Below are 72,089 nucleotides of genomic sequence, written 5' to 3'. Positions count from 1 at the left end.
ACTCTATGAGGAGCTCCTGCGATCTTTCTCCATCATAATCCCATGGTATGTGGATGCCTCTATCTGAGACGCTGCTAGATCACACTCTGTCTATTGTAATCTCTCTCGCAAAGATCTCTTTATCTCTCACCAGACCTCCATCTCCATCTGATTGGGGGTGAATAGGTCCTCATGTTGTCCTACTCTTCCCTATGATCTATGTGTTATCTGCAAGGAATTGGGGATGTGTACAGACATGATGAGGTCTCTCACTGCATGCTGGATAAGGGAGCGCCATTCCTAGATGCTAGTTGCAGAGAGAGAGAGAGAGATGTTTTCATTAGTAATATTCTATTTCATCAAATCTAAACAAATAAGCATAAAACACCTTACTTGGATCTCCCTCTCACCAGTAGGGGTCGTGGAAAGGAACCGCCTAAGAATAGGACCCACTAGGCTTTTCGTGCTCATACTTTCTCTGCATAGTAGGCATGGGCTAATAGGAACTGGAATCAGGACCCCTTATAGGGTCCTTCTCCGCCTACGATAGAAGGCTCAGTGGATCTAGTGCTATAGTGTCATCCCTAGAATGATGAGGAACTGCATCTGACTCATCCTCCTCAACCTCCTTCTCAATCTCCTCATCCTCCTTATCGTCCTCCTCTTCCTCATCCTCGTCCTCCTCCTCTCCCTTGTCCTCGTCCTCGTCCTCTCCCTCCTCATCCTCCTCTCCATCCTCATGATCATCATCTCCATCCTGATCTCCCTCTCATGTATCAGGATCATCTCCATCACTACCCTCCTCTTGTTGTCCGACATCGTTAGCCTGATCATCTGTGCCCTCCTCGGATGTATCGAGTCCCTCCTCGTCGCCCATTTGTCTCCATGGTTTCGGGTTCCCTCTAGGATAGTCTGCTAGAAAGATGGCTCCATGGTATCTCCACCCCCACCATGTGATGTACCATCGGTGTGCTCCCACATCATCTCTATAATTTGTTGCCATATCTCGATTCGATCCATCTGAATCTGTAATGTCAATCTCATCTCTTGTGGTTTAAGGAATAGCTCTCGACCTAGGAGTCACACGTGAATGTTGGATGTAGATAGGCACATCAATAGGAACACACTGCTCGAACCCCAAACTGTCGCTGGACTTGGTCAAAGTAGAAGGAAACGATTATGTGACTATATCGTCCCTCTAGTAGATGGTTCCAATGCATGCAAAATAACTGCCTGTGTATCCCTACTTACATATACATCCTGAGGTAGGGTCTCCATATGATCATACCTGATGTCAATCTATCCAGACTCAATCTCCAATGCAGTAGATCTCTAAACTGCCACTCATGGGTAAGTGGTAAGTAAATACCCTAGGCCACTCTGGAACTAAGTCTGTAGGGACTCCAACAGGCCTAGTGCACGTAATATGTTCAAACATCCACACCTTTAGTAGTGTGCAGGTCATCAGACTGCACCCCTATCCAAACACATACTCTCCAATGTCATGATAGAGATGTGTAAGCATGCTCTGACCCCAAGAGTATACTCTATGATGTCTCTCCATGGCTCTAATCACATAAGCGAGACCTCCATGCAAGTGGGTGTCATGCCCATTAGGGCACATGACTAATGCAATGGTAGCGATCATGAGCCGCCTCACTAGTGCAACCTCTCCGATAGGGTATAGGAGCCAACTGACCATGATGCAGCCCCTCATCTCGTCAAGCATTAGTCTCCCTATGTAGTAGACCTGCTCCCTCTTGTACTCGATAGCGGAGTGATCAACTTGATATCTAATGGTCTCTCCCCTGATGGGAAGGCACAAAATATGGTATAAATCCTCAAGGGTAACCGTCATCTCCCCCATAGGTAGGAGGAATGTTGAGGTATCTGTATCCCACCTCTCCATCAATGTCATCAGCATTGCAGGATGAAACTTGATGGTGGGCATAGTCATCACGTACCACAAACCTACAACATGAAGCAACTCTCTATCCTCTAGTGCAAGCCTCAGAATCTGATTTTGAAGGCTCCGGAAGGTGTGACCGACAGTTTGCTCATGAATGTATGGAAGAATCTGCAAATCAAAACATCAAATTATCAGTAATCCATCATCAATCATAATCATCTGAAAGAAAACATCATCAATCTATTCTATTTGTCTAATGTTTGATCCCATGCACCCTTTGGCTAGCCCGATTTGGGACCAGGGTGCCCTAGGAGGACCAGGGCACCCTCATGAGACTAGGGAACCCATGGAGGACCATAGCACCCTAGGAGACTATGGTGCTCAAACAGGGGGCACGAACATGATCTTGGCGATGACATCATTCAACATCGAATTCAGTAAAAACATGAAAAGTCAAAGATGAGTCCATGACAAGTCAACTCACCTCGTCTAATGGTCGGTCGGCGAGTACGGACCAGCGCAGGATCTCCATCCGCGTAGGTCGCTTGGGTCGGCGTCAAGGCATGATGACTAATAAGTGGGCTCCTCTATAGTGAATAGTGCTAAAAAAGTCAAAAAGTGACAAATGAAGATGTCACTTTCATATTTATGAGTTATGCACTTTTTCATTTTATGCTTTTAAGTTAAAAACCCTAATTTCTACACTTTTCCTTCAATCTATTATATCTTGAGCTAGAGAGCTTCGATTTTCGCACCGTTGGTGGCGTTAGAATCATGAATTTTCTGTAAAGACGTAAATTGTGCTAACTTCAATAATAGCTGAAATACTCTTTATTCTTAAAAAAATCATAAATCAATTAATAAGTCTATTTCATTCCAATTTTCCATTCATAGCTTCAATTGATCATTCCATTTAGATCGTAATAAACACAAATTTCTAACAAAGTAAAGGGTGAGATGCGTTCGTTGATTTGCAAACCAAGCTATTGTCAATGCAATCTTTATCAAGAATACAAGAACAATATTTAGGCACTTTTTCCGCCCAACCTTGAAGTTTACACTTCCACAGAATTCTTAGTCAATCAAGAATACCCGACCCTGCACGAATTGCTTAGAGAAAGAATTTGAAAGACAAGATGGAATCTGGTGCGTGCCTAGATTATACATGCAATTCATTTTTCTAATTCCATTAAGAAACATGCAAGATCAATCAAGGATGTGGTAGAGAGCATAAAATAAAAGAATTCCATCTATTTCAATGGATAATTCGATTCATTACTCGACCGAGTATAATGCCATGGATAGCAAAAATAGATAGTTGGAAAAAGCAACTATTCTCTCTATAATCCACATTTGGCACCCGTCCTGGAAGGTAACTTTCCACAAACACAAGCCTATCTAGCTTTGTTCACATAAATCTAGAATATATATTGAAGACAATATTTCGCCTTTTCAATTCTAGCTTCCTATATCTCATAAGATATCAATATAATGTTTAAGGAAGACAATATTTTGTTGAATAGAAATAGAGAGAACCAATCTTTTGTTAAAACCAATCGTATCTGACAGGAAGAAATCTTTCATAGATAAACAAATATATATCTGAAAGAAAACAATCTTTCACTTGTATCTTTCAAGCAATTTAAAGACAACATTAAAATATTAAGAAGGTGTAACACATGTATGTATCTTACATATAAATTGAATAAAATGAGTACACATTCTTTTATTCAATTATCAAAACATTTAAATAGCATAATCATTAACATGCATTCCATTTCTTATGGTTTAGAAATCTAAGTTTTATATCGTCTAAGCTCTCTATCTTTCCATGTGTCTTGGTTCATTTACCTCTTTTCTCAAAACATCATATTTATTTTAATACTAATATGTGACTTTTCATGATTTAAATACTCAACTCACTAATTTTACTAATTTACCATAACAACAATTTAACATGATGAGAATTCATAAAGCGCCTATCTATATGGCATTTTTTAATGAGACACCTGATAACCATCTTTTCTTTTCATGCAAGGATAAAATTCAAAAGTGTAAGTCTTTTCTACACAAATTCAAAATAAACTTCAATTCTTAATAATTCGTTATCCTAGTATTTCATCTTCTTTTTTGTTCAAATATACAAGTTTTATACACACATTCACTCTATCCTCTTACTCTGTTTCTAGAAGATTTGGTGGTCTAATTTATATGAATTTCACTTATGTTTTGCAACAATCATTTCGAATATCTTCCTTAAAACATTTATATATAGAATATAATTTTCTAATAAACGTATTTTGATGTTATTCGACAAAATTCTCATAATCAGAAATCTAAAAACTATTCACAATACAAACAAACTTTAGAATAATGCATCAACAAAGTCACAATTGCACAAACAACTTTTCTATTGTGGTGTGTGAGAGATTCCATCTATTCTAATGAAATACAAGAGTTAAGACAACTCTACCTGAACCATGTTCTCGCCTTCATCATTTTTCACATGTTCTTGCATTCACTTGCACTCAATCGCTCATTAGCAATGATGATCCCAATCTACAATAAAAATTATTACTGATCATTCAATTGTATATAAATCATTTCAGTACATTCAATCTCCTATCTTATTTCATTAACAACTCTATTTTCATTTCATTTCAATTTCATTCGAAAAATAAACATTATTTTCCTAATTAAATAATTATGGAAAAATAGGGTTCGTGACATTTGGCCTCTTGCCCCACATTGGTTCTATAAAGTGCTTGGATGTATAATCAAGCCTTGTTGTGAACTTGTTACATCAAGATTTTTTCACAATCCACTATGTTAAACATGATACCCTGTTTCATCTCACTAATAAGCAAGTCAAAACAAGGGGGCATATAGCTACCCACAAATTTCATCACCTTTCTTAGTAAGCATTAGGTGATTTTGTGATCTAACATGTGGTTTTGTAGGGTATCAGTCCTAACTGTGTACTGCAAATACCGCTGGGGGCTTCATCCAACAACTTAAGGATATATCCTTTTTCAAATGATGTTTACTTTTTTCGTACTTTAGCTTGCATATGCATGTAGTGTCATATGATGGCTAAAGCGGGGGCTAAATGTAGTGTCATAAATTGTACACCCTTGCTAGAGTGGTACAATTTCACACTTAGTTTAGGACTTGCCTTAGTGTGTTTTGCATCTTGCATTTCTAATCTCTTTTAAGCGTTTAATTAATTAATTTAATTAACTCTAAATTCATAATTCATCACTTCGCATTTTATAAATATGGGCCCTTTATCCTAAGTGTGCCCATTTTTATTCCTTCAATAAATCGTTTAATCATAAACCCTAACTATGTCCTATTTTGACCTTTAAGGCCCGATTTCGCATATCAAAACACCTCAAAATCATCTATAACTTTGGAATTTTCTCTAATATCATCATAACTAATGGCCCCAAAAATTTGGTGAAAAGTTGGTTGGACCATGTTGAAAATGCACATGGTCCTCGACTTTTTTCCTAAAATTTTGAGAGCATAATCTTATGATATAATAATGCTTAACCCCAAAATATTGGTGGGAAATTCAAATCCTAGGTCGGCCTAAACATGACATTAAGATCTAGGATTTCATATTTAAGAGCTCTCTTTCTTCATTTGAAGGGGTCTTCTTCTAAGAATCTAAGAACAGGTTTTTGTAGCATAAAGAGCCTTCTTTGTAGTGAAAGAGTAGATCTTTGAATTCTTCAACAATATTCAACATTCATCCATCAAACATTCATCAAGCATCATTTCATCAATTGGGGGCTTTTGAAGATATAGGAAAGCAATAGGAGATCACTGACTGAAGATTGGCTTGTACCTCTCCCTTGAGGTTGGGTATGGTTTCATGTTGTTTTCATGTCTTTGTATGAGATTCATTTTGATTCATATTCATGCTTTATATCACTTTGCATCATGGATTTAGAGCATTTACTTTGTCAATTATAAGCAATTAGGGTTTACTCTTTAGGGTTGCTCTAGATTGTTTGCTTTCATTTTAGGACCTTGCACACACACAAGGTTCTAGCACACACATTTTCAGTACATTATTGGCTATTTGTTGAGATGGAAATCACCAAAACATGGGTTTGACTAAGGCAAAATCCTCTATAGCCACTCAAACCCCTCTTTTTTAGCTACAGGTACAAGTTTGGATCCCAGCGTCACTGGAAGTTTCAGGAATGATAGAGCACACAGAGGTTGTCTTAGGGTTCAGATCTCAGCAAAAGCCCCTAGGATAAGGGCGTGGCGCCCTGGTCCTTCCCAGGACATGGGCGTGGTGCCCTAGTCCTACATGTTTTCAGCAGGATTTAACAATGCAACAATTTGCAAATCTCAAATCCCATCCTATCAGATGCAGCTTCAGACTTGCAGAATCAGGACAATGGTGTGGCACCTTGGTCGCATACATTTTGGCTCAAATTTTAGACACAAGTGCACCTCTGATTTTTCTTCCTAATGTTTACTTTTTAGTAGTTTATCAATTGTTTTTTGTTCTTCATTTCCAGATTAGGGTTTGCTTGCTTACTTGAACTTTAGGTTAAATTACATTTTGAATCATTCCTCTCTTCATTTGTAGCAAGGGAATAGAAACCCTAAGAGGTGATCCATGACTCTCTCTTTCTCATAAGAAGTAACTAAAGTGTGTTACCTCCCTAAGCACTTTCGTATTCCATGAGTGTGTATGAGAGTGAGATTAGGGTTTCCATACTTAGTCTCACTTTTTCCCCTACACAGCTACATCTTCCTGGTTTAAAATTAAATTGATTATTTGTGATCATACTAGTAGATGTGGGTGTCCAAGGAGTCTCTTTTGATGTAGGATGTAAGATGATTAATGATGTTATGATGATTTCTAGAAGTGTCAAGTTTGAAACTTTATATAAGCTAGAGGCATATACTATTGAGTGTAATAGCACTTATGTAAAAAGTAAATCTGTGAATACTTTCTTGAAAGATTTGAGGGTTTCACCTAAGGGTACCTAAGGGTTCTAAAGCAAAGTTACCTGCAGAGAAGACTATGTTATTGCACCAGAGGCTTGGCCACATTGGAGAAAAGGGTCTAAGGACTTTGAAAAATAAAAACTGTGTTGAAGGTTTGAATGATTGTAATCTTGACTTTGATTTCTGTGATCATTGCAGTTATGGGAAACAAAACCGTGTTCAGTTTTACTCGAGTTCTCATAAATCTTGTGGTGTTTTGGATTTTATTCATTCTGATGTGTTTGGTCCTCTAGATGTTCCTTCCATTGTAAAATCCACATATTATGTTTCATTTATTGATGATTTTAGTAGAAGAACATGGGTATACTTTTTAAAGAGTAAATTTTGTTGCAGGTATGATGGTGATGATGTTGAGTGGTTGTCATTGATGTCAACATAATGGTTTTTATTGATGTCTCTGATGTTTTTTGTATGGGTGTTTCAGAATATGTGTTCATGGAATCTTTGGTGCTCTGGAAGATGTGTTGGTAGATCAAATGTGTTGTTGGTGATCCGAATATTTTTGGTTATTTGATATGGTGTTGATCAATGGTATTAATGTGTATCTTGCTTCCATTATTATTTATGGTGTTTTGGGTGATGACGTTTGGGTCCGGATTAAGTTCGGAATTCAAGGATGTGTAGCGGCTTTTTGTGTAGCATATGAGTCATGATTTAGGTAAAAAAATTATAATGATTGTAATGTGTTGATTTGACCATTGATGTGTGGTATGGTCTACTTCTCATTCCTTACCACATTTCAAATTTTGGCATAACTGATAGAGATGATGATGTACCGACAAAGGATGTTGATGATATATTGATGGACTGTTGGTGATGATATATTGAAGGATTGTTGGTGATGATATAACTGTGATATGATGCTTTATGATTAGTAATTTGTTTTGTCATTGATGGCAACCATGTTTGTTTATGTTTGGTATATCATCTGTGTTATCTAAGTTATCTAAGCCTAACTGGTAATGGAATGTTTTCTAAGTTGACAATGAATCAGTAAGCATGAATAGTGAAGCAGATGATTACGGTAGAGATCCATGTTGAGTTAAGTGTTGTGGTTTGGAATGTATGCTTATGACATTGTAATGAGTCTATGACTATAAAAGCATCATGTTTGGTGAACAGGAAGTCATGTTTTTAATTGAATGTTGTATATTCAGTGCAAGGTTTGAGAACCGGTAACAAGATCTTTAACTAGTGATGTTTTATGGTTTGGCGATGGATCTTTTCATGATCTTATCTTAGTGGTGACGTGTCAGAAATCGTGTGTGATGATAAGATTGCATTTGAGTGCATACAAGGATCGCATTTCTTTGGAAACAACGATGTGCTTAGTTGAATGTGATAAGGGTTTGGCAACTTATCAGATCAATGCACAGTGATGTGTTATGATCATTCAACAACTGTAATTGTCTTAAAATTTGTTGTAATGATTTGTATGATGATCTGTAATGATTTGTAATGATCTAATATGATCTATGATGTAAATTCATTGTATTTTGAATGTTTCTAGGGCTATGTAACCGAACTAGTTGAAAAGTATATTTAGGTCAATTTTGAGAAGGTTTAGTGTGTCGGTGATCAGAGAAGGAGATTATGCCGAACTTGATTGAGATTTCTGCATGTGTGAAGTAGATTGGAGCTGAAATGGATCTGTACTAGCAAGCAGAGAGTGCATTGATCAGAAGATTTACCTGTTGTTTCCTAATAGTTGCAGTAGTATTAAATTTTGTTAACCGGGTAGGTCCTAACAGGCCTGATCATGTAAATCCCTTCACCGAGTAGCTCATTAATTTGGGTTTAAATCCTTTAGCAAGGTTATTCCTAACAGGGTAGAGCTCCTATTAGAGCTGAGGTTAAAATCCCTTCACCGAGTGACTCCTAACAAGGTCTTCTCTTAACCAGGCATTATTGTAAAGCTCCTAACTGGGCTAGGCCTTTAACAGGGCACATTTCGAAAGAGCAAATATTTTGTGGGTGCCAATTCCCACCGTGGATTTTCCCATTTAGGTTTCCACGTGAAAATATTTGTGTTCATATTGGGGGTGGATTGTTGAGTTATTCATTTGATTCCTCTGCTATGTTTTCTTAATGATGAACACTTAAGTAGCTACCAGTATTAGTTTGGTAAATCCGGTTTGGAGACTACTTGATCAGTTACCGGTACTGGTTATGAACTATTTTTGAGAAGTGTTTTCAAATTGGTGAAAGATTGTAGTTTATTGTTACTAATGATTCACCCCCCCCTCTCAGTTATAACCGGATCCTCACAATAACAATTGGTATCAGAGCCCAGGTTCTCTTTGTGCAGAAGCTTAACCGCTTGAGGTAAAGATCCGAGAAGATGATGAAGAAAGAGGGTCCCAAATTCACTAAGGACAAATACTGAATATGGAGTGACATAATGAAGATTTACATCAAAGGTTTGGGTGCTTAGTTCTGGTAGAATGTTATTACTAATTATGTACCTCCTACCGGTCCTCTGACTGCAGACACACTTAGAGAGCAACAAGAAAGCATTCAAGCATTGGAAGCCATTGTAAGTACTTTTTTTGATACTGAATATATTGATGTCCATGGTTTAGAAACTGCTTTTGAATTCTGGGAGAAGTTAGAATTAATATATGGTGGTGATAAGCATGTGCAAAAGGCTAAAGAAGAAAGCCTTAGAGGAAAGTTTGATGATATGAGAATGATGGAAGGAGAAAATATCACTCAATATGGACAAAGGATAAAAGAAGTTATCGGTGGAATCAAAAGTGTTGGTGGTACTATATATGAAGACATTGTGGTGAGTAAAATGCTTAGAACCCTATTGCTTGCCTATGCCATTAGAGTGTCTTCTATTCAAGAGTTGAGATCAATCAATAATGATAAGGTTATTGTTGATTCTTTGATTGGTAAGCTCACTGCTTTTGAGTTGAATAGTTTTGATAACAGTGTACCTAAGACATAATTTTCTTTCAAAGCATCTGTATCTCGAGTACCAATAAGAAAAGGGAAAGATCTTTGTCATAGGCATGAATGCAGGTCAAGTCATCATGGTGGTAGTAAAGTTGATATGAATGCTAAAGATAATCTGATGGAATTTGAAGCTCTATTAGCAAAAAGACTTCCTAGAGGCATTGGTAAGTACAAAGGAAAGCTTCCTCTTAAGTGTTTCTCTTGTAGCAAGATAGGACATATAGCTGCAAATTGTCCTAATAGTGATCAAAAGGAAAAGATTAGAAAATATAAGGGAAAAGGAAAAAAACAGTGTTATGTTGCAGTGGATGAAGGTGCTACTGATGATGAATCTAAGGATGAAGACAATGAGGAGATTGTTTTTGTTGCTATTAAGAAATATTTGTCTGATAAGAAGGATTTAGTATCTCACATTGACAAAAGTGATGAATGGATTATTGACAGTGGGTGTTCACACCACATGACTAGTGATAAGAACAAGTTTATATCTCTTGAAGAATTTGATGGTAGCGTAGTAAGATTTGGGAACAATTCACCTTGTATGGTAAAAGGTAAAGGTTCTATCTCTTTGAAAGGTAAAATTAATGTTGATGATGTATATTTGGTTGACGGTTTGAAACATAACTTGTTGAGTGTTATTCAGTTGAAAGAAAAAGGTTATCATCTTGAGTTTAAGAATGGAGCGTGCAGGAACTTAGGATGCAGAGGAGAACTAATTGCTACCAGTAAACAAACCAAAGGTAACTTATTCCATCTGAATGCTAGTATAAACAGATGATTGGTTGCTAAGGTTGAAGATAGTTGGTTATGGCATAGAAGGTTTTGTCATGTGAACTTTGATAATGTGGTTAAGGTCAGCAAGTCAAATCTGGTTAGAGGTATGCCACAACTTGTTAAACTAGATAATGCGATGTGTAAACAATGTCAGTTGGGTAAGATGAGTACATATTCTTTTAAGAGTAAGTCTTTTTCTTTTGAGCATGTTCTAGATCTGGTACACACTGACTTATGTGGTCCTATGAGGACTAGAAGTTTTTATGTTGACAAGTATTTCATGTTATTTACTGATGATTTTTCTAGAATGATGTGGGTTACTTTTCTGAAGGAAAAGTTAGAAGCTTTCAGCAAGTTCAAGGCATTCAAGGCCTTAGTAGAAAAGGAAACCGGTAAGAATCTTAAGTGCCTGAGATCTGACCGGGGTGGAGAGTTTACATGAGATGATTTTTTGAGATATTGTGATGAAAATGGAATAAAGAGGCAGTTACCTACTCCATGAACACCACAACATAATGGAATTGTAGAAAGGAGAAACATAACCATTGTTGAAGCAGCAAGGACTCTGTTGATACAGGGAGATGTACCTAAGATGTTTTGGAGATAATCAGTCAACACTGTCGTATACACATTGAACCAGGTACTGGTGAAGAAAGGTAATGACAAGATACCCTATGAGTTATGGTATGGTAGAAATCCCAATGTTAGTTATTTCAAAGTCTTTGGCAACAGATGCTACATAAAAAGAGATGAATATACTGGTAAATTTGAACCTAAAAGTGATGAAGGAAAATTCCTTTGCTACTCTATTAAGAGCAAAGCTTTCAAGTGTTTCAATAAAAGAACAAAGAAGATTGTGGAAAGCATCAATGTAAAAGTTGATGAATACTCTGATGAATCTAATGATACCAGCAAATATGATCCAACAGATGATGAATAAAAACTTGTGATTATTGAACTGGGAGTGCAGAAAGATGTTGAGCAGAATAGTGCAAATGAAGATGCTCAACTGGTAGAAGATGAAGAACAAGAAGAAGTTATTGCACCAGAATAGGTTATACCTAGGTATGTAAGGTTAAATCATTCCAAAGACCAGATAATAGGTGACAAGAATGTTGGAGTGTAGACTAAAAGAAAAATCAGAGAAAGTGCATGTCTGATTTCCATAGTTGAACCGAAGATAGTGAGAGAAGCTCTTAAGGATGATGATTGGATAAAGGAAATGAATGAAGAGCTTGATCAAATTGAGAAAAACAACACTTGGTCACTTGTTCCTAGACCTGATGATAAAAATGTGATTGGTACAAAGTGGGTATTTAGAAACAAACTGAATGAATATGGTGAAGTTATTAGAAACAAGGCAAGACTGGTTTGCAAAGGGTATGCACAAGAAAAAGGTGAAGATTATGAAGAGAACTTTACACCGATTGCTAGGCTTGAAGGAGTTAGGATGGTACTTGCATTTGCAGCATTTAAAGTCTTCAAACTCTACCAAATGGATATAAAGTCAACATTTTTTAATGATATTCTTGAAGAAGGGGTATATATTGAACAACCAGATGGGTTTGCATTGTCAGAAGATAAGGATATGGTATGCAAACTGCATAAAGAATTATATGGATTAAAGCAAGCACCAAAGGCATGGTTTGAGAGACTTCATGAACATATGATAAAGATAGGATTTTAGAGAACTAGTGAGGACAACAATATTTATTTGAAGACTAAAGGAGACAAGATGTTGATTGCAGAAGTATTTTTTGATGACATCATATTTGGAGGAAATGATGATATGAGTATGCCTTTTTCACATGAGATGAAGGAAGAGTTTGAGATGTCTCTAATAGGTGAGATTAAATTTTTCATTGGTTTGCAGGTACAATAGATGAAAGGTGGTATCTTTATCAGTCACTCTAAGTATGTGAAGGAAGTGTTAAAGACTTTTAGAATGGAACACTATAAACCTGTTAGAACACCTATGGTTATAGGTTACAGATTGTCAAAAGAAGATGATTCACCCTCAATGGATGAGAAGGAATGCATATCTATGATTGGAAAACCTTATAATGTTGTTCATAGTAGACCGGATATTGCCCATACAGTTGGTTTAGTAGCAAGATTTCAGAAGAGCCCTAAGGAGACACATATGACAGTAGTGAAGAGAATATTCAAATAGCTTAGAGGTATAGTTGACTATGGATTATGGTATCCATACAGAGGAAATTTTTCTTTGCAGGTATTCACTGATGCAGATTAGGCAGGAAATTTGGATGACCGAAAGAGCACAACCGGTGGTGCATTCTTTCTAGGTGGTAGACTGGTATCTTGGACCAGTAAGAAACAAACTTGTATTTCTTAGTCTACAGCAAAAGCAAATTATGTAGCTGCATCCATGAATTGTACATAAGCTATATGGATGAGACATGTCTTGGAAGGATTCAAGCAGGATATGTAAGAATTGGTGATCATACATTGTGATAACACTAGTGCTATAAACATTTCAAATAACCCGGTATTGAATGCTAGGACTAAACATATTGAATTGAAGTATCACTTTTTGAGAGAAAGAGTGAAAGAAAAGAAAGTGAGACTAGAGCATGTGTCAAGTAAGGAGCAGTTGGCAGAATTATTCACTAAGCCATTGCCTAAGGCAACCTTTGAATATCTCAAAGGAAAGCTAGGGGTTATACCCCTACACAAGATCAACTAGAATGCCAGTGATGCATCAATCCAGTGGACTTCTTAAATATCTTTCACTATGGATTGACGAGAAGTGGGCTACTCCTCAGGGGGAGCAGTAGAGATGAAGTGGCAAAGATGAAGACAGAAGATGCATTTGCACCTTTGGCATTGTTGTCAAAGGGGGAGAAGAACAATGGTAGGGATAAGTAATGAAAATGAGGAGGAAATCAAGTAAAGCACATACCTGTACAACATGGCATTATGAGTTCCTGGTATTTGTCATCAATTGATTATCTTGGTGTTGTATTCTTTTAGTGTTGCCATCAATGCTAAAGGGGGAGAATGTTGGCATATTGACATAACTGATAGAGATGATGATGTACCAGTAAATGATGTTGATGATATATTGATGGACTGTTGGTGATGATATATTGATGGACTGTTGGTGATGATATATTGAAGGACTGTTGGTGATGATATAACTGTGATATGATGCTTTATGATCAGTTATTTGTGTTGTCATTGATGGCAAGCATGTTTGTTTATGTTTGGTATATCATCTGAGTTATCTAAGTTATCTAAGCCTAACCGGTAATGGAATGCTTGCTAAGTTGATAGTGAATCGGTAAGCATGAACAGTGAAGTAGATGATTGCGGTAGAGATCCATGTTGAGTTAGGTGTTGTGGTTTGGGATGTATGCTTATGACATTGTTATGAGTCTATGACTAGAACTGCATCATGTTTGGTGAACCAGAAGTCATGTTTGTAATTGACTATTGTATATTCAGTGCAGGGTTTAAGAACCGGTAACAAGATCTTTAACCGGTGATGTTTTATGGTTTGGCGGTGGATCTTTTCATGATCTTATCTTAGTGGTGACATGTCAGAAACCATGTGTGATGATAAGATTGCATTTAAGCATGTACAAGGATCAGATTTCTTGGGAAACAGTGAAGTGCTTAGCAGAATGTGATAAGGGTTTGACATCTTATCAGATCGATGTGTGAAGATGTGTTATGATCATTCAACGACTGTAATTGTCTTGAAATTTATTGTAATGATCTGTAATGATGATCTATAATGATTTGTAATGATCTGATATGATCTATCATATAAATTTAATGTATTTTGAATGTTTCTAGGGTTTTGTAACCGACCTAATTGTAAAGTGTATTTAGGTCAATTTTGAGAAGAGATTTTGTGTCGGTGATCAAAGAAGAAGAGTGTGTCGAACCAGATTGAGATGTCTGCATGTGTGAAGCAGATTAGAGTTGAAATGGATCTGTACTAGCAAGCAGAGAGTGCATTGATCAGATCATTTACCTGTTGTTTCCTAAAAGTTGTAGCAGTATTAAAATCCATTAACTGGGTAGGTCCTAACATGCCTAATCTTGTAAATCCCTTAACCGGGTAGCTCATTAATTTGGGTTTAAATCATTTAGCAAGGTTACTCCTAATAGGGTAGAGCTCCTAATAGAGCTAAAGTTAAAATCCCTTCACTGAGTGAATCCTAATAGGGTCTGCTCTTAACCAAACATTATTATAAAGCTCCTAATCGGGTTAGGCCTTTAACAGGGCGCATTCTGAAAGTGCAAATATTTTGTGGGTGCCAATTCCTGTCGTGGTTTTTCCCATTTGGGTTTCCACGTGAGAAATCTTTGTGTTCATGTTGTGGTTGGATTTTTGAGTTATTCATTTGATGTCTTTACTATGCTTTCTTAGTGATGAGCACTTAAGTAGCTATTGGTATTAGTTTGGTAAATCTAGTTTGGAGACTGTTTGATTAGTTACTAGTACTGGTTATGAACCATTTTTGAGAAGTGTTTTCAGATTGGTGAAAGATTGTAGTTTATTATTATTACTGATTCACCCCCCCTCTCAGTTATAACATGATCCTCACAATAATAGTCATTGATGTCAACATAATGGTTTTCATTGATGTCTCTAATGTTTTTTGTATGGGTGTTCTGGAATATGTGTTCACAGAATCTTTGGTGCTCTGGATGATGTGTTGGTAGATCAAATGTGTTGTTGGTGATCCGAATATTTATGGTTATCGAATATGGTGTTGATTGATGGTATTAATGTGTATCTTGGTTCCATTCTTATTTTTGGTGTTTTGGGTGATGATGTTTGGTTCCGCATTAAGTTAAGAATTCAAGGATGTGTAGCGGCTTTTGCTGTAGCATGTGAGTCACGATTTAGGTCAAAAATCTATAATGATTGTAATGTGTTGATTTGACCATTGATGTGTGGTATGGTCTACTTCTCATTCCTTCCCACCACCCAAATGTTTAGTGTTGACCTATTTTAGATCTCTGTCTTGACCGACATAGAAGATTATGCTTCTCGGAGACAGCATATATATGAGAATGATTTGGATGAGTTAGATATAGAAAAAGTGTTGCATTATTTTGAAGATATGTGAGATTGGAAAGAAAAGATCTGACTAAACATTGGTGATATGTGAGAGTGTGCTGGTATTGAGGCACTGGAAGCAGTCTGGTTTTGCAGATTGTGTTTCAGTGGTGGATTATTTCTATCTTTCTTTCTCTCTTTGGTGGTGAGCCTTTTTGTGGGCAATGAGCCCACCTGCAATGAGCCACCCTTCATAAAAATTGCCTTAACCAATGTTTTATATTGAGAACTAACATTATTTGTGGTTTTTCCCTTCTTGAGTTTTCCATGTCATATCTGGTGTTCATTGTGTGGTATGTTGTATGTTTATGCTTTTCATATTATATTTGTCTCAATTAATTCTATTGGTTAGGATCCGAATGTGCATAGAATAAAAGAAATTGTTCTAAGTTATCGACTGATTCACCCCCCCACTCAGTTTCCCAAATATTCAACCATTGGTATGAGAGCTTTGGTCCTTTGGAGAAGAGATTAACCGCTTGAGGTAGATATTGACCAGATGGCACATAAATTGACTAATCCTATCTTTGAAGGATCCGACTACAATTTACAAAAAGTGAATATGAGAGGCTACCTGATATCTTTGAGGTACAACACATGGAAAGCAGTAGAAACTAAGTATGTTCAACCGATAAATGGTCTTACCACTCTTGATGAGATTCAAGCTTATGAATAGAATGAAAAGGCAAGGTATGTTATATTTAGTGCTTTATCTAAGACTGAATTGACAAAGGTTATTTCATTGAATATTGCTTATGAGGTTTGGGAAAAGTTGAGAGATATTTATAAAGCAAATGGCAGAGTCAAATTATCAAAGAAGCTAACAACTCAGCACAAATATGATAACTATTTTTAGAAGGTTGACAGTGTGGTAAATGAAATCAAAGAACTTGGTGGCACCTTGACAAATGAAGACATAATTAAGAAAATCTTGATGTCCCTACTAGAAAGTTACAGTGACAAGATCTCAGTTATTGAAGAAACCTATGATCTGAAGAATTTCACTAGAGAGCAGCTTTCTAGTAATCTATTAGCATTTGTGATAAGGAAGTTTGGAAAAGACAAAGCTAAGGATGAGTCTGCATTTAAAGCCTCTGAGGAAGATCCGGAAAATGAAAGTTCACATGAGATGGAAGCAAAATTTGTAAGGAGATTGAAGAAAGGCACCGACAAATACAAAGGTATGTTACCTCTTAAATGTCTTAGATGTGGAAAGATTGGTCATATTGCTACTAAGTGTCCAAAAAAAGGTTTAAGACAAAAATCTAGAGAAGGTAAAGAAAAATTTAATAAGAGCTAGCTTATTATGTTAAAGACAATGCTGGAATTTTAGATGATGAATCAAATTATGAAGATGGTGATTGTTTGTTTTTGGTAGAAAGAGATATACCTAAGACTGTTGCTACTATTGGCAATATGTTGCATCTGGTTAAGTGTTGTCATTTATGTCAACACTACATCCCGGTTGGAGACTATCTTGGTTGGAGACTATCCCGGTTGGACCTATCCCGGTTAGTCTTGGTGATCATCTTGGTTTTGGCTATGACTATGATCCAGTATGATCAGATCTCTAAAATCGGTTTTGTATCCTTATTTTGGATGGTTATATTCTTGCTATATTCTATTGGTTCATGATTTGGTGCTTTGGTTGTTATCACTTTTGGTATATACCGGTACGGTGTTTTGGTCAGACAATTTTGGTCCGACTTATGGAATTGGTTTTTATCATGTTGTAGGTGCTTCTTGATCATATTCCATGTGTTTGGTGACTTTGCATTGGCTGGCATGCTGATATAGTGGTCCTTTGGATCCAGTTAGACTTTGTGTGTTACTTCACTAAGGGTTTCTACCGATTGGTGAAGCGTGTTGGATTTTAGTCTTAGCGGAATTTTCGGCAGATGAAATTGTTTGTTACTTTTTTAGGTCCATACTATGTAATGTAAATCATAATATTGGTCTGGTGATACCGTGTAATGTAATTTTTATTATTATGGGTTTATGGGTTTAGGATTTAGTCGACCTTGTCAATAAGGTTGATGATCAGTATTTATAGGTGACTTATTCATGTAATTTGGATATTGATGGGATGGATGGTTATGTCTGCATTATCAGGGGAAGGTTTATGTGTGAACAGGTGATATTTCATTAGGTTAAGGTTTTTGTATTGTAGGGCAAACATTTGTCCTTAACAGAAACTATATCAAGCATTAGGAGATGCTACTTTTCATAGTTCATTATTTCTGGATTGTAGTTCAATGTTTTTGTAAGTCAGTGAGACTTTCTTTTGTGATGAGCAGTGCACTCTAGGTTGTTGGCCTTTCTGCAAGTGCAAACCCCATTGTAATTGTTTACAATACTATTGCAAAGTATTCATATGATTGTGGGTAGGGTTTCCCATTGTGGTTTTTCCCTTTACCAAGTTTTCCATGTCAAAATATTGGTGTTGTGTGTATTGAGCTTTCATCTTCTATTCTTCATTGTGTTGGTTCCTTTGTGCTCCAGTTTAATGGTTTTGATATGCATTAAGTTCTGAAAACTGATGGTAAACTTATTCACCCCCCCCTCTCGGTTTACTCTTGGTATCATATTTGTCTAACAATTGGTATCAGAGTGAGGTCCTCTCTGTAGAAGCTTAACCGATTGAGGAGTTCCGATGGAAAATGCATCTAGTTCTACATTCAATCCCTATCGAAAGGAGAGTCCTAGATTTGATGGTACAAATTACTAAATATGGAAGGAGTGAATGAAGATTCATCACAGATGTCTTGGAGCTGAAGTTTGGGAGATAGTGGAGAAAGGGTATATACCTCACAATCCTAATTCTGGAACATCGACACCTGTTGATGGACAGAAGAAGGCTGAAAATGATGTCAGATCTAAAGAAGCATTGTTAAGCACCCTGTTTGATGAAAAGTTATTAAATGTCATAGAGTTGGAGAATGCAAAGTTGATCCAAACAAAAATTGAAACTCTTTATGAAGGTGACCAAGCTATGAAAATTGTAGAACTTGAAGGTTTCCGGGTAAGGTATGAAACTTTGAAGATGGAAGAAGATGAGAAGATAAGTTCTTTCATGGATAGAGTAAATGAGATTGTTATGGGAATCAAATGTTGCAACGGATCGGTTAGTGAAGATGAGATAGTGTTAAAGGTTCTGAAAGTTCTACCTACGACTTATAATATGAAGGCTACTGCAATCAATGAACTCCAGACAATGTTAAGTACACCTATTACTAGAGATACACTTCTTGGGAAATTGACTACTTTTGAGCTTGAGGAACTTGGTGTTAGGTCCCAGAGACAACTGAGAGGGGGGGGGTGAATCAGTTGTCTAATAAATTCAAATAAAAAACAACTTAACCAACTTAATGCTTAATACTGGTAAACTAGTCAAGTATGCTAGTAGACAGTGTTAACAGTTATTTTCTATACCGGTAAAGATTAATCAATGAAATATAAACACAAAGTCATCCAGAACACATAGCACCAATATTTGTACGTGGAAACCCTATAAGGGGAAAAACCACACTGGAAAACCTTACCCACAACCAGATGATACTACTGTAGATAGTAAGTCTACATAAATGGGGTTTGCACATGCAGAAAGGCCAATAGCCCAGAGCTCACTGCTCAATCACAAAAAGGGAGTCACGCTGACTACAGTTGGATGGTTAAATCCAATAAGAATGTACTGCACAAGATAGCATCTTCATATGCTGGATTCAGTACCGGTGTAATGTTGATATGCTTTCACAAAAACCTAGCTTCACCTTCAAATAATATCTTCATGTATATCTCTGCTTAATATCACATATACCTTCTCACAATTCTTTTTTGCATTCCACATTCATTCTTACAAATAAGATCTTACATTTATACCATAACCTAAGACCAATTTTAGTAGGTCGGCTCTACAAGATATTACAATAAAAATATTTTACAAACAATATAATAGCTGATGCAATAACAATTAAACACATTGGCTTAATGCATTTACAACAATAATTAATCATCTCCATAGCGTGCCATGCTGATCTGGAAAAGATAAACCTGTTGGTGTAACCCTAGGTAACCCTGGACCTATTTGCCGATAAAAGCAAATATGCAAATATGAATATACCAATGATTAATTCTTCAAAACAAAGTGTCCACACGATGTCTTTGACATTACCAAGTGTCTTCCATATCATTCCAAGTGTCAGTGATCATTATATCCTGTTGGTGAACCATTTACCAGTAACTGTGCAATAGTTACTTGCTTGCCGGTGAATGTTGTTGGATCTCCAAAGTGCTACTGTTTTAGTAGATGTTGACATCAATGACAAAACCATACCAAAATACCAACAATCTCCCCCTTTGGCATTGATAGCAACACAAGATGGAAAAACCATCAAAGTGCCAAAACAGAAATGCCAAATACCAACAACCAACAATCTCTCCCCCTGGGAGCAACATGTGTTATCCAAAGTTCTTTAAAAGATAATGTGTTTTTCCATAGATATCTCTCCCCCTTTGACATCAAATGCCAAAGTTATAATAAAACCAAGTTCATATACAAAATACCAATCAATTCAGTATACCAACTACTCCCCCTGAGAAGTAGCTTCCTCATCAAAGTCCGGAGTAAAAGATTTATCTTTTAATTCTGCCGGTTGATGACAATCATCAACTGTCTAAGTCTCTACCGATGGTGGTATGACTCCAAGCTGATCTCTGAGATATTCAAAAGTCTCCTTAGGGAAAGGTTTTGTGAAAATATTTGCAAGTTGTTCTTTAGTATTCACATAAACCAATCTTATCTCTTTTTCTTCAACTTTTTCCCTTAGAAAATTCAGTTTGATAGAAACATGTTTTGTTTTAGAATGTAATATCGGATTCTTAGATATATCAATTGTTGCAGTGTTATCACAATATATAGTAATGGGTTCCTTGCATTTTACCTTTATGTCTTTCAACATTTGCTTAAGCCATAGTACCTGTGTACAGTTAGTTGTTGTTGCAACATATTCTGATCCTACTGTTGATAAAGATGTACAACTCTGTTTCTTACTCAACCAAGAAACTAATCTCTTTCCAAGAAAGAATGCTCCGCCGGTGGTGCTTTTTTATCATCCACATCTCCTGCCCAATTTGCATCTGTGTATGCACATAGATCAAAATTTTCATCTCTAGGATACCATAATCTAAGATTTACAGTGCCTTGTAAGTACCAAAAAATCCTTTTTACTGTTGATTCATGATTTTCTCTAGGATTACTTTGAAATATAGAAACAATACATACTGCATTCATAATATTAGGTCTGGTTTGTGTCAAATACAATAAACCTCCTATCATAGATTTGTATCTAGTTGGATTAACAGGTGTAGATTCATCCCTTTGAGATAATTTCTCATTTGTAGTCATAGGTGTGCTTACCGGTTTAGAGTTCTCCATCCCAAATTTCTTTAGTAACTCTTTCAATTATTTGGATTGACTCAAGAATATACCTTTGTCAGTCTGTGAAATCTGCAATCCTAAAAAGAATTTTATTTCTCCAATCATAGACATTTCAAATTCTTGTTGTATTTTAGTAGAAAATTCCTTACATAGACCATCTTCTCCTCCAAAGATTATATCATCAATTAATACTTCTATAATCAAGATATCATCATTAGTTATTTTGTAATATAAATTGTTGTCTGCATTTCCTTTAGTAAAACCAATCTTTAAAAGATACTTATCAAACCTTGCATACCAAGCTCTTGGGGCTTGTTTCAGTCCATACAGAGCTTTTCTTAACTTGCAAACCATATCATTGGCATCTGTCAAAGAAAATCCATCAGGTTGTTCAATATAGACTTCCTCTTCAAGATCTTCATTCAAGAATGCACATTTAATATCCATTTGATAAACTTTGTAGTTCTTGTGAGCTGCAAAAGCCAAGAATAATCTGACTGCCTCAATTCTAGCTACCGGTGAAAAAGTTTCATTGTAATCAACTCCTTCTTTCTGAGAATATACCTTACACACTAGTCTTGCTTTATTTCTAACAACCTTACCATCTTCATTAAGTTTGTTTCTAAATACCCATTTGGTTCCAATTACATTTTTATCTTTAGGTCAGGGAACTAATGTCCAAGTATTATTTTTCTCAATTTGTTCTAATTCTTCTTCCATAGCTTTAATTCAAAATTTATCTTCACATGCCTCATTAACAGATGATGGTTCAATTTGAGAAATAAGACATACCTCTTCATTTACCAATATTCCTCTTGTCATAACTCCTTTAAATTTGTTTCCAATTATCTGATCTTCAGAATGATTCAATCTTACATACCGGGTTGTCTTAGTTTGTTGTTGTTCTTCAATTACTATGGAATCCTCTGATAGTACCGGGGTAATTGGATCTTCATTCTGTACCAGTGGATTTGGTGTAGGTTCATTTGTCACAATTTCTATTGCCGGTTCAGAGTCTATATACCTTGAAGTTCCTCTGAATTGTTCATCAATCTTTACATTTGCACTCTCAACAATTTTTTGCAATCTCTTGTTAAAACATCTATATGCCTTACTCTTAGATGAATAACCAAGAAATATTCCTTCATCACTTCTAGGATCAAATTTGCCAATATACTTATCTCTTCTAATATAACATTTACTTCCAAAAATTCTGCAATACTTAAGAGTAGGAGTATTACCAAACCATAGTTCATGAGGGGTCTTACCAGTTTCACCTTTGATGTGAACTTTGTTGAATGTATAGACCGTTGTGCTGACAGCTTCTCTCCAATACATATGTGGTAGATTTGCTTCAGATAACATACTTCTTGCTGCATCCAAGATAGTTCTATTTTTCCTTTCAACAACTACATTCTGCTATGGTGTCCGAGGTGCTGATAGTTGTCTTCTGATTCCATTCACTTCACAGAATGTATTAAAGTCCTTAGATGTGAATTCTCCTCCTTGATCTAAACTTAAACAGTTGATTTTCTTACCGGTTTCATTTTCAACCATTGCTTTGAACAGTTCGAACTTTCCAAGTGCTTATGATTTTTCTCTGAGAAAAGTAACCCAACACATTCTAGAATAATCATCAATAATTAGCATGAAATATCTATCACCTTGTAAGATTTTAGTTCTAGCTAGACCACATAAATCATTGTGAATCAAATCAAGAGCATTATTGGATTTTTCTGGAATACTTTTGAAACTAGCTCTAACTTGTTTTCCAAATTGACATTCCTTACAAATTGTATTCTGAGGTTTGACAATTTTAGGTAGATCTCTAACTTCCTTAGAAGTACTGATCTTCACCATGCAATCAACGTTTACATGACAGAGTCTCTTATGCCATAACCAACTTTCATCTATATGTGCAATCAAGCATGTCTTTTCACTGTTATTCAAATGAAAGATATTACCTCTAGTCTGATTACCAGTTGCAATTTCCAAACCAGTTCTATTCATGATTTTGCATTTTCCATTTTTAAATTGTAACTGAAATCCTTTCTCAACTAATTGACCAACACTCAAAAGATTATGCTTTAATCCTTCAACATAGTAAACATTGTCAGTGTTATGCTTACCATCAAGAGATATTGTACCCTTACCTTTGATTGAACAGACTTTGTCATCTCCAAATCTTACTAAACCTCCATTGTATTCTTGAAAGTTCAAGAATTTACCTTTGTCTCCTGTCATATGATGTGAGCAACCTGAGTCAATGATCCATTCATCCTTTACTTCAACTTTAGCTGCTAGGGCTTGTTCTACCAGTTGAGCAGTAGGTGCCGGTTGATCTTCTGTTATAGCAACAAAAACCCATCTATTGTCTGTTGGATCCTCATCAGAATCATCAGTCACACCTTCATCAGCAATGTAACAAGATTTTTCTTTGTTCTTCTTAAATCTGTATCTTTGATATTGAGGATTAGGCTTGTATGTCCTTCTAGCTTCTTCTCTTAGTCTAGCATGTCTATCAGGGCATCTCGAAGCCATATGACCAGTCTTATTGCAGTTAAAACACTTAAAGGGTGTTTTACCTTCATACTTACTTCCAATTGGACCTTTAGGCATTTTCCTTGCAAATAGTGCTTCAAGTTCTTCAAGTTCTTCATTCTCCTTCCTAGTTTCTTCAATTTCTCTTGCATAAAAGGCTTTCCAATCTGATTTGTCAAATGATGGAGCAGATGATGTTGATGCTTTAAAGGCCAAATCTATCTTTATAGTAGCAACAGGACCAAATTCCTCAATTTCAAAAGCTGAAAGTTTTCCAATCATTGTATCCCTAGTTACTGATGTATTAGGCATTGTTCTCGACTCATTTATAGCAAACCTTCATTTTATATGCCGGTAGCAATCCTCTTAAAACTTTTGAATCAATTTCATCCTCACTTAAGGTTCCTCCACAACCTTTAATACCCAAAACAATTTCATTTACTCTTTCCATAAAAGCATAAATCCTTTCATCTTCTTCCATTTTCAGATGTTCATACCTAACTCGGAAGCTCTCAAGTTTTGCAATTTTGACTGTGGAATCTCCTTCATTCAGTGTTTACAAATGATCCCAAATAGCTTTAGCAGTAGACCTATCTGATAGTCCCATGATTTGTTGATTTGATAATGCGCTCAAAAGTGCTTCTCTTGCTTTGCAATCATTCTCCTCATCTTTAGCTAAGGTTGTTGGACTGGGTTGACTAGCTACAACAGCAGTATAACCTTTCTTTGTAACTTCCCAGATGTCTTTACCAATGCAATTTAGATGTGTCTCCATTCTGGTCTTCCATATCCCATAGTTGGTTCCATCAAGTTTAGGACTGTCCTTCCTGAAATAATTAGTAGACATTGGATCTCCTCAAGTTGTTAAACTTTTGCAAAAAGAGGACTAAGCTCTGATACCAATTGTTAGGTCCCAGAGACAACTAAGAGGGGGGGGGGGGGTGAATCAGTTGTCTAAAAAATTCAAATCAAAAACAACTTAACCAACTTAATGCTTAATACCGGTAAACCAGTCAAGTATGATGGTAGACAGTGTTAAAAGTTATTTACTATACCGGTAAAGATTAATGCATGAAATATAAACACAAAGTCATCCACAACACATAACACCAATATTTGTACGTGGAAACTCTGTAAGGGGAAAAACCGCAGTGGAAAACCTTACCCACAACTAGATGATACTACTGCAGATAGTAAGTGTACATAAATGGGGTCTGCACATGCAGAAAGGCCAACAGCCTAGAGCTCACTGCTCAATCACAAAAAGTGAATCACGCTGACTACAGTTGGATGGTTAAATCCAATAAGAATGTACTGCACAAGATAGCATCTTCATATGCTAGATTTAGTACCGGTGTAATGCTGATATGCTTTCACAAAAACCTAGCTTCACCTTCAAATGATATCTTCATGTATAGCTCTGCTTAATCTCGCATATACCTTCTCACAATTCTTTTTCGCATTCCACATTCGATCTTACAAATAAGATCTTACATTTATACCATAACCTAAGACCAATTTTAGTAGGTCGGCTCTACAAGATATTACAATAAAAACATTTTACAAACAATATAATATCCGATGCAATAACGATGAAACAAGTCGGCTTAATGCATTTACAACAATAATTAATCATCTCCATAGCGTGCCATGCTGATCTGGAAAAGATAAGCCTGCCGGTGTAACCCTAGGTAATCTTGGACCTATTTGCCAGTAAAAGCAAATATGCAAATATGAATATACCAACGATTAATTATTCAAAACAAAGTGTCCACACGATGTCTTTGACATTACCAGGTGTCTTCCATATCATTCCAAGTGTCGGTGATCATTATATCATACCGGTGAACCATATACCAGTAATTGTGCAATAGTTACTTGCTTGCTGGTGAATTCTATTGGATCTCCAAAGTGCTAGTGTTTTAGTAGGTGTTGACATCAATGACAAAACCATACCAAAATACCAACACTTGGAGATCAGAGTGCTACTAAAACTGAGACTACATTTAGAGCATATGCTCTGGTAAGCAAAAGATAGATTGGAAATAGATGTATGCTAAAGATACGGAGGACATTGAAAGAGAAGAAAGAGAACTTGAAGAGCCGGAAGCCCTGATTGCTAGAAGAATTCCTAAAGGACTAGTTGGAAGTAAGTATGAAGGAAAAGTCCCTTTTAAATGTTTTGCATACAAAAAAATTGGTCATTTTGCTTCTTGATGCCATGAAAGAGTTGCTAGGAATCATGAAATATTTGTGAAGAGTTATAAGCCTAATCCGGAATACCATAAGAGACCTAGATTCAGAAGGAATAAGGATAAATCATGTTATTATGTTGGTGATGATGATGATGATTTTGGTATTACGAATGATGATGATGATGATGATGATGATGATGATGAACCTGTCAATGGAACCGGTAATGGAGCTGCCTCCGATAAGGAATCAATTTTTATTGCTATCAAGGATGATTCTTCGAAACCTATAATTGAAGCAACTCATACTGAGGTAAAGGCTTTAGCTACTAAAATTGAAGAAAAGGATGAATGGGTTATAGACAATGGATGCTCACATCACATGACTGGTGACAAGAGAAAATTTATATCACTACAAGAATTTGATGGTGGATTAGTCAGATTTGGAGACAACAAGGCATGTAGGATCAAAGGCAAGGGAACAATATCATTGGATGGTAAGACTAACATTGATAATGTTTATTATGTTGAAGGCTTGAAGCATAATCTTTTAAGTGTAGGTCAGATGGTGGATAAAGGATTTCATTTACAATTCAAGGATGAAAAATGTAAGATCATCAATAGATCTGGATTGGAAATAGCTTATGGAACTCAGACTAATGGAAACATCTTTCATTTGAACTTTAGTGAGAAAGCTTGCTTGATTATTACTAAAAGTTTTCAAGGTAATAGATACTTTATATTACTTATTGATGATTATTCTAGAATGATGTGGGTAGCATTTTCGAAAGAAAAATCTGAAGCTTTTGAGAAATTCAAAATATTTAAAGCTATGGTTGAGACTGAGACAGGATTGAAGATAAAGTGTTTGAGATCAGATCAAGGCGGTGAGTTTACATCCAGTGAATTCAACAACTTTTGTGAGAAGAATGGAATTAGAAGACAACTTTCTGCACCTAGGACTCCACATCAGAATGGATTGGTGGAAAGGAAGAACACAACCATATTGGATGCGGCAAGGACTATGATGGAAGAAGCTAAATTGTTTGATATTTATTGGAGGGAAGTTGTCAATACAACTGTATACACTTTCAACAAAGTACACATAAAAGGTGATATTGGTAAAAATCCTTATGAATTATGGTTTATTCATACTCCTACTATCAGATATTTTAAAAATTTTGGAAGTAAATGTTGCATTAGAAGAGATGATGCACTAGGAAAATTTGATACTAGAAGTGATGAAGGAATATTTCTGGGTTATTCTACCAAGAGCAAATCATATAGATGTTATAACAAAAGATTAAATAGGATAACGAAGAGCATAAATGTCAAGGTGGATGAACATGGCAGTAATTAGATCAGATCATATGACTGTGGACCAGAAGATGAATTTATCAGACCTGAATCAGTAATGCATGACACTGCTCAAAACAGTGAACTTGTCACTTCGATAACATCAGAAAACTCAACTGTGACAGATGAACAACACAAAGAGTCAGTAAATCAAGAAAATTCAAAGACTCCTAGGTATGTGAAACTAAATCATTCTGAAGATCAGATCTTTGGGGATTATTACAAGGTGTGCACCCTTGGTTTCCTTGTGTTATGCACCGCAGTGCTTGGGTTTGTGTCATGGCTTAACCGCCTCGTATGGATTATGTTGGTTTCATGGCTTAGCAAGAAACAGTCATGTACTTCATTATCTACTGCTGAAGCGGAATATGTAGTTGTTGCTACCAACTGTACTCAGACTTTATGGATGAAATAAATGTTACAAAATATAAGGGTAAGTTATGATGAGCCTATTTTCAATCACTGTCAAAGAATTCGGTATTTCCTTCTAAATCAAAACACATTTCTATAAGGTACAATTTCTTGAAGGAAAGGGTGGAAGTAAAGGAAGTCAGATTGGTTTATGTGCCTACTAAGGAGAAGATTGCAGATATTCTAACTAAACCATTGCCTAAAGATAATTTTGAATATCTCAGAGATCAGTTGGGGGTTACCAACCCTCTGGAAGAGACTTAGAGATGCAGGAATGCATCAATCCGGTAAGCTTGTCAGATATTTTCTTTGATCCAGGTTGATGAGATGATGCTACTACTCAGGGGGAGTAGTTAGTTGTTTGGTTCAGTTTTTTTGATCTGGTATATGTCCTTTGTCATTGATGTCAAAGGGGGAGAGGTGGTATTCATGTGAAAATCAATCATATCTTTGAGGGAGATTGTTGGCATTTCTTGTCACTTGGATGTTTTTCACATTTAGTGTTGCCATCAATGCCAAAGGGGGAGATTGTTGGAAATATGTTAGATTTGGTTAAGTGTTGTCATTGATGTCAACATTGTATCCCGGTTGGACCTATCCCGCTTAGTCTTGGTGATCATCTTGGTTTTGGCTATGATTTTGATCTAGTATGATCAGATCTATGGAATCAATTTTGGATACTTGCTTTGGATGGTTATATGCTTTCTATATTCTTTTGGTTCATGATTTGGTACTTTGGTTGTTATCACTTTTGGTATTTACCGGTACCTGCTAGCTTCTAGCTTTCCCAGTTAGCTTTACTGGTACGTGATATTTGGTGTTTTGGTTAGACGATCTTGGTCCGGCTTATGGAACTAGTTTCCATCATGTTGTAGGTGCTTCTTGATCATATTCCATGTGTTTGGTGACTTTGCATTGGCTGGTGTGGTGATATGGTGGTCCTATTTGGATCTGGTTAAACTTTCTATGTTACTTCACTAAGGGTTTCTACCGGTTGGTGAAGCGTGTTGGATTTTAGTCTTAGCGGAATTTTTGATGGATGGAATTGTTTGGTTACTTCTTTTAGGTCCATGCTATGTAATTTAAATCATAATATGGGTTTAGGGTTTAGCTGACCTTGTCAATAAGGTTGATGATCTGTATTTATAGGTGACTTATTCATGTAATTTGGATATCGATGGGATGGATGGTTATGTCTACATTATCAGAGGAAGGTTTATGTGTGAACAAGTGACATATCATTCAGATAAGGTTTTTGTATTGTAGGGCAGACATTTGTGATAAACCGGAACTGTATCGAGCATTAGGAGGTGCTACTTTCACAATTCATTCTTTCTGGATTGTACTTTGATTTTTTTATAAGTTGGTGAGACTTCCTTTTGTGATGAGTAGTACGATCTAGGTTGTTGGCCTTTCTACAAGTGCAGACCCCATTGTAATTGTTTACAATACTACTGCAAAGTATTCATATGATTGTGGGTTGGGTTTCCCATCGTGGTTTTTCCCTTTATCGGTTTTTCCATGTCAAAATATTGGTGTTGTGTGTACTGAGCTTTCATGTTCTATTCTTCATTGTGTTGGTTACTTTGTGCTCCAATTTAATAGTTTTGATATGCATTAAGTTCTAATTGATGATGGTAAATTGATTCACCCCCCCCCCCCTCTCAGTTTACTCCCAGTATCAAATCTGTTTATCAGCTATTGCTTTACATGCTACAAGAGAGAGAAATGAATGGTTGATTTATAGTGGATGTTCAAATCATATGACTAGTGACAAAGGTAAGTTTGTGAAACTAGATAAGTATGATGGTGGTTCTGTTAGGTTCGGAGATTATCAGACAACATAAATTATGGGAATTGGTTCTATTTTTTTTAATGGAAAGCATAATACTGACAATGTTTACTATGTGAAGGGTTTACATCATAATCTCTTGAGTGTTTAATAGATTCAAGTGAAAATGGTTACAATGTTTCTTTTCAAGATGATGGTTGTGAGATCTAGAAAGGATCTAGAATTGTTATTGCAGTAGGGAAAGGACTGGTGGAAACATGTATTTGTTAGAAGGAGCTACAAAGAATTGTTTGTTATCTCAGATCAATGACAGCTAGCTTTGGCACCGAAGGATGTGTCATATCAATTTTGACAACTTCGTGAAGATTATTTCATAAAGTGCAATAAGAGATTTATCGAGGCTGGCCAAACTAGATAACAACATTCACAGAGAATGTCAAGTTGGATAGTAGACAAAAGGAACTTATAGAGGAAATTAGATTTCATCCACTAGATTGTTGGATTTAGTGCATACTGACCTATGTGGTCCAACTAGAACAAGGAGTATACAAGGTGAGAAGTATTTCATGTTTTTGATTGATGATTATTCTAGAATGTCATGGTTTGCATTTTTGAGAGAGAATTCAGAAGCATTAGAAAAATTAAAATATTTGAGGCTAAAGTTGAAAATGAAGTTGATAGAAAGATTAAGTGCTTGCGGTCTAACAGAGGAGGATAATTTACTTTTGATGAGTTTAACAATTTTTGTGAGAAACATGTTATTAGAAGATAGTTACCTGCCCTAAGAACACCTCAACAGAATGGTGTAGTGGAAAGGATGAACCGAACAATTCAAGAGGTAGCTAGAACAATGATTGTAGGAGTAGAATTCTTGAAAGTTTATTGGAGAGAAGCAATACATACTGCAATCTACACTCTTAAAAAAATTCTATATCAAAAAAGACATGGAAAGACATCTTATGAATTGTGGCATTGTAGAAGTCCAACAATAAAATATTTCAAGGTATTTGGAAGCGAGTGCTACATTCGAAGAGACGAGGATAATATTGGAAATTTTGATAGCAGAGTTGATGAAGGCATAATCCTAGGATAATCTATAAGGAGCAGGACATAATGGTGTTACAACAAAAGGGTGAACAAATTTTTTGAAAGTGAAAATGTGAAGGTTGATGAAGACACTTCTAAAGAATCTGACAAATTGGCAGGATATGAGTTTGATGAACCAGATGATTAAAAATGGGAAGAAAAGATTAGAGAAGGAGAAGAAGAAAAGGAAGCTCAGGAAGCTCTGGCATCTATATCTAAGACACGAAGATTTGTTCAGAATAATCACTCAGTGGATCATATTATTGGAGATAAGAACAAAGGTAGCAACACAAGAAGAAAAGCAACTCAAGAACAAGTCTCATTATGTTTACTTTTAGAGATTGAACCGAAATCAGTAGAAGAAGCTTGCAAATATCAGAATTGGATTAAGGCAATGAAAGAAGAGCTAGATCAGATTGAGAAAAATTAGACATGGGAATTAGTTAACAGTTTGACAGATAAGAATGTGATTGGAACAAAGTGGGTATTCTGGAACAAGATGGATGAAGATGGAAAGGTTATGAGAAACAAAGCAAGGTTGGTTTGCAAGGGTTATAATCAGATTGAAGGCATTGATTTTGAAGAAACATATGCCCCAATTTCTCAGATGTAGGCAATTAGGATGTTTTTTGGATTTTGCAACTTTTAAGGATTTTAAAGTCTATCAAATGGATGTGAAATCAATATTTTTAGATGGAGAATTGAAAGAAGAAGTTTACATTGAACAACCAGAAGGATTCAAGTTGAAAAATGATCCGAACATTGTCTGCAGATTAGAGAAGGCCCTATAAGGATTGAAACAAGCACCTAGAGCTTGGTATGGAAGGCTAGATAAGTATTTGATTGATCAAGGATTTCAGAAGGGTTTGGCTGACATCAATTTATATTTCAAAACTTATTTCGGTAAAATCTTAATTGTTGTAGTGTATGTTGATGACATGTTTTTTGGAGGAAATGAAGGTATGTCCATAAAGTTTGCTAATGAGATGCAGAAGGAATTTAAGATGTCTATGATTGGTGATTTGAATTTATTTTTTGGCTTGCAAGTAAATCAAAATGATAAAGGAATTTTTATTTCTCAATTTAAATATGTTAAAGAATTATTGAAGAAGTTTGGGTTAGAGAACTCCAAACTGGTGTGTACACCTATGACCATCGAATGCAAATTGATAAAAGACGACAACTCCCCTAAAGAGGATGTAAGTCAGTATAAATCAATGATTGGAGGACTATTATATTTAACTGCTACCAGACTGGATATCATGTATGTAGTCTGTTTGGCAGCTAGATTTCAACAAGAACTGAAAGAATCCCATGTTGTGGCAGTGAAAAGAATTTTCAAATATCTAAAAGGAGCAGAGGAGTCTAGTTTGTGGTACCCTAGAAGTTTATATTTATCTTTGACAACTTATACCAATGCAGATTGGGTTGAAAGTGTTGATGATAGGAAAAGTACAAGTGGTGGAGAATTATTTCTTGGCTCCCAATTAGTGGCTTGGTCAAGTAAGAAGTAGGATTCTGTCTCTTTATCTACAATTGAAGCAGAATACATTGTAGTATCTTCATGTTGCACACAAATTTTATGGATGAAGCAAACTTTGAAGGATATTGGTGTAACATTCAATGAACCTGTCTCTATTATGTGTGATAATTCTAGTGCAATAAACATTTCTAAGAATCTGGTACAACATTCCAAAACAAAGAACATATCCATTCGATATCACTTCTTGAGGGAAAAGGTGTTGGATAATGAAGTAAAGCTTGATTATGTACTTATAAAAGAGTAGATTGCAAATATCTTCATGAAGGAATTGTGTAAAGATACTTTTGAGTATCTTCGACAGAATTTAGGGGTATTATCCCTTCCTAGTGTGAATTAATATACATTTGGATGTGCATTATCCTAGTGAACAACTTGCACATTTCTATCTAGACTGATGCTTCAAGGGTGCTTCATCATAGGGAGAGAAGGAGTAATTTTCTTAGGGGGAGTTATGCCTACCTTTGTCCTTGGTTTCAAAAGGAGAGAGATATTGAGAGTTCATGAGATATTTAGATTGTTGTTTCAGGTTGCTGAGTTGTTACAAAATTGTGCAGAGAGTGTCATATTTTTGTTGTTGATGGATGTTACCATCAATGACAAAGGGGGAGATTGTTGCAGATATGATGGTGATGATGTTGAGTGGTTGTCATTGATGTCAACATAATGGTTGTCATTGATATCTCTATTGTTCTTTGTATGAGTGATCCAAAATGTGTTTTCCTAGAATCTTTGGTGCTCCAGAAGATGTGTTGGTAGATCAAATGTGTTGTTGGTGATCTGAATATTTATGGTTATCGGATATGGTGTTGATCGATGGTATTCATGTGTATCTTGGTTCCATTCTTATTTTTGGTATTTTGGGTGATGATGTTTGGGTCCAAATTAATTCTAAAATTCGAGGATGTGTAGTGGCTTTTGGTGTAGCGCGTGAGTCATGATTTGGGTCCAAAATTCATAATGATTGTAATGTGTTGATTTACCGTTGATGTGTGGTATGGTATAATTCTCATTCCTTCCCACCATAGGAATGTTTAGTGTTGACCTATTTTAGATCTTTATCTTGGCCAACTTGGAAGATTATGCTTCTCGAAGAAAATATATATATGAGAATGATCTGGATTAGATATTAAAAAAAGTTTGCATAGTTTTGAAGATATGCGAGATTGGAAAGGAAAGATTTGTCTGTGAGTGATATGTGAGAGTGTGTTGATGTTGAGGCACCGAAAGCAGCTTGGTTTTGTAGATTCTGTTTCAGTGGTCGATTCTTTATTTATTTCTTTCTCTCTTCGACAGTGAGCCCACCTGCACTGAGCATTCTGCCAGTGACCCACCCTTTGTAAAAATCACCTTAACTGGTGTCACCTTAACCGGTGTTTTACATTGCGAACTAACATTCTCTATGATTTTTCCCTTCTTGGGTTTTCCACGTCATATCTGGTGTCCATTGTGTGATTTGTTGTGTGTTTATGTATTTCATGTTATATCTCTCTCAATTAATTCTGTTGATTTGGATCCAGATGTGCAAAGAATAAAAGAAATTATTTTAAGTTATCAACTAATTCACCCCCCCCCCAAAAAAAAATAAAATGTTGTAGACTAGCACCACTCATCACTCTCCTATAATTATCCATTAGTATCCAGTTCATTCTTTCTGCAACTCCATTCTGTTGTGGAGAATACAGAGTTGTGTTTTGTCTACTAATGCCATAGTCTTTACAAAATCTATCAAGATCATTAGAGAAAAATTCACCACCATTATCAGTCCTCAAACATTTAATTTTCTTTCTAGTCTGCAACTTAACCATTTCTTTAAATTCTGTAGAAATCACCTTAACTGGTGTCACCTTAACCGGTGTTTTATATTGAGAACTAACATTCTCTGTTATTTTTCCCTTCTTGGGTTTTCCACGTCATATCTGGTGTCCATTGTGTGATTTGTTGTGTGTTTATGTTTTTCATGTTATATCTGTCTCAATTAATTCTGTTGATTTGGATCCAGATGTGCAAAGAATAAAAGAAATTATTTTAAGTTATCAACTAATTCACCCCCCCCCCCCCAGTTGCTTGAATATTCAACAAATTTGAAGTTTTTAGTCATTTTAAATAATTTAAAGCAATTGTTGAGTTCCAGACTAGAAATAAAATAAAATGTTTGAGGACTGATAATGGTGGAGAATTTTTCTCTAATGATCTTGATAGATTCTGTAAAGACTGTGGCATTAGTAGACAAAACACAACTCTGTATTCTCCACAACATAATGGAGTTGCAGAAAGAATGAACTGGATACTAATGGATAAGTATAGGAGTATGATGAGTGTTGCTAGTCTACAACAATTTTTTTGGGTTGAAGCTATTTCCATTGCTTGCTACCTAATTAACAGGTCTCCTATATCAACTCTTGTTGATAAAATGCCTATGGAAGCATGGTCAGGTCAGAAGTCTTCATTGAGACATCTTAGAGTTTTTGGTTGCAAGGCATACGCACATGTGCCAAAGGAGAAGCAAAAAAAGTTGGAGAACAAGGTTGTGAAATATATCTTCATCTATTATAGTTGCGGTGTGAAAGGATACAAGATTTTGGAACCCTGTTTCACAAAAGGTAATACATAGTAGAAGTATTATTTTTAGAGAAAGTAAGTATCCTTCAATTACATTACAACCCAAACAAACTAAATAGGAAGATGTGATTCAATTCCTTTCTACGCCTGAAAGAGTTGAATCGAGACCACTTTATAGGAAATAAGTTGAGGAGAACTCATCTAGCTCTGAATCTTCAGAAGAGGAGTAAGAGTTACCTCCAACTCAACTTATTTGAAGGTCTATAAGACATAGAAAAACACCTTAAAGGTATGAAAATGATGATTGAAGATGTATTTTTTCTTTGAATACAAATATGGATGAACCTAAATCTGTAGAAGAGGCATTAGGTATGAATGATGCAGAATCCTGGAAGATTTCTATAGAATAAGAAATGACATCTTTAAAAAAGAATGATACATGGGATCTCTTGTACCATTGCCTAAAGTATGGAATCGTGTTGGTTCTAAATGGGTGTTAAAAAAAAGATTGGTTCAGATGGGGGCATTCAGAAGTATAAAGTTGTTAGACAGTTCAAATAACCGGAAGATAACTGAGAGAGGGGGAGTGAATCAGTTGTCACGGATTACCAAAACATTTGGAAATTAAAACTTTAATACTGAAACTCAAAACATTTATACTAGAATGCTTAAACCAAATATCAGAATTGTAGTTAAAACAATTAAGCATAAACAATAATCAAAGAATAAATACCATCTACATGACACCAAGATTTATACGTGGAAAACCTGGTAAAGGGAAAAACCACAGTGGGAAGCCTACCCACAGTCAGATAATACTCCTACAGTAAGTATGTGAATTACAATTGAGGGGCCTGCACTTGCAGGAAGGCCAATAGCCTAGAGCGCACTGCTCATCACAAAAGGAGTCTCACTGACTACAATCCAGAAGAACGAATGAACTGCAAAGATAACATCTCCTATGCCTGAGTACAATTCTGATTGAGCTCAATACCAGAGGACTAAATCCTCTTACATAAACCTAACTCGATCTCCAATGATCGACCAAATCCTCTGCCTAAATGATATTACATTATTCGTACATTACATATCCATATCCCATACCTATATCCCTATCATTATGATCTACAATGAGATCTTACATCATATATATACAAACCCTCAACCATAAACAATCAAGTCGGCCACCAGACAAATAACCAATTACATAATTACAAAACATGTCGGCCTAAGACCAAACACATAATATCCAACTCATAAGACATCCTGAAAACACATCGAGAGATCCAATCCACACGTTACATTAAGTCGGTCCATAACTTAGATCAACCGAGACCCAATATAGGTCCACACGCTAAAGCAATTACCCCAATCCGTCAAGTCTAGAACATGATCACCATCAACATCCTAAAACTCCACCCAAAGCTACACCAACACCACTTATGCATATCATCAAAGATCTTCATCAAAGCTATGCCAGTGAAACCCTTGTCAGAACCACAAACCAAGCTTCCAAGCAAACAGGATAGCATCTGATCACCAAACCAAAACCAACTTACTGAATATGAACATGAGTAAGACAATTCCATAACCAAATAATACCGGATCATGTCGGATCCAATCCAACCAAAAATCACTCAACCTACCGGGACAAAATGGGTGTCGAAAAAGCATCCAAAATAGCTAGTGTTGACATCAATGACATCAATGCAACACATAATCAATTCATCCAAATGGCCAACAATCTCCCCCTTTGGCATTGATGGCAACACTAGATGTGAAAAACATCTAAGTACCAAGAAATGCCAAACAAGTCTCCCCCAATGGAAGACAACCAAGAATTTCACACTCAAAGATATAGCAATGAAGTCCTAAAACAAAGACCAAACTCCCCCTATGAATAAAATCTGTGTAAAGCTCTGAATTACACATCTATCTCTCCCCCTAATATATACAAATCCTTAATTTTTTTTTTTCACATCAATATCTCTCCCCGTTTGACATCAATGCCAGAAATCTGATATAAATATCAAAGCAAAGACATAAACCACTGAAACACAAAGCTAACTACTCCCCCTTAGCAGTAGCATCCCCACATCAGTACCGAAATGAATAATATCTCTGATAATGCATACCAGATTGATGCCAAAAAGCATCAATCATTTCTCTACGGGAGGGGTAGAAACCCCTAACCTGTCTCAAGTACTCAAATGGTTCTTTAGGCAAAGGTTTAGTGAAAATACCTATAATTTGCTCATTAGTGTTCACATAAACTAGTCTAACTTTATTTTCTTCCACCTTCTCCTTCAAAAAGTTATACTTGATAGATATGTGCTTTGTCTTAGAGTGAAATACTAGATTCTTTGATATATCAATAAAGGCAGAGTTATCATAGTGAATAACTACCAGTCCATTGCAATGCATTTTGATATCCTTCAACATTTTCTTCATCCATAGATACTTTGTACAGTTAGTAGCAGTAGCAACATAATGAGCTTCAATAGTGGATAAGGAAGTACATGATTATTTCTTGCTGATCCATGAAGCCAACTTCTTTCCAAGAAAGAAAGCTCCACCGGAAGTACTTTTCCGGTCATCAATATCTCCAACCCAATTAGAATTTGTATATGCACATAAAGTAAAGTCATCATCCTTAGGGTACCATAAAACATATTCGAATGTGTCTTGCAAGTATCTTAAAATCCTTTTCACCGCACTCTCATGATTTTCTCTAGGATCACTCTGAAATCTAGATGCAATACAAACAACATTCATTATTTCAGGCCTAGTCTGAGTCAAATAAAGTAGACCTCCAATCATAGATTTGTATCTTGTAGGATTTACCGGTGTAGAAACATCTTTCCTTGTCAATTTCTCACTTGTAACCATAGGATTACTTACCGGTTTAGAATCTCCCATACCAAATTTCTTCAACAATTCCCTAGCATACTTAGTTTGATAGATGAAAATACCTTTGTCAGTCTGAGTAATCTACAAACCTAAAAAAAAAATCATTTCTTCAATCATAGACATTTCAAATTCTTTCTCCATATTCTTAGAAAATTCCATGCATAGCTTATCTTCACCTCCAAAAATAATATCATCAACAAATACTTCAATAATCAGTATATCATCATCAGTGATCTTATAATATAAATTACTGTCAGTATTACCTTTAGTAAAACCAAGCTTCAAAATATATTTATCCAACCTTGCATACCAAGTTCTAGGTGCCTGTTTAAATCCATATAAAACTTTTCTTAACTTGCAAACCATTTTTTTATCATCTGAAAGTGAAAAACCATCAGGTTGCTCAATATAAACTTTCTCATCAAGATCCCCATTCAAAAATGCACACCTAACATCCATCTGATAAACCTTGTAGTTTTTATGGGCAACATAGGCAAGAAATAATCTTACAGCTTCAATCCTAGCTACAGGTACAAAAGTCTCACCATAATCAATTCCTTCCTTCTGAGAATATCCTTTATAAACCAATCTAGCCTTATCCTTACATCTTGACCATCCTCATTCAATTGTTTCCTAAAAAATCCATTTAGTTCCAATAACATTCTTATTTTTAGGTCAGGGAACTAAAGTCCATGTATTATTCTTCTCAGTCTGATCTAATTCTTCTTCCATAGCTTTCAACCAACATTCATCTTTACATGCTTCAATTACTGATACCAGTTCAACTTGAGAAATTAAAAATATCTCATTAGTTGTCAATCTTCTTCTTGTCATCACTCCATTGTTTTTATCCCCAATGATTTGATCTTCTAAATGATTCAATCTCACATACCTAGGAGTCTTCTGACTCTATGTTCCTCTTCCTAGTTCTTCAGTTACTGTTGAATTTTATGATACTTCTAGAGTAATTGTTTCAACACTCTGTTTTGGTAAAGATGCAACCAGTTCAAATATTATCATTTCCACTGCCAGTTCTTGCTCGTAAACTCTAATTTGACTTTTGTTCATCTCATCCACCTTGACATTAGCACTCTCCACAATTCTCTGCAATATCTTGTTATAACATCTATATGCCTTGCTTTCATTTGAATAACCAATAAATATGCCTTCATTACATCTAAGATCAAATTTGCCAATGATATCATCTCTCATGATATAACTTTTACTACCAAAACTTTTGAAATACTTAACTGTAGGTGTATTGCCAAACATAATTCATAAGGTGTCTTACCAGTTTCTCCTTTGATATGTACTCTGTTGAATGTATAAACTGTTGTGCTCACTACTTCTCTCCAGTAGATATGAAGTAGACTATCTTCCATCATCATTGTTCTAGCAGTATCCAAGATAGTTCTATTTTTCCTTTCCACAACTCCATTCTGCCGAGGTGTCCGAGGAGCAGAAAATTGTCTCCTTATACCATGCTTATCACAAAATTTATTAAACTCACTAGATGTGAATTCTCCACCATGATCTAACCTTAAACATTTAATCTTCAATCATGTCTCAATTTCCACTTTAGCTTTAAAGATTTTAAACTTTTCAAAAGCCTCAAATTTCTCCCTTAGAAAAGTAACCCACATCGTTCTAGAATAATCATCAATGCTTAGCATAAAATATCTATCACCTTTAAAACTTTTAACTCTAACAGGGCCACACAAATCAGTATGAATAAGATCAAGAACATCATTAGATTTATCTTGTATACTCCTAAAAGAGGTTCTGACTTGTTTACCCATTTGACATTCTTTACACACTGGATTATAGGACTTCACAATCTTAGGTATATCTCTAACTGCCTTAGTTGAACTAATCTTCACAATGCAATCAAAAGTCACATGACACAACCTTTTTATGCCATAGCCAACTCTCATCAATTTGTGCAATCAAACATGTCTTCTGACCAGAATTCAAATAAAATATATTACCTTTTATTTGTGTGCCAGTTGCAATCTCCAAACTAGATTTGTTAATGATTTTATATTTTCCATCCTTGAACTGTAATTGAAATCCCTTATCCACCAATTGTCCTACACTCAAAATATTATGCCTTAAACCTTCAACAAAATAAACATTATCAATATTGTTCTTACCATCCAATGATATAGTTCCTTTTCCTTTGATCATACATGCTTTGTCATCTCCAAATCTAACTAGACCGCCATCAAATTCTTGCAAAGATAGAAACTTCCTTTTATCTCCAGTCATATGATGTGAACAACCATTGTCAATTACCCATTCATTCTTGTCCTCAATTTGAGTAGCCAGTGCCTTCTCTTTAGGTACATTCTCTTCCAATGCCATAACATCTTCCTTGATAGCTAGGAGCACCCATTCCTTCCCATTGCCGGAACAACTAGCAGAGTCTTCTGCCCATTCATCATCAGAATCAATAACACCTTCCTCATCCGCTATGTAACATGATTTGAATGTGTTTTTCCTATACTTATACTTGTTCTGATATTCAGGGTTAGGCTTAAATGATCTTCTAACTCTTTCTTCAAATCTTGAATTCGTTTCAGGACATCTAGATGCAAAATGACCAATCTTATTACATGCAAAACATTTAAAAGGTGTTTTTCCTTCATACTTACTTCCTGATGGTCCTTTAGGTACTCTTCTAGCAAATAGTGCTTCAAGTTGCTCAAACTCATCATCTTCTCTCTTCATATCATCCAATTCCTTTGCATATAAAGCTTTCCAATCTTTCTTACCGATTGATGATACAGATGCATGAAAAGTCAGTTCAGACTTCACAGCTCCAAAAGGTCCAAATTCTTCAAGCTCAAAAGCAGATAATTTCCCAACCAAGGTATCTTTGTTGACATAAGTATTAGCCATTATTCTCAATTCATTAATTGCAATAGCCTTCATCTTGTAAATCAGTGGTAGGGCTCTCAGAACTTTAGAAGCTATTTCATCTTCACTCAAATTTCCACCACAACATTGAATTCTCATAACAATCTCATTTACCCTTTCGACAAATGCAGTAATCCTTTCATCTTCTTCCATCTTCAAGTTTTCATATCTCATCCGGTAACCATCAAGTTTAGCAATCTTCACAGTAGGGTCACCTTCATTAAGAGTCTCCAACTTGTCTCGTATAGCCTTTCTAGATGATTTGTTAGTTAATCCCATTACTTGTTGATCAGAAAGTGCACACAAAAGGGCTTCTCTTTATCTACAATCATTCTCAAGCTCCTTATCCAAGTTTTCCAGAGGAGGATTGCCAGATGTCAGATTATGAGGTGTAACACCATTCTGTGTGATCTCCCAAATCTCCTTACCAAGACATTTCAGATGAGTCTCCATCTAAATCTTCCATACTATGTAATTTGTTCCATCAAGCCTAGGAATATCTCTCCAAAAAATAGCTCCAGATGAACTGGATGAACTTGAATTATTAGTCCCCATAGGATCTTCCTCAAGTGGTTAAGCTTTCTACAGAGAGGACCAGAGCTTTGATACCAATTGTTAGACAGTTGAAATAACCGGAAGACAACTAAGAGGGGGGAGGGGTGAATCAGTTGTCATAGATTACCAGAACATTTAGCTATTAAAACTTTAATATCGGAACTCAAAATATTTATACCGGAATGCTTAAACCAAATACTACAATTGCAGTTAAACCAATTAAGCATAAACAATAATCAAAGAATAAATAACATCCACATGACACCAAGATTTATATGTGGAAAACCTAGTAAAGGGAAAAACCACGGTGGGAAGCCTACCGATAATCAGATAATACTTCTCTTGTAAGTATGTGAATTACAATTGAGGGGCTTGCACTTGTAGGAAGGCCAACAGCCTAGAGCGCACTGCTCATCACAAAACGAGTCTCACTGACTACATAGAAATCCAAACTACAATCTAAAAGAATGAATGAATTGCAAAGATAGCATCTCCTATGCTTGAGTACAGTTTCAGTTAAGCTCAATACCAAAGGACTAAATCCTCTTACATAAACCCAACTCGATCTCCAATGATCGACCAAATCCTTTGTCCGAATGATATTACATTATTTGCACATTACATATCCATATCTCATACCTATATCCCTATCATTATGATCTACAATGAGATCTTACATCATATATATACAAACCCTCAACCATAAACAATCAAGTCGGCCACCAGACAATAAACCAATTACATAATTACAAAACATGTCGTCCTAAGACCAAAAAAATAATATCCAACTCATAAGACATCCTGGAAACACATCAAGAGGTCCAATCCACACGTTACATTAAGTCGATCCATAACCTAGATCAACCAGGACGCAATATAGGTCCACGCGCTAGAGCAATTATCCCAATCCGCCAAGTCTCGAACATGATCACTATCAGCATCCTGAAACTCCATGAGAAGCTGCACCAACACCACTTATGCATATCATGAAATATATTCATCAAAGCTATGTCGATGAAACCCTTGTCGGAACAACAAACCAAGCTTCCAAGCAAATAGGATAGAATCTGATCACCAGACCAAAACCAGCTGACTAAAAATGAACATGAGTAGGCCAATTCTATAACCAAATCATACCGGAGCATACCGGATCATGTCGGATCCAATCCAAGCAGAAACTACTCAACCTACCAAGACCAGAAGGGTGTCAGTAAAGCATCCAAATAGCTAGTGTTGACATCAATGACAAAACATCAATGCAACACATAATCAATTCATCAAAATGGCCAACAAAAGAAAGGTTGGTTGAAAAATGCTAGTCTTAGGTTGAGGGTGTTGATTATAGTGAGATATTTTCTCTTGTTGCAAAAATGACATCTGTAGTCACATAAATCTGTCCATTTAATTAAATGAATATTTACTATTTATTTGATTATTTATCCACTAGCCAACAGCTAATTAAATTAACATTTAATTAATTCATCTTCAATCATGCTCCTATTAATTAAATAAATTATTTAATTTATTTCAATTAATTCATTTAACCAAATTCACAATCAATTAAATGAATAAATCCTATTTATTTAATTTAAACCCCCTTTCCTCTTTTAAATAAATAAATAAAACATTTATTTAAATCATTAACCCCCCCCCCCCCACTTGCATTGTCCTACAAATGCAAGTTGCAACCATAATTGAAATAAATGAATTTTTATTTTTATTTAAATTATATTTCCCCTCACCCACCAAACCCACTTGCAATCCTAAATCCCCTTCTAGACCCTTCTAGACCCTTCTAACCACTTTCTAATCACTCCTAATTAGCCTAATCCATCTCCTAAATATTGTCACATTCCTAAGCAACTTGAAGTCACTTCTCAAAGCCTCCAAAGTCTTTGAAAAGCATTTAATGCTTTATGTGTTCAAACATCTAACCTCTAAAGTCTTCCAAACCACTAATGGCTCTTACATGACCATTAATGGCTCTTACATAACCATTTATAGTTAACTCGACTCACCCACATGGTTAGAGACTTTACCTCTAAACTCAACCCTCATTTGATTTATGGGTCTCCTCAAGCATTTATTGCTTTGACCATGGTTATCCTCACTAACTCTTGCACAAGAGTTTATCCATTAGATAAAAGCATTATTCCTTGAATAATGAATTTATTCATTCAACTCAACATTAACCTTACCTCCCAAGTTAACCCTCGGGTCATGTCAAGCATTTAATGCTTCTTCCCTCTCCCCTCAGCCCATCTCATGTTGACACTTGTAATCCTGAAAACTTGTATGCATTTAACTTATAGTGAATTTTAGAGAGCATTTAACATAATCATCTATATTTGTCATTTTGGGCTAAATTAACATTAGATAATTAGATAATATCTTGTTTTTAGCTTGTTCACATTTGTATTTTCATAATCATCTATTTTACAATTTTGAATCTCCATAAGACATCCAAAAATAGTGCAAAAAGCTACTGAGAGCTACACTCATTTGGGAACTTGGAGAGCAGAGGAACAAGGGAGGAGAAGCTCCAAGCATGGTGGAAGGCATTTGGAGATGTCTTGTTGCATTTCTTAGATTCATTAATCTTTCTATCTTATGTGTTGCGTCTCTCTTGATATGCTTGATTAGGCTATTATTTAAATTGTGATTTCTAACACTAATGCCTGGTTTTGTTGCTTGTTATTTGTGTTCGACTTTACATTGTCCTAACAATCTCCTTTTTGCAGAGCATCAACATCTATTAATTTTTCCTTCTATTGTTGTTGCCCATGATTAAGAGGTTGAGAAAATGGATGTGAAAATTGTTTTCCTTCATGGTGATTTGGAGAAGGATAATTATATGACACAATCAGAGCACCATGTGCTGAAAGGTAAAAGTAATTTGGTCTGTAAATTAGAGAAATATATGTATGCCCTCAAATAGAGTCCTAGGATGTGGTACCAAAAATTTGATACATATGTGTTAAGTTTGGGATTTGAACATTCTAAATCAGATGACTGTGTTTATTATAATATGATGTTGATCAGTTCTTGTACATTGCATTATATGTTGATGATATGTTACTCTTTGGTAAAGGGAAAGGTATGATTTCAGAACTAAATTCTCATCTTGGTGCAACAAAACACATTCTTGGGATGGAAATTATAAGAGATGGAGTGAACAAAAAGCTATGGCTAGGCCAGAGTAAGTATGTGAATTTAGTTTTACAAGGGTTGAACATGCATGATTGTATACCTTTGTGTGTTTCCTTTATAGTTGGAACAAAATTATCTGTTTCAGATTGTCCTACATCTCCATTAGAGATGAAAGACATGAATAGAGTGCATTACCAAAGTGTAGTTGGAAGTTTGATGTATGCTATGGTCTGTACTAGACTAGACATTTCCCAAGCAGTGGGAGTTCTTTCCAGATATATGTCTAACCCTGGTAGAGTTCATCGAGATGTAGTCAAAAGAGTCTTCAGATATTTCAAGGGTACCTCAAAGTATTCTTTGTGTTATCATGGTAGTTTGGTCGATGATGTGATTTCCCTTTATATTCATGGTTATGTGGATTCAGATTGGGTAGGTGATATTGATAACAGAAGGTCCACCAGTGCCTATGTGTTTACTTTATTTGGTGGTGCAATTAGCTAGATGAGTAAGAGATAGGTTGTGGTTGCTTTGTCCACTGTAGAAGCAGAGTATATGATAGCTACTCATGCTTATATATATTCCATTTGGCTTAAGAAACTATGTTCAGATATTGGAATAAAACAAGGTGCAGTGACAGTCAGAGTGCAATCTCCCTAGCTAAGAACCCTACTTTTCATGCACGAACCAAACACAAATTGATGTTCAATATCATTTTGTGAAAGATATGGTCGAAGATAGTAGGGTGAAGCTAGTGAAGATAGATACTTTGATGACTATTGCAGATTCTTTAAATAAGGATGAGCACAAAGAAGTTTAGATGGTATTCAGAGTCTATGGGCCTCGTGGCCTCTAACAATTAATTTATTGTGTAGATACCCCTTTTGCTCTTGCAAGGTGTTAGACAAATAGGAGAATGTTGGGAAAATGGTGTCGCAACCATGCATTTACATGATGTTAATATTTAAAGTAAGATTTTGTTTGAGCATGAAATCGTTCAAAATCCCCCCCAAAGCTTCTGATTTTCTAGATAAGCATGCCAATAAATTTTCGTCGCAAGATCATAAGTAGTTTTGAAGATATTAAAGTTTTTTATTTTTGAAGGGTTTGATGAAAGGTTTAAATTTAATTTTAAGGACTTTAGACCCTTTGAAATACCCTAAAAAGTGGGTGTAAGTGGCGTAGCGGGCTACGAGATGATAGAGCACTTTGTGAGCTTTATGGTGCATTGAATGGTTTGTCAATCGGACACCCAGTTCATAAGTTATGGCCTTCAGAAGTTTGGACTCCTGAAATAGGAAATCTAAAGTGATCGGACACATAAATGAGTTGTAAAAGGGAGAAACATGTGTTGATATGTGTTTTGACATGTCATAGGGCATCTAGAATGGAGATAAGGTCAGCTCTACTTTGTTGGGTGGTTTTATCCCATGGTTTTGTAATACCATTTGATGGTTTCTTGTATTGTATCTCCTATATATGAGGTACATGAGATAGAGATTATGTGTAAGAGTCTTATAGCTATTGAGTTACCTTTGAATCTCTGATTAGTGGTACTCTTGTGAAGAGATTTCTCTACAAGTATATTGTAGTATATTATTGATTTCTGAATAGTATATTGAGTTGCTTTTGGAGTGTGGGGTTTTTCTCCGGAAAGGGTTTTCCCCACGTAATTCACTATGTTGTGGTATGCATGGTATTATGCTTATTTCTATTAAATTTTTGTAACTGTTGTAACCATCTGTAAAAGTTTTTGCATTACCCTCCTCTCAAGGTTAATGTAGGAAGTTGTTCTGCTACTTAACTTAAATATATCTGCTCTCCTTCAATGAAATCGATTAATTACGATAGAATTCAAGCTAAAATTTGTTGTAGTACCCAAGCAATGAATTACCATAGCATTCTTGAGCTTTGTGTTTCTTGTATTAATCATTGCCCTTCCTAGTCTCATAGCCATAAGCATTTGGTTTTTCCATTGTAGAGTTTAATTGCACCTGTTTGTCGCCTAAAAAATGCAACGTAGTTTTTTAAACGAGTTTTGTATACAACCAAACCAACCTGCAAAATATGAGCCAATCTATCTAACTGATGACACTCTTTTTGATAGTGATGAAGGTATTCAAAACAACCATCATCTACCAAAGCTTCTTGATTGTCTGGTACAATTACTTTATCTTGTTGGAGCCCTTTTCATTGCAAATAGCTCCTCCACCACAAATTTAATCTCCTATATATTTAATGATTGATTGAAATACCAAAGATCAGCTAGCATGACTTTAAAATTTAGGATTGGATTTAGGAAAATTGTCACAAGTGTTATGTCTTATAGGAGCTTTCCAAGGTCCACAACCATCAACAGCTTTCATGATCTATTTTCCCCAAAAAAAAAAATTAAATGTACAAATTCTTAAAGCCCATTCTCCTAAACGTCTAGACCTACAACACCACTCCTAGTTGACTACATGCCTTCTTTTACTTTAACATTTTATTTGATAAAATTATAGTTATAATTTTTTTAACTATATCATATGTGAATATCATATGAACCCAGAAAGGAAAATAAATAGAGGAAGAGGAGAAGACCTTTTAAGAAATTTGAAATCTTCTAATAATAAACATAGAATCAGTATGTCATCATCACCCAAGCTTGAATGTACTTCAGCGAATAAATTTAAGAAAAATGAAATTCTAAAATATCTTGTCCATTGGACCATCCCACTACAATTAATCCTTAAAAAATCCAAGGGGTTGCTCCTTCCAACATAGCTGAGAAACTTGATAGGTTCTTTTTAGCAAGGGATTGGAACCTTGCTCCCCTTATTTTTGAGGCAGAAATTTTGGCTATTTAAGGCTCGGATCACTTCCCGGTCTCACTTGTTGTGCAGAAGGATGGAGTTTCGCTCAGATGTCCCTTTAAGGTAGAAAAGATGTGGCTAAGGGAGCAGGGCTTCAGAGATCAGGTGGTTCGATGGTGGAAGGAGGCCCCTGTGGTCGAAGGCTTCTTGGCCTATTAGTTCTTTAAAAATCTAAGCTATGTTAAACAGAAAATGAAAAGTTGGAACAAGGATGTTTTTGGAAATATCTTTGAATAAAAATGAAAGATTGAAGGTGAGTTAGGGGCTCTGAACTCGAAAGTCATTGCAGAGGGTATGGACAAGGTAGACTACCTTATGAAGAAAGACCTGCTTAGTAGATATGGGGAAGTTTTGCAGAGGGAAGAGATTTTCTGGAGGCAAAAATCGTGTGAGAATTGGCTTAGAGCTGGAGACAGAGACACAAAATTCTTTCATAGTTTTGTGAAGGTAAAGAGAAGTCTTAATAGAATTCTATCTCTGTGACTCATGGATGGTACTTTAACGGAGGATCCCACTCGGATTAACCAAGAGGTGGTAGCTTTTTTTGAAATTTATGGAATAAGAGTGGGTTAGATCAGGATAGATTGATAGATTGAAAGTAGAGTTTTTGGCGGTGATTCCTCATTTAGTTTCTAGGGAGGACAATCGGATGCTTGAGGAGCCTGTCTCTCTGAAGGAATTGAAAGCAGCTATTTTTGGTTTGGGAGGGGAGAAAGCACCAGGCTCAAACGGATTTCAGGCTTTCTTCTACCAATTTTTTTGGATTTGTTAGGTGGTGAGCTGCTGGCGGTGGTTGAAGAGTCAAGGACTAGGGGTTTTATCCTGAAAGAATTCAATTGTACTCTGGTGGTGCTTATCCCAAAGAAAGAGAAGCCAGTGGGTTTCAAGGAATTCCACCCAATCTCGTTGTGTAATACTATTTATAAAATCATTTCAAAAGTTGCTGCCAACAGACTCAAATTGATTTTGGAAAAACTGATTTCTTGTGAACAAAGTGGTTTCACCCCGGGAGGAACATTGTTGATGGGATTATCGTGGCTCATGAGGTGATTCATATGGCCAAGAAGAGCAGACAGAGAAGAATGATGCTAAAGCTCAACATTCAGAAAGCCTATGACAGAGTTGACAAGTCCTTTCTCTTGGTTGTGCTTGCCAAGTTCGGCTTCAGTAAGTGTTGGATTAAGTGGATTTCTAGTATGGTTATGCAGTTCAATGTTTCAGTTCTAGTTAATGGCAGCCCCCAAGGTTTTTTGCCTGCCTCGCGGGGTATTCATCAGGGGGATCCCATCTCCCCCTTTCTTTTCATTTTATTAGCGAAAGTTTTAGGCCAATCGATAGCACGTAAGCGATCCCAGGGGTTGTGGAAAGGTATCGAGATTGCTCAAGGGGTGGAAATGACCATGCATTCTCAGTTTGTCGATGATACTTGCCTTTTTGGTGTGGCTTCATGCAAGAAGCAACGAAGATGAAACAAGTGCTTGATAGATTTAGCTAGGCCATTGGACAAGAGATAAATTGGCAAAAGCCGAAGATTTTCTTCTTTCACAAAGAAGTTGGTTCTCAGAGGGCCATTGCCAGACTTTTTGGTATCAGAATTGGACAACTCCCTGGGAAATTTCTTGGTACGCCGCTCTTTGCTGGAGTAGGTAAGACAAAGATTTGGAAAGGACTTCTTGATGGTTGAAAAGCAAAAATGGAGGGCTGGAAAAGTAAATGGCTCACGTTGGCTAGTTGTGTTTTAATGTTGAAGTTAGTTATTTCAGCAATGTCGATCTTCTCCATGGCTTGTTTTAAACTCCCAGGCACAATCATTAAGAATATTCAACAGAAAATGAGGAAATTTTTATGGAACGACAAACAGGATCAAGACAAAATTCCTTTAATGGCTTGGGATAGAGTGTGTAAACTGAAAGGGGGAGGAGGCGCGGGGCTCCATGACTAGAAGTTAATAAACGAAGCTATGGGGGTGAAGTTGGTGTGACAGATGTATAGTAAGCCAGAGCAGAGATGGGTTCGTATTCTTCAAGCTAAGTACTTGGATAATGGGGATGGGGAGAGGATTCTCACGATTGAAAATCCCCCGAGAGGATCTGCCTTGTGGAATTTCCTAGTGAATTGTAGAAGCTTGATCACTAATCACTTGACTTGGCGAATTGGAGATGGCCGTAAGGCTAGTTTTTGGCAGGATTCTTGGGACGGATGCCCTTCTCTGGATGTCAGGGCTTCCCAATGGATTATTCAAAAGACCACCCAATATTGGGGAGACAAAGTGAATGATTTTTTGGTCCAAGACTCTTTTGAACCGGGACAACAAATGACTTGGAAGGATCCCAGTGATCTGAACTTGGAGGAGGCTGATCAAAGGTTGATGAGGAATATCATAGCTGGCATAGAGGTGATGAGTTATAGGGAGGAATATCAAATAATTTGGTGTGGTGCAAAGAGTGGTATTTATTTAGTTAAGCTAGGATACGCCTTGTTGGAGGCAGGAGGCAGGAAGGTGGATTAGGAAGCAAAGATTTGTTGGAACAAAGCTTGTTTGCCGAAAAGTGGTGCTTTCTCTTGGTTGGCGGGCAACGACCAGATTCTGACTGGTGATAGATTCAAAAGAATGGCATTTGCAGGTCCCTTCCATTGTGTGTTTTTTAAGGCGGAGGAGGAAGATGTGGATCATCTTCTGTTGAGATGTGATTTTGCCTAGAAAGCTTGGTGTTTTGGGTTGCAGAAGTTGAGTTGGAAGGGGCCGCTGGCAGGCAATTTGCGTGATTGGTTGGAATCATGGCCAGCTCTGCACAATTCTTCAATTTTTGCTGCAATTTGGAAGGTCATGCCTTCAACAGTAATGTGGGAAGTCTGGAAAGAATGAAATCGAAGACTCTTTGAGGATAAATCTAAACCAATGGAACACTTTATGATCATGTTGAAAAGGGCAATTTTGGAATTATTCTCTAATGTTGCTTCCCATGTTAACATGGCAAAGACCCCTTTCACTCAATTTGATACTGGTTTCCTAGTGGGTTGGCCTTTGATTAAATTCAAGCCTTCTAATGGGCTTTTGAGGGTTAATCCTCCTAGGAAGGGCGATAAATGTCAGGAGTGGGTTCCACCAGATAAGGGTTGGACCAAGATCAACTTTGATGGGGCTTCAAGGGGGAATCCTGAGATCTCCGGGGAAGGCATCATATCTCATGATGAGAATGGTAGTATTCTTTCTCTTGGAGCAAAGAGACTAGCGGATGGCATGAACAACGATGCTGAGTGTCAGGCGAAAATTGAAGCAATTCTTTTGGCAAAGAAATTGGAGGTGAAAAAACTCCATCTTGAAGGGGACCCCCAGATAGTGGTGAATGGTATTGCTAGGGGAAGGTTGGAGGCTTGGCATCTGGATAAACATATCAGAAGGATGAATAACCTTCTGAGTGGGTTTGAGGATTTTAAGGTATCACATGTTCTCAGGGAAGCAAATGCTAAGGCTGATAAGCTTTCGAATGTAGGTGCAAATGGTTCCTTGGCCGACCATTTTAATTTATTTGAAGAACTAAGGAATTTGTTTCTCTTAGATTTTTGATGAAGGTGCTTAAGAAGTGAAAGGGGAACCCGAGACGTGGTGGTGAGATTTGGGTGATTCGTTTAAGATATGCATCATGGAGGGGAGGGGATGCTCATGTGGTTCGTGTTATTTGAACTAGCAGCTAGTTGTAATGGCGGCGTAGGTGCAATGATGCCAGTGATCAAAGGATTGTTCTGCTGATGATGTGTGGTTTGAGGTGGTGTTTGCGAAGCAATTAATTTGTGGAGTGGTTGCGGTTATTTAGGCCCTCGTCTCCCTTTGTTTTGGCATTTCGCAGCAAACTGTTTTGGCTAACGTGAGTGCTGGTTTTGGCTATGAGTGTGGGGAAGGATGGAAGCCAACTTCTTATTGTCTACAGAGGGCCAAATGCCTATATTTCGAGGCATAATCTCAAGCAATCATCTGTTTAATGTTTTCAGGGTGGATGAGGAAGTTTTTTGGATGGCTATGTGCCTGATGTTTGGGGAAGAATTCTTGGACTCTGACTGTCGCCCGCGAACAAACTTGGATGTGTCGTCCTTGTTTGTGGCTCTAGCCCTAATGGTGGGAGGCTCAAAGGATGAGGTGTTGCGGGTGACGTCCCTTGTGCTAAAACCAACATGGTCAGGTGGTCTGGCAGAGGTGGTTGCTTGTGTGGAGATTGGCAAGGGTCTGAGAATGGAGAAAGGGTCGTGGCAGCGTTTAGGTGAGGGAATGGAAGCACTACAGCTGTTGGTGGTGTGGTCAACTTCTCGTTCGGTAGATGCATAGATGGAGGATGCAAGGAATGGGTGGTGGGAAATTGTGGAATTTGTGCAAGAGTTGAGACCAGTGGAAAGAGTCAAAATGTGTGGAAAGCAGACCCCGGTGAAGTCGCAGGCCCCAATAAATGAAGATGGGTGGTCGCTGGTGCGTTACCAAATCCCGCGGATGAATGCGAAGGTGGCAGATCATAGTTTTCTTTAAGGCGGTAGGCCGGGAACCTGGACAGGTGGCAGGATGGAGTTTCCCGAGGCAGGTCCCAATCAGGGCATTCCCAACTTCTCCAGGGAGGATGCCCTTGGCTGGTTCCGGTACGTTGGTCTCTTGAGGGTTGTTGGTTTATGGGTGGGGAGGCTTTGTTGTATGGAATACATATGGTATGGTAGGCTTTGTAGGTGTGGTGTCTCAGGTTCTTATGGTTTTGTAGGGGCGAGACCCCATTTTGTGGTATGCTACTGAGCAGCTTAAAGCACGTATACTTTCCTTTTAAGCAATTTAAATCTTATCCGGTTATCGATAATAAAAAAAAAATTAGAACGAGAAGCTATACAATAACACTCCAATCTTTTCTACCATTTTTTTATCCTCAATTGAATGGAAATGAGGAAGAAGGGAAGAGATAGTGTTAGGGGAGACAAAAGGTCCCCCTCCATTAGTATGATTTCTTCTTCTTCCTAGATTAGTGTTATGGGTGTTCATGGTGATTGGAATTTTTTTTTTATTACTCCATATTTTATAATCATCAAGAAGCCCAAATTAGGAATAATTATTATTTTTGTAATCCCTCACTTTGATAAAATTATTAGAATTTGGATTTTATGATAGAAATGGTAGAATTGGTTGGGCCACAAAAATTCAAAAATCACACACCCTGCAAAGTTAGAATTAGAGAAAATATCCTATAATCTAGGAAAAGAAAGAAAAGAGGTAATCTTATCCTAGATGATAAGATATACAAATAATAAACACTCCCTAATTAACTTAATTTTTTTTTATGTCCCTACTTAACTTAAGTTATTAAATATGTGATATTAGAATAAATATTACACTGACACACCCCCTTAAGTACAACTTAGGAAGGCTACAAATTCAAGCTAAAAATAAGAAAGGGTCCCAACAAAAAATCCTAATTATGTACCCAATTACAAAGAAAACTCTCATAAGTGGGGAAAAGGGAGTGGAAAGGTTGGAAATAGGGGTTACTAGTTTATGCAGACTATGAATCAAACCTATTTCACAATAATCACATTTAGAAGGAGAATGAACTCAATAGGCTCAACCTCAAACTTATCCAAAAAGGGCTGAGTACAAGGTGAATTCTATTGGGACTCATTAAAGTTGAGTGAATTTGAGAGGCCTATTTTCAAATTCTTGCTCTGCATTTCCAAATGATCATAAAATGAGTCAGTTTGAATGCCCTAGTTAGAGAGAGGGTAAAATGGAGCCAGTTGATTTTCAAAGGGGAAGGCTTGGGAAATGTGTCCTAAACCTTTCATTTGGCCTATGTAGTGTGTTGCAACTTTTAGTTTTCAATTTGGATCAATTTAACAGGTACCCATTTCGAGGGATGAGCTGAAAGTGCATTTTAGGCACAAATGCAGATTTTATTGAGTAGCCTACTTTGAGTGCTTATATATTTTGCCCTGTTGATCGTCATGAAGAATTTCAAAATGGATTGAATTGTATACATAAATTTGAGTTAGCATGTGAAATTTAAAGTCTTTATGAATCCATTCGCTCAGTTTTCAAAGCTCAATCTGTTTGCAGTTTGTATGGTTTGACAAGTCCCTGTTTCAGGACCTAGTCGGAGCCCTGTTCTACATAAGTGTAAAATTTGCCTCAATGAATTTCATGCCAGAACGTTTGCTCTGGGTTATTATTGGTATAAATTACAAGCTATGTTTCTAGTTTCAGGCTCCTACCAATCCGTTTAGTCGGTTTTCAAAAGGGTTCATTGAACCATCGTTTTCAGTCTTCTGTACTTTCATTGCTATATCAGTTAAAGTGGCCATTTTCATGAGCACACTATTTGTACCCAATTAGTATTTTGATCAAACTAAAAATTCAAAGATTTAATATGTACTTTAAGGTACCTGTGTTTCAAATTTGAGAGTCTATGGAGGTTGTTTGGTATTTTTGAGAAAGGCATCATGTGTTGCCTGAACAATGACTTCCTCAGGTCTGCAGTGTCGACAAAGCCTGTTGGTCATTTTTGACGATTAATATCTTTTTGCTAGAGACTTGTCTTGAGAAACCGTTTGGTAGAATTCATGCTTGTATATTAGAGTACATGCCTATCAGATGGCGAGGTCCAGAAAGGTGTTTTGATAGGCTTGAAAAATACGTCTTCGCGATTAAATGCGAAAATGTGGTGCAGGCGCCTGAAAGTTGCGAAACTCAGTTTGATGATCCGAAAATGATGTCGATCGATTCCAGAGGTATGTTTAAAGTTCATGAGGCATTTCAGAGGTCAGTTGCATGAAAATGGAAATTTTTTTAGCCAGACCCACTTTGGGGCCCAACCTGGCTTGCCGCTTCATGCATCTTTTCAGGCAAAGTTTAAATTGTTATTTTTTGCAATCATATGTTTATATGATTTAACTACAGAGAAACTCAAAGCTAATGCAAGGGCATTAAATATTTCAGCAGAAGGAAAACTTGAAGGTGCAGGCAACATGGTGGGTGAAGAGAACGTATAAATCAAATGCAAATTGGCAAATGCATAACGCCAATCTTCCCTTGCCTGGTAAAACAAATTGCAAGTAGCAACAAATGCTTTTGGCAATAAGTAAAATGTGGTTGTTGGGGAAGGTTTTTAATAAATCCAAAGCAATGCAAATCAGCAAGTGTATCTCCAGCATTCCCCCCTTCTGTTGTGGATGATACAAAGGACATGAAACATTCAACAAAAAATGAAATTGGCATGAAGTTAATCCCCTCCATACTGTGCATAAGAGCTAAACTAAAAAGTATTTTAAACTTTCAATCAAATGCAGAATGGGCAGGTGTATTGCTGGTATCCTCCACGTATGAGCTGGAGTGAGCATTTTAAACTTCAACAAAAACATTGGCTACCAAAGCTAATGTCCTCCACAGGCATGTAAAAATGAAAAGGTGAAGGTAATTAAAACCAATGCAATCTGCCATAACCAGTCTCTTCCCTACATGATGGTTGTGGGTATATTAAACTTCAAAGTAAATGCCATGACTTCTGTTGGGTCCTCCTCTCTACTATGGCGTAGATCTACTACAAGCTATGGAGAGGCATTTTTTTAGTTTAATATAAATACAAAGGTGTCATGCCAGCATCCTTCCCCAACGTGGTATGTTAAAGCTGAAGAAATTCTCAAACAAATCGCAATGCCTTTGGCTGGTGTAAAGCCCATATTTTACAACCTCTCCAGCATCTTCTCCCCACGTGGCATGTCATGGAAACAAAATGCAATTGGCACATTTGAAGCCAATTTCTCCTATGCGTGGTTGAGAAGGGAATTATGAACTCAAGCAAAAGCTATTGGCTGGTGTAAGCCAAATTTCCCCTCACGTGCCTCTCTGCTGGCGGTGGTGGAATATTTTGAGCATTTTAGAAACCTTCAACAACGACAGCCATGAAAGGTTTCAGAAAAAAGCTTCAAAATGCACAGTCCCAAGCATAAGTGCATTATCCCACATTCGCTGGGAAATGGGATTTTATGATATTTATAAGAAACACTCCACACATCTAATATGTCAAAGCCTTAGAGGCTTTTGACGAATGGTGCTTGATGGGCGCCTAAGCGGACCCCACGCGTGCAAGCACAGATTCCAAGGTGGACCCCACACATGCGGATGCGAATCCTGAGGCAACTAAGGAGGCTGAACAACGACCAGGTGGACCCCACTTGGGCACGGATCTCGATGTAGGGTAGTTTTGCAAATGGAGGGTGGCTTAACCGGTGAGCAGGTTCCAAGAACATCGACGGTCGGCTCGATTTCGTGAAGGGAAGATATTCGAAGAATGCCCTTCACAAAATGGCGAAAAGCATCTACGAAAAATAAAGTGTTAAAGACCCTCCAGGTTCCAGATGATCCGACGATGCGCGTAGATTCGCGAAGGAAAGATGGAAGCTCGTTAGCCATCACGAAATGGTGAAAGACAGATTACAATTCGGGTCCCACTGAGGTGTCGATGACTTGGCGCATAGGTGGCAGTGACGTGGCGTATAGTTGGCAGGCACAGGTGGAGGTCCAGCTCGCAGGTCTCATCCAGTGGCACATAGGTGGTGATGATGTGGCGGACAGGTGGCCAACATGTGGTGGATGGATGAGGTGTCATCCCATGTGGCAACCAGTGGATCCCATCAACGAATGGCAGGTCACCACGTGGCAGGACGTCAGGATTTAAAATGGGTGAAAAAATCAGAGTTAATTATATAGTGTAAGCTATATAGAAAATTGAAAAAATTTAAATGACAGAGGCATATTCAGAATTAATTCGCCGAGAGGCTTTTTTTTGGCCAAAATACCAAGTATCATATATCGCCGGAAAGCTCTCGGAATGAGGAATCTAGTGATGGAGTTAGTTTCAACAGATATGGGATATTTTGAGAGCTATTTTCATGGGAAGAGGAATGTTTTCAGTTGGAGAAAAAGACACATGGTAATTTCTGTTGCAGACCTAATATTTTTCCCTCCTTCATATTCCCAATTCTTCTCATTTTTGTAGGGGTTCCCAGTTTTTGGAATTTTTCTCCAAGGGAGAAATCCGAAATTATAGGTTCCAGTTCTAGCATTTTTTCAGTTTTGCAAATAACAATGTGTTTCCTTCTAGGTTTTCAGTGTTGTCTTTACTGTATGATTCGTTTCAGTTTGCAAGTTTACACATATGCAAGGCATGTGTGATTTTCCATGAAATTGTCTCCAGAAATGTATTCAGATTCATACAATTTCATACTATCAAGGATAATTTGGATTTGTCACTTTTAGCCATCTCTAAGAGTGTAATGTTTGTCTTTTGGGTATTCTTCTAGGAAGGATTTAAATCCTGAAACCCAACCTTAATGATTTTTGACTGCATATTGGATATATATAAGTATGGTTTTGTGACAGAGCAGAGGATTATATTAATGTAATGCATTCATACATGAAAATCTAATGTTGAGAGTAGCTTGCATCTGAGATTTCTCTTTCAGTTTTATGCATGACTCTGTGGCCTGGATAAGGCACTGGTCTTTTGTAACATCAAAGGATTGTCAAAACACCATTTTAAAATCAAATCAGAATATCTTTCTTTGTTTTATGTTCTTTGGAAGTGTTCCACCTATCTCATGTTCAGACCTGTTGAGTTATCAATGCAGATTTAGCCTATCTGCAGTACCCTACTTGTTTTTGAACCTTTTATGAGATCTATCTGCTTTATTGATGTTGTCATATGTGGGTAAATAAGTCTGATTCAGTGCATCAAAGGGTGTCCCCCCCTAGGTCCAGCAGAGCCTGAAGTGCAGGAGGATCCTTTAGGGTCCTATGTTATGTTGTCCAAGTCCTGATGTGTTCTATAGAGTGAAATTGGCCATTTCATAAAAGGATTGCAGGTGAACTTGGGTTAATCAGTTTTGGTGACCAACAAAAATGGCGACTCTATTGGGGACTTAACAGTGTTTTGTAATTGCATTTTTCAGTAAGGTTGAGAGAAGTTGTACCAATCTTGTTGATTGTAGTCAAACCAATGAGTCTTGCCAAAATTCATTTGGGGAAGAGTCTTAGAAGTATACAAATCTGAAAGTCATTTTCAGATTTGGAAATGTGTATCCTGGAAAGTCTTGTTGCTTTGAAATTTGAAATTACTATGTGACTTTGTTGAGTGTGGTGAAACCCAGAGATCTGAAAGTGTTTCAGAGTGTAAATCAGTGGTTTAAAATTTTATTCCTCTTCAAGGGAGGTGGCGACTCTGTAAGAATGAACTTGAGATTTGGAGGAGTTCTTCAAATTTCCAATCAGAAGTGAAGTGAACAGCAGCAGCAAATTGACTCTAGGTATTCCTCATTGTTGAGGTAGTTATTTGTTCCTTATTAGGTGAAAAAGTCACCATAAAAAGGAAAAGAAATTCATACTTCACATATTTTCTATTTTGAAAAAATTTCAGTTAAAGCACTGGTGAAGTATTTTGAGTAATAGAGATTGCAGCTAGTAATGGATTATTGTAGAAATTTCTCTATTTTAGGCTATGTGCCATTTTGTTTTGATGGCATACCTAGTTACCCGAATTAGATTCCAAGTGACATTAGGAAGCATTTACCATTGTTTAATGGGGACCAGTTACAATCAGCAAGAATGCATGTGCAAAACTTTGTTGTTATAATGAATGACTATGAAATTTGTCATGAGGATGTTTGCATGAAGTTGTTTGTGCAGAGCTTGAAAGGGGATGCCAGGATTTGGTTCTCATTTTTGCAGGAAGCTTCTATTCCCTCATGGGAAGAATTAGTTGCCTCTTTTCTTGAGCAATTTGTTGAGAGAATAAACTTTAATGATGCACTGAGGAAATTGATGGAGATCAGAATTGAGGAAGGTGAGTTAGTGCCGACCTTCAATGTCAGATTTTCCAAAGCATTGGCTGAGATCCCACAAGGGTATGAACTAAATGACAAAGTGTCTTTAGTGATTTATTTGGATGCCTTTGGAAGTAAGATGAGTTACAGGTTGAGGGATAAAGAGCCAAAGACATTACATCAGGCATTTGTGATAGCCATGGACATAGAGAACAATTTAAGATATGGTATTCCTAAAACACTTGTATCCACCAGTGTCTGCTGTCATAATGTTTGTAATGTTGCAACTAAGTGTGAAGTGAGAAGTAATGTTCAGAGTTTTATTATTCATACTTGTGTTGGCAACACTGATAATTTAATTCCCTTTAAAAATCAAAGTTGTTTGGTGCAAACAATGGTTGATCGTCACTTAGATATTGATAATGTCAATTGTGTTGAGGATGAAGTAAAGGTATTTTCAGATTTCACTTCAGATTTCACTTCTTATAATCATGTTGATGATCTTTCTAATTTGAAAGTTATGCATAAAGTTAATTAAAAAAATCTCAATGGTATGTATGATTGCAATGAAAATGTAGCACACATTAATGAACAAATTTTTAAACAATATCATATGGAACAACAAAGTGCAAAGCTATCCCAGAAGATTGCAGAACTTAGGCAAGCTCTTGAAGTTGTGGATAAGAAAGTTCAAATGTTGGAGAGCCTTAGAGTTATCAATGAAGATCTTATGCAATATGGTGAAGAGGATTCTTCAGAAAAGGACTGTGAACTGAATGCTTGTACATTTGATGAACAACATACTGATCTAACAAATGGTTTTATGATAGAAAATTTTAGTGAACATGCTAAAAATTCATCAGATGAAGTAAATGGTAGTGATATTCATCTGCATTCTTTGACTGGTGATGAGGGTTCTATTGGTAAAAGGGATCAATTGTGGCAAGATAAGTATGATTATCTTGATTTTCAGAATGATGGTTATAGGATAAAATTTTGTGGTTGTGAAACATGGAATCTTGAGGATAGTTCCAACTTAGTTTCAATTTCTTCTTTGTCTGATGAAGATTTAGTTTCAATTTCTTCTTTGTCTGATGAAGATCATTATGATGATAGGGCGGATGGTATCTTTAGCAAGTTTTCTAATGTTTTATTTGATGTCGATATAGATATGGATCAACCACTTCATAATGTTCATAAGGGGATTCTTCATTTGGTTTCTAACCCTTTGTATGAAGAAATAATTGATCAGCCAGATGTTGTAAATGATGAACCAGTCCATGATGTTGATACTATTCCATGCAGCAATGACATGTGTCAGGATGGAGATTTTTGTAATGGGTTGCTTGCTAGTGTGTTTGAACCCTATCTTGAAGTTTTTCATGCGAAGATGAGTCAACGTTCAAATCTTATTTCAGATTATTTATTTCAGTCAGAGGTATGCATTCTTTTCCATGAATGGAATATTGAGGATGCTGATGTATTGAGTTTGATGAACAAGGAGAGTACAGAGTGTGATCAGCATAGTGAAGTATCACATCTGAACCAAAATATTTATGTTCCTTGTTTGCATCAATCAGTTGTTAATGTCCCTCATTCTATGAATGCAAATGATAACAAGGTGAGTGCCGATAAGAACTACAGTAGGGAGATTGAATGCTTTATTTTTGAAGTTCAGCATGATGGTACCCTTGCAAATGATGGAATTGATTGGGATACTGAAATGTATGGTATCTTGTGGGAAGGCCTCTATTGTGATTTGTCTCATGTTTTTACTTGCATTGAAATAGTGTGTGATTACAAAGTTAAAAATCAGACAAAAGGTATGCACACCAGTTGTTACAGTAATGAGATGAAAGAGGTTGATTATAAGGATTATGCTCAGTTGTTATTGAAAGGTGCCGTGTTTGGATCATGGTGTCAGGTGATGAGAATCAGATTTTTGACAGAGGTAAATGCCAAAGAAAGTGGGGCAGCCTATAATCAGTTGTAAGTATAGTTGTATATTTTTGTATAGTTGCTTTGCTTCAGTTGTGTGGTTTTCAATAAAGTGCCCTGCTGTTTGGGTAGAATGAGGGAGCCCTAGTTTTTAGAAGAGATGAGAAGTTTTCCGTTTTTGGGTGGTCTGCTCTACCATAGTTTCTAAATTCTTGTGTTCATCTTGCAATCAACCATCCCCAGTCAAAGCCACTCTTGGGACTCATTAAATTTGAGTGAATTAGAGAGGCCTATTTTCAAATTTTTGCTCTGCATTTCCAAATGATCATAAAATGAGTCAGTTTGAATGCCCTAGTTAGAGAGAGGGTAAAATGGAGCCAGTTGATTTTCAAAGGGGAAGGCTTAGGAAATGTGTCCTACACCTTTAATTTGGCCTATGCAGTGTGTTGCAACTTTCATTTTTCAGTTTGGATCAGTTTATCAGGTACCCATTTCGAGGGGTGAGTTGAAAGTGCATTTTAGGCACAAATGCAGATTTTATTGAGTAGCCTACTTTGAGTGCTTATATATTTTTCCTTGTTGATCATCATGAAGAATTTCAAAATGGATTGAATTGTATACATAAATGTGAGCTAGCATGCAAAATTTCAAGTCTTTATGAATCCATTCGCTCAGTTTTCAAAGCTCAATCTGTTTGCAGTTTGTATGGTTTGACAAGTCCCTGTTTTAGGACCTAGTCGGAGCCCTGTTCTGCATAAGTGTAAAATTTACCTCAATGAATGTCATGCCAGAACATTTTCTCTGGGTTATTATTGGTATAAATGACAATCTATGTTTCCAATTTCAGGCTCCTACCAATCCGTTTAGTCGGTTTTCAAAAGGGTTCATTGAATCATCGTTTTCAGTCTTCTGTACTTTCATTGCTATATCAGTTAAAGTGGCCATTTTCACGAGCGCACTATTTGTACCCAGTCAGTCTTTTGATTGAACTAAAACTTCAAAGATTTAATATGTACTTCAAGGTACCTATGTTTCAAATTTGAGGGTCTACGGAGGTCATTTGGTATTTTTGAGAAAGGCATCATGTGTTGCCTGAACATTGACTTCATCAGGTCTGCAGTGTCGACTATTGGTCATTTTTGATGATTAATATCTTTTCGCTGGGGACTCATCTTGAGAAACTGTTTGTATAATTCATGCTTGTATATTAGAATACATGCCTATCAGATGGCAAGGTCGAAAAAGGTGTTTTGATAGGCTTGAAAAATACGTCTTCGTGATTAAATGCGAAAATGTGGCGTAGGCACCTGAAAGTCGTGAAACTCAATTTGATGATCCGAAAATGATGTCGATCGATTCCAGAGGTATGTTCAAAGTTTTTGAGGCATTTTAGAGGTCAGTTGCATGAAAACAGAAATTTTTTTAGCCAGACCCACTTTGGGGCCCGACCTAGCTTGTCGCTTCATGCATCTTTTCAGGCAAAGTTTAAATTGTTATTTTTTGCAATCATATGTTTATATGATTTAACTACATAGAAACTTAAAGCTAATGCAAGGGCATTAAAGATTTCAGCAGAAGGAAAACTTGAAGGTGCAGGCAACATGGTGGGTGAAGAGAGCGTATAAATCAAATGCAAATTGTCAAATGCATAATGCCAATCTTCCCTTGCCTGGTAAAACAAATTGCAAGTAGCAGCAAATGCTTTTGGCAATAAGTAAAATGTGGTTGTTGGGGAAGGTTTTTAATAAATCCAAAGCAATGCAAATCAGCAAGTGTATCTCCAGCATTCCCCCCTTCTGCTATGCATGATACAAAGGACATGAAACATTCAGCAAAAAATGAAATTGGCATGAAGTTAATCCCCTCCCTGTTGTGCATAAGAGTTGAACTAAAAAGTCTTTTAAACTTTCAATCAAATGCAGAATGGGCAGGTATATTGCTGGTATCCTCCACGTATGAGCTGGAGTGAGCATTTTAAACTTCAACAAAAACATTGGCTGTCAAAGCTAATGTCCTCCACAGGCATGTAAAAATGAAATGGTGAAGGTAATTAAAACCAATGCAATCTGCCATAGCCAGTCTCTTCCCTACGTGATGGTTGTGGGTATATTAAACTTCAAAGTAAATGCCATGACTTCTGCTGGGTCTTCCTCTTTGCTATGGCGTAGATCTACTGCAAGCTATGGAGAGCCATTTTTTTAGTTTAATATAAATACAAAGGTGCCATGCCAGCATCCTTCCCCAACGTGGTATGTTAAAGCTGAAGAAATTCTCAAACAAATCGCAATGCCTTTGGCTGGTGTAAAGCCTAGATTTTACAACCTCTCCAACATCTTCTCCCCACGTGGCATGGCATGGAAACAAAATGCAATCGACACATTTGAAGCCAATTTCTCTTGTGCGTGGTTGAGAAGGGAATTATGAACTCAAGAAAAAGCTATTGGCTGGTGTAAGACAAATTTCCCCTCACGTGCCTCTCTGCTAGTGGTGGTGGAATATTTTGAGCATTTTAGAAACCTTCAACAATGACAGCCATGAAAGGTTTCAAAAAAAAGCTTCAAAATGCACAGTCCCAGGCATAAGTGCATTATCCCACATTCGCTAGGAAATGGGATTTTATGGTATTTATAAGAAACACTCAACACATCTAATATGTCAAAGCCTTAGAGGCTTTTGACGAATGGTGCTTGATGGGCACCTAAGCGGACCCCACGCATGCAACCACGGATTCCAAGGTGGACCCCAAGCATGCAGATGCGGATCCTGAGGCAACTAAGGAGGTTGAGCGATGACCAGGTGGACCCCACGCAGGCACTGATCCCGAGGTAGGCTAGTTCTGCAGACGGAGGGCGGCTTAACCGGTGAGCAGGTTCCAAGTAGATCGATGATCGGCGCGATTTTGCGAAGGGAAGATGCTCGAAGAATACCCTTCGCAAAATGGTGAAAAGCATCTCTGAAAAACAAAGTGTTAAAGACCCTGCAGGTTCCAGATGATCCGATGGTGCGCATGGATTTGCAAAGGAAATATGGAAGCTCGTTAGCCATCGTGAAATGGTGAAAGATAGATTATAGTCCGGGTCCCACTGAGGTGTCGATGACTTGGCGCATAGGTGGCGGTGATGTGGCATATAGTTGGCAGGCACATGTGGATGTCCAGCTCGCAGGTCCCGTCCAGTGGTGCATAGGTGGCGATGATGTGGTAGACAGGTGGCCAACACGTGGCGAATGGATGAGGTGTCATCCCAGGTGGCAACTAGTGGATCCCATCGACAAATGGCAAGTCACCACGTGGTAGGATGTTAGGATTTTAAATGGGTGAAAAAATCAAAGTTAATTATATAGTGTAAGCTATATAGAAAATTGAAAAAATTTAAATGACAGAGGCATATTCAGGATTAATTTGCCCAGAGGCTTAGTTTTGGCCAAAATACCAAGTATCATATATCGCCAGAAAGCTTTCAAAATGAGGAATCCAGTGATGGAGTTAGTTTTCAGTAGATATGGTATATTTCGAGGGTAGTTTCTACAAGAAGAGGAATTTTTTCAGTTGGAGAAAGAGACACATGGTAATTTCTATTGCAAACCTAATATTTTGCCCTCCTTCATATTCCCAATTCTTCTCATTTTCGTAGGGGTTCCTAGTTTTTGGAATTTTTCTCCAAGGGAGAAATCCGAAATTACAGGTTCTAGTTCTGGCATTTTTTCAGTTTTGCAAATAACAGTGTGTTTCCTTCTAGGTTTTCAGTATTGTCTTTACTGTATGATTTGTTTCAGTTTGCAAGTTTACACATATGCAAGGCATGTGTGATTTTCCATGAAATTGTCTCCAAAAATGTATTCAGATTCAAACAATTTCATATTGTCAAGGATAATTTGGATTTGTCTCTTTTAGCCATCTCTAAGAGTGTAATGTTTGTCTTTTGGGTATTCTTCTAGGAAGGATTTAAATCCTGAACCCCAACATTAATGATTTTTTACTGCATATTGGATATATATAAGTATGGTTTTGTGACAGAGCAGAGGATTGTATTAATGTAATGCATTCATACATGAAAATCTAATGTTGAGAGTAGCTTGCATCTGAGATTTCTCTTTCAGTTTTATGCATGACTCTGTGGCCTAGATAAGGCACTGGTCTTTTGTAACATCAAAGGATTGTCAGAACACTATTTTAAAATCAAATCAAAATATCTTTCTTTGTTTTATGTTCTGTGGAAGTGTTCCACCTATCTCATGTTCAAACCTGTTGAGTTGTCAATGCAGATTTAGCCTATCTGCAGTACCCTACTTGTTTTTGAACCTTTTATGAGACCTATCTGCTTTATTGATGTTGTCATATGTGGGTAAATAAGTTTAATTCAGTGCATCAAATGGTGTCCCCCCCTAGGTCTAGCAAAGCCTGAAGTGCAGGAGGATCATTTAGGGTCCTATGTTATGTTGTCCAAGTCCTGATGTGTTCTATAGAGTGAAATTGGCCATGTCATAGAAGGATTGCAGGTGAACTTGGGTTAATCAGTTTTGATGACCAACAAATTCAATATTCTTTGATTAAGTTGAGGGTAATTATTGAAATAATGTGAATTGAATGTGAAAAATGGGGTTGATGATGTGAAATTGACAATGATCGGTACATGCACAAATAGTTTTAGAACAAATATGTAGACATGGAGCACATGCTTGGAAATGGGAGGCGGAGAAGAACCTGTTGTTGAAATCAGCTCAAAAATCTAGGACAAATCTATGTTAGGCATCCTTGTCCCAAAATCATTGGATGCAAACAACAAAAATATTTAAATATTTAAGTTTCTTTTTATGATTTAAATATATTCAACCACCCTAAAAATGGTAGTGCCTTAGACATCAACATCCCACCAGCTTTTGGGAAACTCACCAAGGTCAAGGTATTGGGTGTATACATAATTTAGAGTTTGAAAGAGTACCTTATACTAGGCTGAGAAAGGTTCCATTTAAGGAGTAATCGAGAGCTATATGAGCCAAATTGTAATAAAGATAAAATATTACCATGAATAACAATATTCCAATTAGTTGAAACATATCTTCTATCAAAGCGGGCTTGAATGAGACTAGCACCTATTCTTTTATTGGACCAAGTAAAATTTATGCCTTAAAGATCAATACCCATTGAACCTCCCCTAACCAATAGATTATTTTTGATAATTAAAGTAGCATAACAAGGGTGCTGACACTATATAAAGAGTCCAAAAAGACCACAAACAACTCATCAAGAATAAACCTCTAACAACAAAGGCCAAAATAAACCACTTACAGGACATTAGCAAAACCTCTAGTAACCCACATCAAAGGTGGGTAGAAAAATCACCCACAACTTGGGGAAGAGTTTGGGGAGAGGGAGAAGAATGATCTTTCCTCCATCAACGAACAACAATACAAGCACAACAAATTGTTAAGATCTTGCATGATTTTAGAAATTTTTTACTAGCCCCCCATTTTTTCTGAAGGGTAGAGAGGGAAGTTTAATTCCCCGATAATCATCTAGTGTTAAAACAAAAAGGAAGATCAATGGAAAAGGAGATTGGACCAAGTACCCCTTCTTAGGACTTGATTAATAGGAGCACAAATATTAAAGATAACCAAAGTTTAGTGGCCTAATACATCACTGAAAAAGGACATTAAGGAAATATTTCTCCTAAGACTTAAGGGAACTAATAAGAGAGAGTGGTTATAGGGGACTATAGGGGAAATTTAAGACTTTGGTGAACATGACATTATCTATAGCCTTACCAACATTATATGTGTTACATACTTACTTGTTATCACATGGATTGTACCTTGATTGAATACTCTATTTAGCCATTTGATGAAACATTAAATAACTCTAGGGCCTATTGGTTGCTTGTAGGTTAGGGTGAATCTCTAGATAAGGGTTGGTTCCCTTGGTACTCACCTAGAATGAACAAAACTACAATTGTTGCTAAGAAAGGGGATGTAAATGATTTCTTGACATGAGAGGTTGTGCACCAAATGGCTAAGTGAAATATACTTGTTTGAAGTACAAACAATGTGACCAACAACTTTAAACTTCAACATACACAATTTATGAATTCATGTCTTTACATATATGTTTCATAACTACTTCGATATATCAAGGAAAACATTTAGAAAGACCTAGAAAAGATGTCACAACTTAAATTCTACCCTTAATTGGTTGAACACAAGTTATGACCGACAAAATACAATTCTTCTACATAAAAGATAATGAACACATGACAAAAATCAAGGAGAAAAAGGCATCATCAAAATATTACATCAACTATCTTGAATATTTTTCACAATACAAGTGTAGACACCTTAAATTATCCTTTATTTATTATTTATTTAATTTTTTTTTATCACAATGTGACGTCCTCTATTAATTAATTAAATATTTATTAATTTATTTAATTAATCTATTAACCTTTTCTACTATTAATTAAATAAATATTATTTATTTATTTAATTAATTCACTAAGCCTCTTCTTTCTAATTTAAATATATATTTTTTATATTTAATCCAATCCCTCTTTCTCAAACTAAATAAGTATTTTATTTATTTAATTTATGTGGCCTTTCCTCTATTAATTAAATAAATATATTTAATTAATTAATTAATTCAAATTTATCTTTTTCTTCTTATCCATATGACAATATGTCTCCCTAAATTACCTACTCTTTAATATTAGCCCTTCATTTCAAATTAACCTCTTAATCCTATTCATTTGTCTCCTTCACCCCTTCACCTTTTAGTTTCCTTCCTTCATCTTTACTTACCCTCAAATCTTATTGAGTCTCTTTCATCTATGTGATTAGGGTCATTCATCTTTTAACCTCTTAATCTAAGCCCTTGATTCTCTTAGATATTTCTATAAAAGAGGTTTCTTCCTTCCATTTATTCATCCATAATCAAGAAATCATACCTATATTTTTCCAAATCATTCTAGCATACATCATCACTAGCATACATCGTCACAACCACATTCATTCTTCCTTGAGATCTTGTACAATTGCAACACAAATCTGAGAGCAACCATTATCAAATACAAGATCATGGAGGATAAGAGAACAATGGAGACGAGCCTATTTGACATGTGAAGGTATATTGGTTTATTTAAATAGTATTTGCATGTTTGATAGATTCTCTATTGAAGTTGTGTTGAATTAGTTTGTAAAAAAAAGTTTTAGTGGTTAGTTTAGTTAGGGTTCAAATTCAACATAAACAATAAGAACTCTAGAAGGAAAAATAGTCTATCTTTATTAATCAAAAGGTGCTCCAACTATCGTACAAGTTTGAAAATTGAGTCTCTTGGTTAGTACAAGACTAGAAAGAATTGATTTTCAAACTACAATCTTAGCTTAGAAATATCAAGAACTAAGTGAAAAAATGAAAACTAGGTGTACTATATCTCCATCTTTTCCAAAGCGAGGGAGAATATGAGATGATAAGATCATTAAATACCTTTGTTTGAGTTATTTTCTATTATTTTAGCATTGAAAATTTGCTCTTTCTTGTTTGACTTCTAAAAAGTCTCTCACATGGTGTGAGGATGAGGATGAGTGGTCAATGTGCTCCTTATATATCTTTAATTTCTCATAATTTCTCCCAAACTAATTCCTATATGCTTGCAACTACTGCTATAGGTGGCACTGGCTGGTCCAAATCTCTTCAACAACCCTTACTTGGCCATTACTCTCCTTGAGACTGCCTCAACATAAAGATAAGACATTTTTTTATATAAGTTTTGAAAATAACAAGCACTCCTTAATGGTGTCAGGGATGAGTTTGACTATTATATGACTACAAACTTCACTAGAAATAATCATTTCATAAATTCATAACTTCCATTCCTTGGATTTTCATCATATATAGGCTCTTGACATGGCCTTTCAAGCCTAAACTTGGCCTTATATGCATATTCTTTATACAATATTTTATTTACTTGAAAAAATCAAGTATGTAATGGATTTTAAACTCTAATCTCTAGTTAATTCCAATAATTCTATTCAACCCTTAACTCATTGTCATTTGAACTTGCCTCCATGTTGTAGTTACTTATAGATTTACTATGTCTGAAATTAGTGTCCAATATACTACACTACAAAATATAATTATATTTATGTTGTACTTAATTTTCATGTTAGGAGATATTTTATTTTTTATGAATCAAAATATAAGCCTAATTTTATGATATTAAACATTTAAATATTCCATATATCAACTATCATAAACACATTAGGGTGATCTAAGGAATTTGAAATGGGAGAAGGCGAGAATGTGTCTGTAACTTAGAATGCTAGGAATTCGCAAGCGAGCGGGTTGCATGATAGACAAGATGAAGAAAGGACAACAAAAAGCGAGGAAGGAGGCACAAATTTTGAAGACGAGGACCCATGAGAAGATGGGAACCCCAATGATCCTGGTGGGAGTGTTGGGCCACGTGATGGTCCACAGGCAGGAGATACCCGGAGGGAATCATCACGGCCTTGGTCTTCCCTTTTGGGGGTTAAACCAAGCAGTAAATCGGTTTTCCCTCAAGTTAATAATATTTTTTATCCAGCTTCAAGAAGGTATGCTATTTCTATCCCTGATTCGGTGATTGACCATAACATCTCCTTGATGGCCTTATCACTAGTTGGTAAGTTTATGGGTCCCAAACCCAATATTGATTTGGTAAGAGATTTTGCTAAAAAGAAATGGCGTCTGAAAGGTCAGATTGAGATCACAGCAATGCCGAAGGGGTTCTTTTCATTCACTTTTTCTTGTGAAGAAGACTTATCTGATGTTTTATGCATAGGTACTTGGGTGATTGGGAAATCATCTTTGGCTTTAAAGAGATGGGCCCCTAATCTTGATCTTAATGATGTTATCTTTGCTTTGGTGGCTGTTTGGGTGAGGTTACTAGGTTTTCCACTGGAATACTAGTATGAAGATGTCTTCAGGGTTTTACCTAGCTCTTTCTGGGAACTTTTGCCGATATATCCTATGACAGCGGCCAGAAAGAGAATGGTTTTTACTAGGATCTGTGTTAATGTAAGCCATGAAACAAACCTTCCATCCTCAGTTGAGATTGTGCCAAAGCTGGGGAAATAGGTTTAGACGGTGAAGTTTGAAACAATGCCCTTTGTGTGTTTCCTTTATAAGAAATTTAGGCACCGGGCAAAAAAGTGTCCTCTGCAAACAAATAAGGTGGAATCCCAGAAGAATGAAATAAGGTGGAAGCCCAGAAGAATGCAACTAATAAGAAGGTTTAGAGAGAGAAGAATACCGACATGATTAATAAAGAAGGAGAAGATCGCGAAGTCCGTCTTGACAAGAACCTTGATCATGTGGAGAACCAAAACACTCAAAATGTGGGGAAGGGGGATTCCCCCCACCCTAATCTGAATCCAGAAAGTTGCATCCTTGGTAAAGAGTCTAATTTGGATCAGGAGAAGAACCGAAATGTGGAAGATTAGAAGGAGCCTAGAAAACCCTTCTCCGAGTCGAATCAATATCTGCACTTGGAGGAAGGAGAAATTTTAGAGGGCAAAAATGGCAGTGGGGATGGTGATTTTACCTCCCCTACTAAGATAAACAGAAATGAACAAGATCTCTTGGGGGAGGATGATGCCCAACGGGATTATGGTCTGGCTAATGGCTCAGAGATGCAATCTGGAACCCAGAATTTTATGGACTTTATTAAATCCACAATCCTAGATGGTGACCCTTTTCCTTTTTCTCTAGATAAGACTAAAATAGTATGGACTATGTTGCAAGGGAAAGATGGCTCTCTTAAAGATGGAAAGGAGAACCAGAAGTATGGAGAGAATGTCTTGGAAGGAGAGGATTCCTCTACACTAGTTGAGAAAAAGAAAGTATGAAAAGGTGTTCCTCAGGCTGGTGTTTCTACAAGGAATAGATCAAAGGCAGATGTTGGAACTCCTAAATCCCCAATAGGTAGAAGACTTGCTAAATGGCATAGATAACATGAGTACCGTCAGAATTTAGCGGATGGTAGTCAAAAAACCATCATTGAGGCTTGTTCCCCAAGTAAGAAATGAAATTCATCTCATGGAATATAAGGGGGCTTAATGGCTTCCATAAGTAGGAATTCTCCATAATTTAGTTAGAGATCATAAACCAGATATTGTTTTGATTCGAGAGACTAAAATGTCTGAGGAAAAGGTGGAAAATATTATGTTCTTAAAAAACTATGGGGTTGTTGGAAACAGTTCTGAGGGTGCTTTAGGAGGGACTGCCATTTTTGGAAGACTAACTTTATTAGGGGAGAGCCTCTTGATGCAAAGAAGAATATTGTTTCTGTTAGGTTCATCATATTAGGGATGGATTCTCTTGGGTTTTATCTAATATCTATGCCCCAAATACGAAAGTAGCTAGAAGAAAATTTTGGATAAGGCTGGTAGCTGGTTGGTTGAAATTTTTGTATGATAGTTGGATAATTATGGGAGATTTTAACACACCTCTTCAAGAAAAGGAAAATTTTTGAGGATCTCAAGTACAGATGGAGAGCAGATTGGATCTAATGGAACTCATCAACAACCAAGTGCTGCATGATGTTGCTCTTCAGGGTGTGAGCTATACTTGGAATAATAGGAGGTCTGGAAATGACCTAATACAAGTACGCCTAAACAAGGCCCTAATTTTTAATGATTGGTTGGTTAAGATTTTTTTTCCCTTACTGCTCTTCCTAGGATTGGCTCAAATCATTTTCCCATCACTTTTGTTGCTGATGCTATTTCGGGAAAGCGAAATTTCCCATTTAGGTTTAAAAAAAAGTGATTGTATCACCCTAAGCTTGAGAATTGTATTAAGAATTGGTGGAACATCTTTGTGGATAGATTTGTGATGTTCAAGGTTGCTAAAAATTTAAGATTTATAAGAGATAGTATCAAGTGCTAGAATAAAGAGGTGTTTGGAGATATTTTTGCTTTTAAGTCTATCATCCAACTTGAGCTGAAAGAGATCCAAAACAAGATTCAATTGGAGAGGTATACTTCTTTCTCTCTAGCCATGGAGAATGAGATTTGAGTCTAATATCATAATATTATTGCTAAGAAGGAAGAATTTTGGAAGCAAAGATCGAGATCGCTTTGGCTTTCTGCTGGTGATAAAAAAGACCAGGTTTTTTCACATGACAACTCTTAAACATAGAGTAGCTAATATGATCATTCACATTTCTATTGATGGTGTGGTTCTAGATAAGGAAGAGGACATCCATGGAGAATATATATTTTTCTTCTCCTCTCTCCTTTTTGTTGATCCTAACTTGAATGTGGAAGATCAAGACAATTTGTTAAAAGTTATCCCCTCTGTTTTGGGTGAAGATCAGAACAAAATCTTGTCTACCATTCCATATAAGGAGGATATTAAAAATATTGTGTTCTCTTTTGAAGGTAACAAAGCTCTGGGCCCTGATGATTTCCCCATGTTTTTTTTCCAGAAGTTTTGGTATATTGTAGATTTGGATGTTGTTAATGCATTCAAGGAATTCTTTGGAGTCGGGAACTTACTCAAAGAGCTAAATTCAACTTTTATTGTTTTGGTTCCTAAGTCTTCTGGAGCTGCTTCTATGGATTTTTTTCACCCTATAAGCCTATGCAATTCTTTTTATAAGATTATCTGGAAATTTTTAACCTCAAGACTACTGGTCCTCTTTCCTTCGGTTATTTCCCCTAAGCAAAATGGTTTTGTTCCAGGAAGATAGATCCTTGATTCAATTATTACAGTGCATGAAAATATTCATTCTTTGGAAGTCTCTAAGAAGTAGGGATTCTTGATGAAATTGGATCTATCTAAAGCCTATGACCAGGTGGACTGGTATTTTTTAATCAAAATCCTAAGGGTGTTTGATTTTGGAAACAAATTCCTTCAACTTATTTGGCAGCTGTTATCTACCTCTTCTCTTGTTGTGATTGTTAACGACTCTCCATCTCATTTTTTGAAGCCTTTTAGAGGCCTTAGACAGGGTGACCCCATATCTCCTATTCTCTTTACTATTATGGCTGAAAGTTTGGGGTGATACTTGCAGAAGCTGGTTTCTAAAGGGACAGTTCAGGGTTTGAATCCTTCATCCTCAAACTTGGTGTGTTCTCACCAATAGTTTGTTGATGATACTATTCTAGTGGGTAGCTCTTCCATTAAGGAAGCTATAATATTGAAGAATAATCTAAATCTTTATGGTCAGGCTTTGGGATAGCTAATCAATTGGAGAAAGAGTTCTCTTTTTTTCATTAAT

This window comes from Cryptomeria japonica, chromosome 1 (assembly GCF_030272615.1).
Source record: "Cryptomeria japonica chromosome 1, Sugi_1.0, whole genome shotgun sequence".
NCBI lineage: Eukaryota > Viridiplantae > Streptophyta > Pinopsida > Cupressales > Cupressaceae > Cryptomeria > Cryptomeria japonica.
The sequence above is the reverse complement of the archived record's forward strand: the minus strand, read 5'-3'. Positions refer to the sequence as shown.